The sequence below is a fragment of the Desmodus rotundus genome, chromosome 5 (assembly GCF_022682495.2).
Source record: "Desmodus rotundus isolate HL8 chromosome 5, HLdesRot8A.1, whole genome shotgun sequence".
Taxonomy (NCBI): domain Eukaryota; kingdom Metazoa; phylum Chordata; class Mammalia; order Chiroptera; family Phyllostomidae; genus Desmodus; species Desmodus rotundus.
In genome coordinates, this window is record NC_071391.1 from 106,523,726 (window position 1) to 106,584,180 (window position 60,455).

Here is a 60,455-nt window from a genome sequence, read left to right on the forward strand (position 1 = left end):
TTTTTTTTGGTTAAAGTATGTGAAGAAAATCTGCCTCACATCAATATGCAATTGGAAGACAGAGGAGTATTTTAATAGCTTTTTAAGAAAATTGTGGATATTCTTTTTTGATATTACACCAAAACTCTCCAAGAGATAACTTCTTAAAGGTGTGTTGCACTATGGAATCTGAAACCCTATCTATAAACTTTTCATGTTGTTAAATTAAAATCCATTATCTGCCTTACATATAAAATTAATGATTTTGTAACATCATGCATTAGCCATTTGGAAAACATTGATTCACTGGGTAAATGCAGATTTTCCAAATGTTGACACATTATACCTTATCCAATATCCAAAAATCACATTCATTAATATCATCATTGATCCCATCAGCAGAGTCCTTAAATAGTGAGAAGCTGTCAAGCTCATAATGATAAAAGTTTTCCAAAATTTGAAATTTCTTTTAAAAACTGGAATTTTTTCATTATTGGCAACGGTCAATTGTTTTCCTTGGGCAGGCTCACTTAGTTCATTTTCAAGAAAATGTACACTAAATATCCAAGATGGAATAACCATAATTTATCAGTCCTTTTCTCAAGTAAAAACAGTTTTCCATGAAATAAAACAAACAGCTAGTCCAGCTTGCAGTGCAAATGATTGTACAAGTGATGTGGCTGTGATGGCCCAGTGGTTAAGGCATAGGACTCGAAATCCAATGGGGTCTCCCTGCACAGGTTCAAATCCTGCTCACAAATGGTTGTACAAGTACTTCTCCTCAGGCAGTTATCATACTTCAGTTTGTAGCAGGGGTGTTTTATGTGCAGGTTTCATTTTGTCATTTACTACAAAGATGCATATTCAACAGTTGAGATTTTAATAAAGTTAATAATTTTTACTACTCTATCAAGAACATTCTTAAGTGAAACTGCTTTTTTTTTTTTTTTACCATGAGTATGTGGTGGTGGACAATAGTAGTATGGTTTGGGCCACTACCTTGATTTGTGAAGGCACCAGAAGTTTTGCACTTTTTTTTTTGAACCATCAGTGAGAAAGGTAAGTAATGCCTTAGATTATTGTGAAATAATTTTGATTTTAGAGATTCCCTGAAAGGTCCTCAGGGGCCGCCAGGCATCCATGGACCATACTCTGAGAACCACTGACTTAGACCAATTTGACCCCACTCATGGAGGTAAGTGGGGCAACCTTACCTAAGAGGGGAAGGGTAGGATGGATGCAAGGACAACCAAATGCCTGCTAACAGAATGACTGAAGTAATGAGCATAAGGATCTACAGAACGAAAAAATCATGGTTGCTGTCCTGGATTTATAGTCTCTTTGCTAGCAGGGTCCAGACACTTTTTAAACACCAGTCACTAACATGAAGAGGTTCCAGGGGAGGCTTTGATATCTGGTGGCTGGTCCTAATCTACTATTTGGGGATCTCTGCCTTAATACAGAACAGTAGCTAAAGATGGCTCTGAGGCCAAGAAAAGGATGTTTTGTGGCAGGGCTTATCTTGTTGCACAAGGGGGTCAGCCTGTCTCCCCACCAAATGTGACTGGGTTGAATGATGTAGGTTACAGGGTAAGCTAAATAGCTGTCCTACTAGGCTGAGATAGGAGGCAGCTTCAAGCTCCAATTCTTCCTCACCATCACCTTACACCCACTCTTTCAAGCCACGATAATGCTGGCCCCCAAGCAAGCCAAAATGCTTTCAGGGCCTGGTTCTATGGACAGGGAGTATCTGGGAGAAAAGGGGAAGAGTAGCTGAGGCAAAGAGAAGTAAAGTGTCTAATCAAGCAGGCAAGCCTCGGGCTGGTCACCAAAACAGACAGGGTGAGGTGCTCAGCATTGTCCTTGCAGCTGTCACTGAACCAGGCAGCTGTTCTGCCTGGCTGGCCTTGGCCAGCCTTCTGGATTAGATCTCCCAGTGACAGCTTTTCCTCCATTTTTTTTTTTTTCAAAATGTTCAACTGTCCTTGTGTTAGAATAATCCAGAAACATTTTTACAGCAAAATCTCTCTGGGAGATATGAAAGCAGTCTTCCTACCCTTTCCTTTTGAAGACTTACCTCCTGACCTTTGTTATTCAGATGCAATTTTTTTTTCCAAAACTCCTGACCCCAGAGAAGAACACAGACACCTTCAAACCCTATTGGGAGTTGTGCAAACCTGGAGAAGCCCTTGCGATGAGTGAGTGACAAGACTCTCGCTTTACACAAATATATTTGGCTCAAAATCTAGGATCTTCCTTTCAGATAGAAAGTGGTGTCACAGGCACATAACCATGACATCGATCTGAGTTCGTTAATCTGAAAGGAAATTCTGAAAGCAGACCAACCTCACTCGAGTCAAAAAAAATTAATTTCTCAACTTTAGGATTCACTAAGATTTATGTGTTTTGTTTTGTTTTGTTTTGTTAATTCTAGAATTAAAGGGGACTCCAGAGGTATGGAAGTGGGGGCTCCAAGTACAGGTTCTGATTGCTCTGCCACTGAATGATTTGGGATGACTCCTGCTCTCTGGGCCTCAGTTTCCCACCTGTAATACTGGAGGATAATCAGCGCGTTCTCTCTTATCCTACACGTGGAACAACTTAAGGCTGTTCTACAGGTTACCAGACACTCCCAGGCTGCCTTCGCGCTGGTCTTGGAGGGCCCCAGGAGATCAGAACCAGTGTCAGCCTGGGGTGCTGTGCTGGCGAGTAAATGGGCTACGGAAAGCCCCTTCATTCACTGGCTCCGAACAGAGTCCTCTGTGCAGTAAAAGCCTATGTATGACCAGTCTGAAAACACCTTTAGTTTCTTCCACCATCTATCCACACACAGAGTTCGAGCAAGCCAGGGGTGCCTGGAACGTCCGCCCCAGCGCACCAACCGCCCTGGATGAGTGCATCCAGGGGCGCCGGGCTCCCCCAACCCTGCTGGGTGGAGGGACTGCGCGTCCTAGGGGCGGGGCCGCCGCTGTAGCCCTCACGCACTGCGACTGGTCTTTCGTGTCCTCGTGACGCACGGTCCCGCCCTCACGCCCCTCCTCCGCATCCGCGCCGGGGAGCAGAAGGTCCGGACTGAATGGGCACGAGCGGGGCGCTGAGGACGGGCGGGTGCGCGGGGCCCTGGGCTGGCTTTCGGTCGGCGCCCCCTCCCTAGTATGCGGATGAAGGAGGCAGGTGGCGTGGAGCGGCGTCCTCTGCAGCCGCGAACCAAGGCGGTGGCGGCGGCACCTGCCGGTCGAGGTACGTGGCGCAGCCCCCTCCTCGGCTCCGCCAGCGCGCGGGCTGGGGGCTGCGGCAGCAAGCGTTCGTTGCCTCTGCCTAGTAGTGCCTAGTGGCTCCGCCCCAGCCACCGGGGACAGCGCTCGAGGCACCGCGTCCCTAGACGCTTTGTGGGGACGCGGGCTGAGAGTCGTGGCCTCGGGCCGCGTGGACGGGTGTGGGGCGCTGCGGCCCGCGCAAGTGTGAAGGCGGAGGAGGCGCAGGAATGAACAGTGGGGGGTTCTTGTCCAGCCGCAGTGGCCCCTAACCCCCAGTTTTCCGCGGCGGCTGGGGGTTTAATTCATTGTTGGAAGCTTCCAAGCCAAGCAAAGCCTAGTTAACTCTTTGCCCGGGTACGGGGTTGGGGGCCCCTTTAGAAGGCAACTAGCAGCTCCTGAGAAACTGACCTTTGCATCCATCAGGAGGGTGTAGTGTGTGATGTGTGCAGGTAGAAATTCCCCAGTGACCTTTTCTGCCTCCACTCTGTGCCCAGCCCTGCGGAGGAGACACATTTTAGTGACCTTTGGTTTCTTCTGAATAGTAAGCAGTGACTTGCCCTCCTAGGCATGCATTTATTATGTGCTTTTCGTGTGTTAAGTAACACAAGGTTTTCGGAGAGCATCTCCGAGGAGCTGGGCAAATAGGGAGAGGCGGGGTTCCACCCCTACCCCATACCAGCCCGGTGACCTTGGCGGACACCTACGCCTCTGTGGGGCTCGGTCTCCTGGTCTACTGGGAGGCTTGACTTGCTCATTGCCGAGGTCCCTTTCAGGGTTCCGTGGTTCTGACTGCAAAATGTGTTTAGGAGTGAAGAAGATCCTGCAGAATCACTAGCTGACTTGAAAGACTGATTTTATGGCCTTATGTCTTAGTTTATGTGTTATATGACCTCTGCTTGATTAGGTATAGTATGTTTAAAAGAGAAGATTACATGCTATGCTTTGGCACCTTTGGGTTGCCTGCTCTTCGTGACAAGCAGGGTGCGGGGCGTTAGGTTTATAAAAAGGAAGGAGACTGACCGCCTGCCCTCTGGGCTTGTGACTGTTAATCCTCTTCCACAGAATGATGCTTGTCCTGAAGCTGTGGAAGAGGAATCCGCGTCTGTTGAGTGAAGGGCACAGACTCAAAAACAGGATGGGTTGTGGTTTCACTTGTGCAATTCTGCAAGACTGACAGCTCTGAAGAATGTCTTATATCTCTCCTGGTGATCTGGAGATCACCTGAATTCCAACCAATGCTAGCCCGGCAAGCAGAGGCTGCTGCTGTGAGCTGCCAGAGCGAGAGCGCTGTACCCAAATGTCATGGGTCTTTTTATATGTCTCTCCATAATATGAGTGAGGCTGGTCCTGTGAGATGAAATGAACCTTGCTAGTAATTAGTAGCTGTTTCTTCCTCTAGGCAATAAAAGAAATGGGTGAAATAAGAAGGCATGAAAGCGTTATGGAAGAGAGAAAGCGAGGGCTAACAGGCATAAATTCTAAAAACTTACATTTATAACTTTTTTGAAAATGCTTACAATTGTGGCACAAACTACCAAATTGTCACACGTCATCAAAATAGATTGGTATTGAATTCTAAGGATATATTCGAGGCAGAGTAAGAACAAACCCTTTGTTCTTTGATTTGCCTCCTCTAGTTCTTCCCTGCTTTCCTTGCTGGGCTATTGGGCAGCAATGAGGGGCGTTATCTAGCAAGTTGGTTCTTGGGAGGTGAATGAAGGATAAAAAGAGGATGTTACCAGTTACCTCGCTGACGTTTCAGTCTTCGTGTTTTTATGGGGCTCCCCTGTGTATGTATTAAATTTGTTTTGTCACTCTGTCTTATGTCAATTTAACTATTAGGCCAGCCAAAGAGCCGAGAAGGGAGGAAGGGAAACATTTTGTACCCTTACATTCCCTTCCAGTCACTGCCTCCTTGAGGGTTATCCCTACTTGGCTTCCTGTGCTTGTATAAATGGAATCCAACCAAGTGTTTGTCTTCTTTCCTCTCGAGTTAGGTTTCTGTTGTGTGTTCACGCTCTGATTTGGCCACTGGGTGAATAATATACCACATATTTATCTGTGCACTGTTGATGGACATTTGGGCAGTTTTCAGTATTTGGCTTTTACAAATAATGCTGCTATGACTTCTCTTACCGGTCTTTGGTATACATATGCATGCATTTCTGATGGGGGCATACAAAGGAGTGATTGCTGGGTTGTGGGTGCATGTGTGCTCAGCTTTGAGAGCTACAGACAAAGCTATTGTATTCCAATTTTGGCATAACTACGTTGGTAGTTCCTCACTACTAGCTGATGAGTGCAACGTCACTTTTCACCGCATCTTTTCACCAAAGAGGCTGAGGCAGGAGTTGGACCAGGACTCACATCGGATTCTACCTGGCTGTGCCCTATCTGTTCTGGGCAAGTGCAGTCCCCTCTAGGCCCCAGTCTCCCCTGAGTCAGGTCGCAGGACAGGCTGATCTGTGGGAACCCTTTAAGCTCCAAGAGTCCCCTGTCTCCAGGGAAGAATTTCTCTGGCCAAACTGCTTTGCTTTGTCCCAGCTCCCTGCTTCTTACTTAGCTTTTATAATATTGTACTTCCTATACTTTCTGCTTCTACTTTCTACTTCTTCTCTGACCTGCCTTCCTTGTAGCTCTGGATTTTTACTTAAGAATTCCCCCGTGTCCTAGAGTTTTTTCAACTGGTGTGCTACAAGAATTTTTAAAACATGCAATACCTGACTATTTGGTCAGGGGCACTGACCTCTTTTCTCTTAGATTGTCAAATAAAAGAAATGACAACAGTCAACACAACAATAGCCATCTGGTGTGAATGAATCAAAATGATACCTATTGTTTTTGCCAGATGGGCAAAAATTTTTTTTTTGGTGTGCTGCAGAATTTTAGGAACTATTTTATGTGTGCCATGACATGAAAAAGATTGCAAATTGCTGCCCTAGAGGAAAAGTCTATTTTTGTTTGGTCTTTTGAGGCCATATAAGACATTTTTGCTCTTCTCTTATGTGCCTTGGAAAAATATCCAGGATTAAGTGATTGGATGGTTCAGCAACTCCTACACCCATGAATTTCCCCATTTTCCTTCAAGTTTTTAATATCTGGAATCATAGTAGTTAAGTACCATGATATGGTCCTGGCCGGTGTGGCTCAGTGGACTGAGTGCCAGCCTGCAAACTGAAGGGTTGCCAGTTCGACACCCAGTCAGGGCACGTGTCTGGGTTGTGGGCCAGGTCCGCAGTTGGGGGCCTGTGAGAGGCAACTGATGAATGTTTCTCCTGCACATCAGTGTTTCTCTCCCTCTCTTTCTCCCTCCCTTCCCTTCTCTCTAAAAATAAATAAAATCTTTTTAGAAAAGTGTCATGATATGATTTGATTTATTCAAGGAGAGAAAATTGATGAAAACAAATTAAATTTCAAAAGTCTACTCTGATGGAATAGTAGTTCTGTCTTTTGAACTTAAAGTCTCTTTTTAAGGCCGGGTGTCATTTTCATAATTAAAGGCTTATATGTATTATATTCAGAGCAGGGCTGTTTTTCCATTATCCATAAGAGTTCCTTCTTCCTTAGCCTTCCTCTCTCCCTGGCTTCTGCTTGTATTTGCTTATGCTTTTTCATGCTCTTCTGTCTTTTCTTCACCTCCATTCTGTGGTACTTTACAAGGCCGCCAATACGCTCCTCTCGTTGCTTGTCATTTTCTGTAATCAAATCCTTAGCCATCCAGGACTTGGTGGCTGGTGCAGGCTTCTTGCTTGTCCTCCCCTAGACTAGAGCTGTCAAATGGAAATATAACCCAAGCTGCACATATAGCTTAAACTTTTCAAGTAGCTACATTTAAAAAATTGTAAAGAAATAAGTGGGTCAAGTTTTAATTTTCCAGGGAAATAAAAAGTTCTCAAGCTCTGAATATCTAATAACACAACTTCAAACAGTATAAAGTAAAATGTAACAGAATGACAAAAAAAGTTGACAAATCAACCATCATAGTGAGAGATTTTAGTATATCTCTTCAGGTAACTGATAGAATAAGTTGACTAAAAACCAATAATGAGTTATTCTAAAAAAAAAACCACACACACAATTAACCCTGGCTGGGTAGCTCAGGTGGTTAGAGCATCATCCTGATGTGCCAAGGTCGCAGGTTCAATACCCAGTCAGGGCACATACAAGAATCAACCGATGAAGGCATGGATGAGTGGAGCAACAGATCTCTCTCTCAAATCGATATATAAACATTTTTTAAAACCCAACACAATAAGCTTGAGCAAACTGATTACATAGAAAACATAATCCCAGCAAGTGGAGACTATACTTTTATAAAAATTGAGTATACATCAGGTCATAAAAATAAGTTCCAACATATTTTTAAAAATCAGCATTATAGAGACAAAGGTTCCTGAACACAATGCAACTAAATTATGTATCAATTTTAAGAAATAATTTATATATTTTTTTAAATTTGGATTTGAAAGTTTAAATTTGAAAGAGAAATAATAATGAAAATATGTATCAACACTTTAGGATGAATTGTACGCTTACAAAACTTGTGGGAGAGAAATGTACAATATTAATTGCTCATATTAGCAAGAAAAAAGGCATGAATGAGCTAATCAGCTAAGTTAAGAAGTTAGGAACATAGCAATTAAAATAAATCCAATGAATGAGAAAGAAGGAATTTAAAAAAACACAGGTGAAATTAATTTTAATGATATATTTTAGTTAACCGAATATGTTCCATATAGTATCAAATCAAATTATAAAAATTGTTAATGAGCTACTTTACATTTTTCTGTTCAACTTAGTCTTCGAAGCCTGGCATGTCTCTTACACTTACATAGAGCGCATTTCAGCGTGGTTGGGCCATAGCTGAAGTACGCAACAGCCACGTGTGGCTACTGGCAGCTCTATTGGACAGCACAGCTCTAAATCTTAGCCACTAAGCGTGAGTGATTTGTCTTGATAAAGGTAACAGTCAGAGCTAATGATGGGATTCAGTTATCTGCCGAGTGAATCTAGAGTCGTTGTGATCTACCAGTGTTTTTGTGGCTGGCAAAGAGAGTGGGCTTTCTGTGAAAATCGTGGTACCAAACACGCCTCCCCCCAAACCCACATGCTACGAAAGGCTAGGGAAACAAAAGAACAGGAAAAAGGATAAATACTCTCCAGACTCACTTCATCCTCACCTGTTCAAGATATGTTATATATGTCAGCCCATTTAATATCACAAAAGCCATATGAGTTTGGTATCATTTTCTTCCCATTTTACAAATGAGGATACTGAGGCTGGAATAAGTTAAGAAACCCCAGGGGAGGGAGCTGGGATTCAGACTCGGGCAGTCTGGCATGAGATGGTAGGTGAGGCAGTGCTTCCTCATCTTTGTAGCATAGAGTGCATTCCCGCTCCGCCCTCAGAAAGGCTCCTGTGGGAATTCTTGGGATGCTTTAGCAGAGGTTGGTGAAATGGCTCCGTTCCCTGGTCCAGGTCACTCATTCTCAGGCAACACCTCCTGACTGGTCTCAGCTTACGTGAGGACTTCTCCATCCCCAGTCTAACCTCCCAAGAGGTTTCTCCAAAACCCAATTCCAGTTTCAATTCCCTCCCCTTCCCGCACTGGCTTCTGTTAGGATAATATTCCAACCTGCCATGGCACAGTCTGCTTCCTTTTCTAGCCTCCCTCGTACATTTTTCCCTCCTGGGCTGGACCTTCAGACACTCACTGGGAGTTTCCCCTGCGTGCCCACTGTCCTCGCTTGGGTGGCACCTGCCTCCCCCTGTCCCCTCTCCACCAAGTCCTACTCATTCCTTCTTGAGGGGAGCCTTTTCCAAACTCCCTCCCAGTCACACATGTACACACACACCCCCCAAATCTAAAACATCTCCTAACACTGCCCTATGTCCTCCATGGAGTAAGTTAAAAAGAAGTACTATGAAAATAATTACATTGGTGATAAATCTACTTGTCTGATTTTTAAACTGAGATTGTGAGAGCTTTTTAAAGGAGAGACTGTCCATGTTGCTTATTTCGAATGAACTAATGTTATTTCTAATGTTGCTAATGTCCGTGTTGCGTTTTTCTAAGTGATGTGCATGCTCCGCGCTTGATTAAAAACCGGATATGTGAACGAAGGTATGCCTGTGGGGAGCCTGCCCAAATGCTGGTTTCCCTGATTTTTGAAGCAAAGAGAAAAAGGACGTACAAAGGGGTGTAAAGGAAAATTGGATGTGTAGCCATGCCTCCTACAGACCTAAATATATATTGTTGATTTTAGGAATTCAGACATGTTTAGCTTGTTCTGAGGTTAAAGTGGGCCTAATAAAATGTTCTTTTGTCTCCTGGACCATCCTTGTTCTCCTTCACTCTCTGACCTGCCAGGGCCTGTCAAACTCCAGGTTGTTTCAGGTGACTGTCCTTTTGCTAGGGTCATTACCACTTGCTGATTTGGGGTTTTGCATGACCAGTCTGGTTCCTCAGTTCCTGTAGGGCAAATGGGATTTTTGAATAACAGATTATCGCATAAACTGCCTGTGGAATCCTCCACCTTCCCTTACCCATCACCGAGTCCGGTGCTCCCTGAGAAGTATTACTAAAGTCCTGTTTAGTGATGTCACTTCATGATCCCACATCTTAAGCACGCATGCCCCTACCTTTTCTCTTTGGGCGCGGGATATTGGGTATTTTAGAATTTGCACGCAGTCTTTCCCATTATCCCATTCTCTGTGGTTCCCATTATACTGAGTTTGGGGGAAGGTCCCTATGTAGGAGCCTGCTTATATTGGGTCCCGGAGTTGCTCTTGTTAAATGTTAATTCTACTAACTTTCTCTTATTAAGGATTATGTATTCAGCCCAACTACTTGTATTTTTTATGTTTAATTAAGAGTGAACTCTTTTATTAAAAAGGTAACTTCTAGGTTTCGCTTTATTTGTGGCTTTCGCGGGGCTGCCACAGACCCGTTCTCCTTTGGCATACCCAGCACCTAGAATTTGCCGCCACAGGGGCCCACCACCCCGAGCTGCTCCCTCAGGCCTTCTGTTGGGGCTTGGAGGGACCCCCAGGTAGGGGCAGTTCTATGAGCAGTTTCCTCAGTTTACCACGATATCACATCTTATTCCCTCTGGCCCTCACCTCTGCTGTGAAATCATCTCAGAACAGTGGCCGCATGTGGAGCCTTCTTGCATGCTCTTTTTTTCTTTTTTTCATTAGTGGTCGGAATGTGTTATCATGCAGGCCAGTCTTGGCTGACTGGTGCTGTAAGTATAGCCCCTGCCAGTTCAGTCACCAGGTTCAGGGGCATCTTCTCCCTGCACATCTCCTGGCCCCCTTCTTGCCATCCCCGCTCTGATTCAGCTGCCCCCTCACCTCGGGCTGCGGTGATCTCAGTGGTGGCCCCTTGACCACCCTCTTCCTGGGTCACCTTTGTCCCAGGGCGAGCTGACGATCCCCTTGCTTAAGAACTGCTTAGGGCCACCCAACACCTGCTTTGGGGCCAGTTTGGAGGGCCTGGTTCCTTCGGAGCCACATCTCCCACAGGTCCCCTGTGATCTGCCCTGGGCACACCTCTGGGCATTTGGCATGCCCTTCCTGCCACCAGGAATGCCTGCTCCCCTCTTCCTGTCTCTGCAGTCTTGCCCATCCTTTAAGGACCCATTTACACGGCGTCGCCTCAGCGAAACCTCCCTGATTTCCTCTGTTGGAACTAGTGGTTCTATGCCCAGGGCACTCCAGGTCAAGGCATTACTCAGAATTTGGGGTATTTAGGTATTTTTGCTCTCCCTGGCTACATGATTCATTTAAAGAAGAAAGGAGTTGTGTCTTATTTATCTTTAGATTCCCAGTGCCTGGGTTATGGAAGGTGCTTATTAAATGCTTACTTAATGGATTATTAGGTGAACAAAACAAATGACACAAAAATACAGACCAGCCCTCCTCAGCTGGGCTCTACAAGAGAGTTTCACCCTAATACTCTAAGGCAGCCATTGTATGCCATGAATAACTTCTCTCCTATGCCTCTGGAATGAATCGAAGCATAGACCATCCTGGGGAGAATTGAGAAAACAGACAGTCAGATCCTTTTCTGTAATTGTCCAGTGCAGCCCAGCTTGAGAAAGGCTGGTATAGACACCATGTTCCCGGTCCTGATAAAATACACATATGCAAAGAGAAAAGACCCATAGAATATAGAACGGAATGTTAACGGCGGGTATTGCTGGGCTGTAGCATAACAACCAGTATGTGATTTCAGCATGTTCTCTCTGCTATTACCTGGTTTCTGAAGTTTATAACTTTGTGATAACAGTTTTAAAAAGTGTTTTTAGAATAAGTGAAATCAGAGTTCCGAAACTTGGTTGTGCCTCAGTATAAAGTGGTGGAGGGTTAGAGCTTTTGTTTTCAAATACAGCTCCCAGCTTGCCACAGTGGACCAGGAATCACCGAGCTGAGCGCCTCAGCGTTGCCCCTGGAGAACTGGGCCTCAGTGTGAGGATGACGATCGGCCAGGTCTCTTTCTGCACCTGGAAGTCCCTTTGGCTGCCAGTGGACACCTTGTAAACTGAAGGGCTGAGTTCCTAGCAGGCATGTCTCCCTGTGAGAGACCCTGGCTTATTCATAAATGCTCATGGCTCTTCTCAGAAGCAAACCCAGAGGTGGTGTTTTTGTTGTTGTTGGGGGGGGGAGGGGTTTGTAATAGCTAAGAGTCAACAAAACCTGTAGCCATTTGAATGAAATCTGACAGAAGAGTCGCGGATGCTCATCAGCTACCACTGCAACCAGCCCTAGCTTTTTCCCTGAAGTTTGACCTTGTGTGGCATTGTACACAATTTTATCTTTATCCAGGCAAGAATCCACCAGTGGGTGGTAAAACAAGTAGGTTTGGTGAGGAACAGGATATTTGCTTAGTCTCTAAGTAGCTCCCATCAAGGTACTTATTAATTACAAAGGGAAAATTGTAACTTGACAGTGGCAAAACCTGCCTTCCGCCACTTTCACCACTTGAGCAAATTTAGCACCACCAATTTTGAGACAAATCAACACCATGCGCCTCCGGGCAAAATACATCAAGGAGGGCACAGAATCACTTCCGTGATTAACGGAATCACTTCCGTGATAACTGGCCTGTACTTTTCAAAAAATGCCAAGGACATGGAAGATAAAGGAACTGTTTCAGATTAAAGGAAGCTGAAAAGATATGACAGATGAATGCCTCAGTGACCCTGCTTTTGCCCTGAGGCAGGAGCGTCAAAACTCGTTTTCGCCAGGAGCCACATCAGCCTCGTGGTTGCCTTCAAAGGGCAGAATGTAATTTTAGGACTGTATAAATGTGACTTTGCCTTAACAATTAAGTGAGAGCTCGGGCCACGGCCAAGTAGAAACAAGGTGCTGGGCCGATAAAACGCGGTGGAGGGCGGGATTCGCCCCCGGGCCTTGTGTTTGCCACCTGTGCTCTAAGGCCATTCTGGGACTACTAGAGAAATTTGTTTTTCTCTACTCTAGGTCTTTAGAGTAGTTAACACTATTGAAGAAAAAGCAATTTCCTGATTTTTATCATTATACTGTGGTCGTTGTGTAAGGGAATACCCTTGCTTTTAGGAAATCCTAGAAGTTTTTAGGAACTTTCAAATGGTTAAAAACTACCATGTGGATTATATAATAGAACCTGGTACTAGGGCAGATGTGTTGAATGTGAGCGACTGGGGAGTCTGGGTGAAGGGTATATGGGAATTCCTTGTACTACTCTTGCAATATTTCCGTAAGTTTGAGATTGTGTCAGAAAATAAAGTTTAAAAATCGGAAGCCCCCAGGTCACGCTGCTGCGGCCGGTCTAGCATCAGAGCCATGGTGGCGCTGCTCGGTGTCTGCCCTTCCTGTGGTCCGTACTGAAGTCATCCCCACAGGACTGAGCTCTCCTCAGAACCGCCTTTGCTACCTTTGGCATCGGCAGGAAACGGGGTGGACAACCACTGGTAGTGCGGCCTCACCTGACAGGAAGCTTGCTTTCTCCAGCTGCCTGTGGCAGTGGCTGTGCCCGGAGACTTTCCTCCTGCTGGCTGTCCTCAGGTCTCTGGTTGACCGTCTCTGATCCACACATTTACCTGTAGACTAGACCTACAACTGTCCTGCCCAAGAGGCTTTTCAGGCACAATGTGACTTTAAAAACATATTTAAATGCAGTTGAGAGTGTTCGTGCATGAATTCAGTGTGCTTCATCAATGTCCATGTAAGAAACACCCAAACCTGTAGAGAATTTTTATAAGAGTTTATCTGAGCCAAACTGACAGCGCATGCCAGGAAGCAAGATCTCAGATGCTCTGGGGAATAACAGTTTTGCATCTTCTTTCTGGCATTTGAAATGAAGGAGGGGAGATAAGGAAGATTGGAGAAAGCAAGTCAGGGATTTGATTGTAGGATAGTTAACAAAATGGTACCCTCTCTTGAGCGTGTTAACACCCCTCCAAAGGGTATTACTTCTGGTATATCAAAAAGTGTGTTAACCTAGATATACAAAAACAATGGACAGGCTTGGCTTCAAACTTTCCACTAAAGAAGTTGCAGCCATGATTACCCTCCATGACCTGCCCTGGGGCTCAAAAGGGGAGCTGCACGCTGGGTGGGGCCTGAGGTTGGTTTGTGGATGGGTCTGCTTATCAGAATTTGTGAAGAGTTCCTCTGAAACTTGTTGGGCCCCAAGGACCAGAATGTGATAAGAATGGTGGCAAAGCAGTTCCTCCTTTCTGTCTTTCCTTTCCCGCTCTTTCCCAGAAACTCCTGTCCTTCCCCCTCGCTCCATTTTCTCCTCTCTTGTGTCCCACCCCCTCTCCCCTTTTATCTTTTTTTTTTTAAGCCTTACCCAAGGATATGTTTATTGATTAGAGAGAGAGAGAAACATCAATGTGTTGCCCCCGACCGGGTGCCCGGATCAGGGATCAAACCTACATATGTGCCCTGACTGGGTATTGAACCCGCAGTCTTTTTGGTGCATAGGACAACTTTCCAACCAACTAAACCACCCAGCCAGGGCTCCCCTTTTTATCTTTTTAAATCTATGTTCTTCCACTTATTCCAGTTTCCTGTTTCTCCTAACTGGCCGTTAAGTGTCAGCATCCATTGAATAAGCTAAGTGTTATGTTTCCTGTTCTTGCTTTAAAAAGTAGGTAAGTGAGATGCAAAATTTCAGTGGACGAAGGGGCAGTACAAGTGTTCTTGCCCAAGCCTGCTTTTTATATATTAGCAAACATTCTCACAGGCGTGACTTGGCCACAGTCAAATCGGCAACAGAGGAATGGCTGAGTATTTTATCTCTTTCCTCTTCTCTTAAATAGCAACAGATCCAGTTGCTCTTTTTTCCCCCACGGTGGTGGCTGAGACAATCATTTGATTTTGTTTATCTCCTTCTGCAACAGTGATTCTTGTGTGAAAAAGCTTCCAGTTCTCCCTGTTCTCCCTGTTCTCCACGTGCCAGGCATGGGGTGGGCACTGCATAAACACCCAGTGGCTGTGGGATCTGGATCCATGGAGAGGCCCTGTCTGCATGTTTGCGTTTGATAGGACTGTGCTGAATTTGGGTTAGCTTTTCTTTGGGGATCTAGGTGCAGGCCAGTGATCAGTGTGCACTTATTCATTCATTCATCCATCAGTTCATTCAGCAAGTATTAAGTGCTTTTTACATGCCAGGTACTATGTTTCAGGTTCTGGGGTTATAGCGAGGAACAAAATTGAGCGAGTCCCTTCTCTAGGAATTTTCAAATGGAGAGAACTGACAGTAGGCAGATGGGTGTGAGAGCAGTGAGTGCTCTGCAGTAAAGCAAAGCAGGAAAGTGAATACAGAGCTTGAGGGGTGGGAATGCTGCATTATGAAGGGTGGTCAAGGAGGGTGACTTTTTTTAAAAATATTTTTTATTGATTATGCTATTGCAGTTTTCCCAATTCCCCCCCCTCTATCCCCCCGAGGAGGGTGACTTTTGAACAAAGACCACAATGAAAATGGTGAGGGAGGGAGCCTTCTGGAGGAAGCAGAGGAAGCTGCAAGTGGAGACCTGAGGTGGGGATGGAGGGGGTAGGGGTATGAGGAACAGTAGGAAACCTTCTAGACTGAAGCGGAGTGAGGAGGAGGAGAGTGTAAGAAAGATGGGGTGGGCAGAGGGCTCTGGGTTTGACCCTGCAAGGGTTGCTGCCCTTTTAACATCTTTGCCACCTTGGTGAAATCTTAGAGAAATACCGTCTGTAGTTGCTGGACATGGTCTAGTTTGGGTGAACGTTTTTGTATCCTGAGGACTCAGAATTAACTGCCCTAACACTTTTAAACATGTGAAAAGCAGGCAGCTGAATGGTAGTAATGATGATGTATTCTCAACATTAGAGGAATCCCGACCGGTTGATCACGAGTAGATGAAAAAGCATACCGCAGTATCACTGAAGTGCTTGCATCTTGATTGGTGGTCAAAATTGGTAGAGAGTAGACTCTCCACTACACAAAAGTGTTGCACTCACAGGACAACACATTTATTTTCCATTGTGGGAGACAGATCCTGATAATTTTGCACAGATTGTAGGATCTGAACATCCTTAGGCTAAAATCTATTGTAATTACACTGCGAGAAGCTTGCTGGAGAGCAGGGTTTCTCAAAGCGCCACACCCACAACACTCAGGGGAATACTTGCTTCCAGTGCACATTGGGTGTCCTTTCCTGGCCTTACTGGGTGGGAGATTCTGAGGATGAGGTCCGGGAATCTGACTACGTTACAGCCTCCTCCAGTGATTCTTGTGCATAGTCGGACTGGGGAGTCACTGCCCGAGACAGCAGTCGAGGTATCGGTGCATTAAATTGAACAAATACTATGAGATACCAGAGATAACGGGGTGTGATCCCAGCGCCAGTGCTCTTGCCTGCGCTTTCTTTATGGTTTTCATGTCGTGGTCAAAATCGCACGTTTCTAAAAGACGAATGAAGCACTGCCTAACCAGTGGAAACAGGGAAGTACCATACAGTGGGGGGTCCCCCCTTTGCGGGTGGGAGTGAAATGAGAAGGTTGAAGGAGCTCTGCTTGAGATGTACGGGTCCCGGAACGAGTGTTGTCCTTCCGCCCACGTGCACATGTGTGAACTCCATGTCCCAGCAGGCTCGTGTGTGATGCACGCCTGTGTGTGTCTGTTAATTCCCACATAGACTCTGGAGCTTACGTTTCATCAATTTTTAGCCCAGTCTTTGAGTTTTCAGTTTTTGCGTTGAGTTTTTGTTGGTTTTTTTGTCCTCACCTGAGGACATTCTTCCGTTGCTTTTACAGGGAGAGGAAGGGAAAGAGAATCATTGACGCTAGAGAGAAGCATCAATTGGCTGCCTCCCATATGCGCCTAGACCAGAGATTGAACCCATAACCCTCTGGTTATGAGACGGGATGACGCTCCAACCAACTGAGCCACCCTGGCGAGGGCTGCATTAAGTTTAATTACCTTTGCTAATCTATAAATAAAAGGCCAAAAGCAAGAGGCAACAGCGTTTATTTGATATCCAAAAGGATAGCTACCCAGGAAGTGCTGATTCGGGCAGAAACCCAGTGTTTTGATTTAGGTGAAGGCAGGAGGTATTTATGAGAAAGGGAGTAATTACAGAATAGAAGGATAGGTATAGATCAGCTAGCATCTGATCTGAGCCAGAAGGCCTAGAGGTGATGTGATGCTAATTCTAAAGAATGTCTTTAGTTTTCAGTCCCAGGAGTCAGAACAAAGAGTTGTTTGGAATACCGTATTTTGCTGTGTATATGCACACATTTTTGCCCAAATCTTTGAGGGAAAAATAGGGATGTGCATTATACATGGGTAGTACTAATTTGTTACCAGTACACAGCATTTCTTGTACCTTGTGTATGTTCTTGTGTTTTGTAATTATTTGTTATATAAATTTTCTTGAACCATAGTATGTTCAAAAATAAATGCTAAAATTCCTTCATAATACAAAAAACAAGTATCTAAATGTAAGTAAATAAGTTAAAAAATTAAAACAAAAGATTTTTTTTCCTGAACGTTTGGGCCAAAAACGTGGGTGCGCATTATACATGGCAAAGTACGGTACTGAGCTGCTTTACGCCCAGCTTGAAGGTTATTTTGTGCTGTTTTAACATCCCAGGGTTTGAGGAGTAATACGTGTTAAGGCAGTTCCTCTAGGATGGCAGCTCTGATTCTGTTTGAAAATTTGAAAGTGGCTCTGTTTATGTTATTTTTTACACCTTCAACACTTTAAAGATACAGCAATGTTGGAATTTTATTATATATAGTGACGTCATCCCAGTGGGTAAAGTTGAGGTGATTTTGTCCCCCCCCCCAGAGGACATTTGTCAATATCTGGAGACATTTTTGGTTGTCACAACTGGAAGACGGGGAGGACCAGAGATACTAGTGGCGTCTAGTGGATGGAGGCCAGGGACGCTGCAAAATGACCTGTATGCACAAGACAGCCCCCTGCAACAAAGCATTACCCAGCCCAAATGTCAATGGTGCGAGGTAGGGAAACCCTGCAGGAGAGCAGTTGAATGCTTCTTACCTGTGTTGTATTTTAGGATTCTAAATCTGCTTTCAGATTAAAAAACAAAAAAACAAAAACGAGTTCCAAAGCTAAAACTAGTTTGAAATTGCCTACCTAGACCATACAAGGATGGCAGTCTGCTTGGGAGCAGATCGACTTCTGCAATCGGTAAGAGAGAAGTAACGTCACCCCACGACAACAGATAAAACCCTGCGTTCCGGGACAGGGGCCGGGGCCTGAGCGGGTCTGCCTCGGGCCAGCTGTAGTGCGCGGGTTCTTGACTTCATGCAGGGAAGATTTCACAACATGCACCCAGATGACTGCGAGGATACGTGTATTAAAACTGGGGAGGGTAAAACAAGGAAGGGCTTAGTAAAGAGGAAGCAACAGGAGAGCCTAGGCTGGGCTGCCTTAGCTCACTGGGAAGTCAGAGAAGAGGGGGCCTTGGTGGCAGGTTCAGGGGTCAGCCTGAGACAAGCTGCCAGCTGCCCACTGCCTTAGAGTTTAGGAAACACATGCCTGTGGGGAAAGAAGTGGGGGAGAAGAAGGGAATAGTGCAGACTGCTCCCCAGATGGAGAGCCTGCGGGTGCATGCTGCGTCCTTTGCCTTTAGGCTTTTTTCCCTTTTTTGCAGGCTGGGAGTCTTAGGGAAGGTTTCAGTGGAATATTCATCAGTTCTCCGGGCGTGCCCTTTCAGGGTCATGGTCTCCTCTGGTTGGTCAGTGACAGGGCAAGGGGTCGTTAGTCATTGCAGTTGTCTCTGGTGTAGCCTACCTGGTGTTGCTGCTTTTCTGGACCTGGAGCTGAAATCCAAGTGAGGCCTAGGTGCTACCTCCAGGGAAGAAAGGTTACCCTGGGGGCCAGGTCCTTGTTTTCCCAGTTTTGCCCCCTGCCAGGTCCTGGTGACCATCTGCACCTGGCTGTAAATTGCTCTGCCACTGTGGTCAGCTGTCTGTCTCCATTTCCCTATTTCACTTGCCAAGGAATTTTCCCAGCTTCTCACTATCCTGTCTCACCTGGACTGGTATACTTTTGAGCATTTATAACTAAACCGTTGCCTCCCCAGCCCCAGACCCCTCTCCCTGTTGGGTGAGGGCAGAAGAAAGTTTAGAAGGACGCTCGCATGCACCGGTGCCCGTGGATGGGCTTTGGCAAGACAGCCTAGGGAGTCAGCTTTCTGACCACGCTGCGTGTCTGTGCCAGGATCAGACGCCACACCTCTGAGCCGTCTCCGTTCCCTCTCAGCCCTTCCCACACTGTCGTAGTTACATTCCCGCTATCATTTCCCTGCACTTCGGGTTTCTGGAAGGCGGGGCCTTACCGTCTCAACAGATTTCCCTCCTCCTGTGACCTCTCTCTACAAAGGGCTGCACCGTCCTCCTGTCACTTATCTTCCCTCCTGCCTGCTCACCACACCTGATCTGTCTCCAGCCCTGTCATTTCTGTGGTTGGGAGCCGTTGCTCTCACCCGGCCTCCGCCATCTGTGCGGAGATAGGCAGCCTGGGCCGTGAGAGTGTGATGGTAGCTCCTCAGCAGCCTGCCATCCCAGACTCGCCTCCCCCTCCCTTGCTGTCCCTGCTGCTTCCCCAGTGATTTCCTTCCACATGTTTCATGATCCCTCATGAATAAAATCCTCAAGGGCTTCTTGTGATTGTCCATGACCTTCTGTGATTTTCCCATATGTTGACCTTGCCCACGTGATGGCTGTCTTAGGTCATGTTCTCTAGAAGCAGAGCCTGAAATGGGAATTCAAGGGCTTCTGGTTTATTGAGGGAGCTGCCAGGACAAAAAAGAGTGAGGCCTCGAGGGAAGTGAAGCAGGAGAAGCAGCTGAGCAAAGCTGTGGTCTCAGCTGAGTCCTCAGGAAGCTTTGGAGCTTGATATGCTCTCCCAGGGTGATCCCACCTGGAGACAAGAGGTACCCCTGTCAGTCAGCCAGTCATTGGCTGGGGACAGAGGGCAAGCCTGCAGAGAAAGGGACAGCTGTGTTCTGTTAGCAGCCAACACTCACAGCCGAGATACAGCACCAGCCTGGGGTGTCCAATAGGACCACAATATTGCCCTTACCTCCTGCATGCACCCCCCCATCCCCGCCCTGTGCCATACTTTCTCAGCTATCCCCAGTCACTTGCTGTTCCCCCAGACTAACCAGCCATTTGTGCTTTGCTCATTCCATTCTTTCTGCCCACAGGAATGCCTTTTCTGTGTCTTCCCTCCTCACTCGGCCCCTCTAGCAGCTCCCGCTGCCGTGCGGTGGCTGTCGTGCATTCTCCCTGCCATTGTGACAGGTTTAATCTCTGTGCACTACAAGGCTGTCTTCGCCCTGAGGACGGGCACTCTGCCCTCTCTTCGCCTTTATCAAGTAGAATTCTTCATCTAAAACACAGAACCCCAAACATGATTTGAGTGACTTTTCTCACCTTTCCCGTGCGTGGTATGGAACCTACCAGTCTGGGTTTACAGGAGAGAAGTGAATTTGTTCCATACTGTGGATGCCTTAGGGCTTAACTCCATTGGGCCAGCTGAGAAAGGCTGGCCAGTGGGATGGGCCATCTGTGGAGCCCCAGGCCACATTTCCAGCCGCTTCCTGGACATCTGTGTAGTTATTTATCTTCTCAAATTCATCCCGTCATCACGACTAACTACAAAAATTGACTTCCGTTCCTATTTCTTTCCATAACCAAGGCCCAGATTTAACTTTTCGTGCTTCTTTTCATCACCATTCTTCCTGTTGCCATTTGCCAGCACATCTCTGTCCTTGTCCTTTGCTTTTCATCCTCACCAGGACAGGCCTCAGGCTCCCCTTCCGCCTGGACAGTGTCACACATCCAGTATCCTGCCTTGTTGCCCCCAGGCAGCCTTGCAGGCGGTAGACCAGTCTTCCTCCTCTCCTGCTGTACAGTCCTGCTCTCAGAAACCTCCCACCTTGAAAGACTTGCTCTTTCGGCTTCCAGAGTAACATCTTGTTCACGTTCCCAGACGGTCCACTCCAGCCACGTTGGTTTATTCACTGTTTTCTCAACTTCGGATTTTTGTTTATAATAACGTGTGCCTTGGCGTGCCTTCATTATTAAAAACAAAGCAAGAGACATAAACAGAAGACCAGTCCCACATGTGTATACCCACCTGTTCTAAGACCTGCCTTTTCTAAGCACCTGCAGATGGAAGGGCATGGACTTAGAGGTGGATGGGTGTGGCCTGCGATTCTCAGCTCCTTGGTTAGTCACATGTGGCCTTTGACAGGTTAAACGCAGCTAGAAAGAGAATGAAGTGCTGTATTTTTTGTACTATAAGACACACCCCTCCCCCCCCATTTGGGAGGAAAATGGGGGTGTGTCTTATAGTCCAAATGTAGCTTACCTGGCTCATGGGGTGTGTGGGGGGGTGGAGCAGGGGTTTTTTTCCTATTTTCCTCCTCTAAAACCTAGGTACGTTTTATGGTCCTGTGCATCTTATAGTCCGAAAAATACAGTAGTTTTTAAGACTTAGTGAGATCATGTGTGGGCTCATTCCTTTGCCAAAATATTAACACCATCCTCACCCTTGCACTAGTAACTGTGTACAGTTAATTTGGCAGTCCATCATGTACTACTTTGTGGTGTCTGTCTATTCTTGTTTTCAATGGTTAATCCTTCATTTTGAGAACATTAGTGCCAGTTCTACAAATGGCCTGAAAGCCCAGGTCTTGCCCTTATCTCTCTTCCTTGGGGCCTCGGTAAGAAGAATGTCTTCATGGGGCAGGCAGGCATTTAAGAAGAATCTGTTACATTTTTATGTGTGAGTAGACATATATCGTTTTTGAATGCCAGGTCTTTCCTGCATACAGACGGTTAGAGAAGCGGTGAGGTGGAGGCACTGCCCTGGCGGGCCGAGTGGGGAGGGGCTCAGAGTTGTGATTCCTGAGGCGCTTGCGCGCGTAGCAAGGCTTTAAGGGCTACAGCGTATTCCGTGTGGTTCGCTCCATAATTTACTAACAAATTCCCTGTTGTTGGACATTTTCGATGTTTTAATAGAGTGTATGTTTTATTCTTTGCTATTATAATTTCTGTTAACAATCAACTTCAGTCTTAGTCTGAAATGTAATTGAGAAAATACAGTTTGCGTGTGTATGTGGGTGGGGGGGTATCTTATCTGATGACAGGCCGAAGCCAAGTAATGCACGTTCCATTCAATGTCACATGTAAGGGCCTGCATGTGCCAAGCCCTGTCCTAGATGATGGAGTTACAAAGACGATAAAGTTCTGGCCCTGCAGCTCAGTCTTCCAGGTGCTTGGGAAAAGGTAGAGGAGACCTCAGACGTTAACAGAAAATTTCAGTTAATCGTGGTGAACAGGTAGTGAAGTACCCAGCGACAGCTATGGCATTGAGAAATGGCCCTCACAGAGAAGGAGAGCATTTAAGGATGAAGAGTGGTTGACCAGGCAGGCGTTGGAGGGATCCCCACTGGTCGCAGACTGCGGGTACATCATGTGCGGAGGCGCATCCAGGTTTCCAACAGTGCTTCTTTGTGTCAGTTTTTACTGCCGTACCTTGGGGAATATTGTTTAGAAATTGAATATTTGTGAATAAAATTAACTCAAAAGAATAAATACACAAGCATACCCGAGAACACATAAACTTTTTAAAGAAAAACTTCTTTTAAAATTGCCAAATTTTCTTCTTTTCTTAGTGTCACATTGCTCTCATTACACTCTGTTTCTAAACTGTTTCATTATGGAGAACTCCATACAAAGGTGTAAGAGGATGAGAACTGGACGAGCCCGCACCATCCCTCAGCCTCGCCAGCTGTCAGCGTACAGCTGTCCTGTCTCGTGTGCTCCCCTGCCCCATGCTTATCCCCTCACTGATGTTTCTGAAGATCTCATTTCTGCCCTTTTATCTGTAAATATTTCCATACGTATCTCCAAAAGGTAAAGGCTCTTTAATAAATTAGACTTTTTACCTTGGGGTAATAGTAAATTCACATGCAATGGTAAGAAAGAATACAGTGAGATCCTGTGTGACCTTTACTCGGGTCCCCCCAATGGTAGCATCTCGCAAAACCATAGTATAGAATCACCGTGGGGATATAGTATCACGGTGGGGATATAGTATCACAGTGGGGTGTTGACGTGCACGCAGGCAAGTCACAGAACATGTGCATCATCACAAAGATCCTTCATGGTGCCTTTTTATAGACACACCCACCACCCCGATGTAACTCCCAACAACTGCTAGTCTGTTCTCCATTTCTATAATCTTGTCGCTTCAAGAATGTTCTATATATGCAGTCATACAATATGTAACCTTTTAGTCTTCGGCTCAGCATAATTCTTTCTAGGTTCCTCTAGTTGTTGCTTATATCAATAGTTCGTTCCTTTTTATTATTGAGTAGTATTCCTTGGTATGGATGCACCACGTGAAGGTTCTTTAAAGCCATCATCCACCTAACTCGTCCCTTTTCCTCCCCCTGTCCTTGTCCCCTCTCTTCACAGCAATGCCAAGTGAGTCTCACTGCGTGAAACTGAGAAGCGATTGCTCAAAACCCTCCCTGCAATGGTACACCCGAGCTCAAAACAAGATGAGAAGACCCAGCTTGTTGTTAAAAGACATTTTCAAGTAAGTACAAGCCCTTGGGCCATAAGATACCCCTGATTTGAGTCAACTGTGTAGAATTAAGAACAGAATACAGTGAGAGCCCTAACAATGGCTCTCGTACTTGGTCACACTTGGTCAAAGGGTCATTTAAAGGCACATCAATGGGAGATTCAATGAGCAGATGACCTGAGTTTATGCATCAGACTGTACCTGGTAGGAGTACAGTGCCCAGCCAGGGGGCCCCTTGGGCTCTGTACCTGAGCTTGGAGACCCAGGAGGGCAGTTCTAACGGTGCACAGCTCTTCCTGCCGTTATTTAACAAAAGAGGGCTTTTTCCCTTAGCTATTTTCAGTTAATCTAAAATATGATTAATTAAAGGCCCCTAAAGGCATTTGAATCACATTAAATATTGAATACTAAAAAGAATGGCAGGTGTCTCAGCCAGGTCACCTGTATATGCTAATAAGCAGTAGAACTGTTAAAGGAGGAACTTGTCGGTTTTGTTTGGTACCAGCTGAACCATATTGAAAATTACCCCTTTTCATGACTGTATACAGAAATGTAACCCTGAAATCTGGTTTCCCTTCTCTCTTTACTAATGTAGGAGGTGTAGATTAAAAATGGTGTGAAAAGGAAATGTACGTTCATAAACACATCATTTTGCATCCCCTCTTAGTCCTCAGCCAGTGTGCACTGAGGCCTGCGCATGCCTGGCACTGTGTTGGGTACTGGCCACGTGGCCACAAACAGAAACACCCGCGCCCCACGCGTCTTACAGTGTGGACGAGACAGACTCGTGACCGGGGTGGGATCAGTGCTGTACATACACACTGGGCCTGTTTCAATACCATTTTTTCCTTTGTTTTTTTTCCAAAACCAAATCAAAATAGGGGAATTATTACATGCACTGAATGTAATACTTTTTCTGGGGGCTGAAGAGAGGAATAAATAATAATATATTCACTAGATTCAAAATTCAGTAGATATTAAAAGTACTCAATAAATCACCTTATCTCTGCTCCACACATTTCCTCTTCCCAGTTACAGATAACCAATATTTCCAGTCTTATATATATAAGAAATACTGTGTGTGTGTATCCATTCCTCCCTCCAGTCCCACTCTGTCCCGCTGCTTTTTTACACAAACGGTAGCATCCTATTCACTTAACATTGGGCTTGATCCCAGAGAAAAATTAAGGTGGTTGTCCAGGTTCACATGGGGAGGTTGTTAAAATGAGAATTAAAAAGTGTTGAAAATAACTTCCTAGCGATACTTTCTTGCACCAGCATCCTCAAATATTAAGAAATATTTAGAAAACTACCAGTCAAGATACGTGAACACAGCCGCCTCCTCACACACCCACATCAAATTACAATTAAAATATAGAACAACCATCACTCAGAACCATCAGAAATTGAGTGGAATGAAAATCTGACAACTATAGAATTAAAGAAACCACATCCATCCAGACTGGTAAGAGGGGCAGAAATGTCGAACAGGCTGGTCCCACAACCACGTGTGGTAGATAAAAATTTGGGAGGGATATCTTGGGAGCGCCCTACACCAGGCTCTCCACCCTAGGGTTCCAGTGACAGGGAGATAAGTCCCCATAATTTCTGGCAGCAAAAACCAGTGGGGATTTGGTTGGTGGAAGAAACTTCTGGAGTCTCAAGCAGGTCCTCTTAAAGAACCTACATACAGATTAAGCTACTCAGACTCACTCCCTCTGAGCTCCAGCACCAGGGTAGCAGCTTGAAAGGCACCAGTGGCAGCTGCTGGAAAAGTACCAGTGGCGTATAGGGAGGAACTGAAGTGTCTGACGTCAAGATGAGAGCTGGGGGACAGCTTTCTCCTAGACAGAGGAGGACAGAGGAGGGCAGAGCCCATTGTCACTTTCCTGAAACCTCCCCCAACAGAGCCATAGAGACAGGTGGGTACCACATCTGAGACTCCATCAAACTGGCTAACATGGTTGTTTCCCACCCCAGCCCCCGCCCTGCTTGGAGATCCTGTGAGACTTCCCACCCAACTTAGGGGCCCTCTCAAGCTGATAACAGAGACTTTTCAATATGAATGGCTGGTTTTGGCTTATGCCTAATAACACCCTAAACCCTCTCAAACAAGCAATAGCCAGCCTTAGTGAGCCCCTAGCCCCAGTGCCTCTTGCTAAGTGGCCTCAGACCCAGCAACTAAAACAGCTAGCCTAGATTCACAGATCGGCTTCACCTGGAAATCTCCAAGCCCAGCACAAGTAGCAGCCCTCTCAGATTGCTTTATAGCCTAGGCAGGGTGGCCCTGGGCAAAACACAGGTTGGGGCTGACCTTGGCCTGCACCACCCAGGAAACCTCATGGCCAGCACACCCAGTGGACAGCTGCAGACCACATCAGAACACCACCAACCCTGTACAGCTGATCCTCCATGGAGGACAGAAGCCTGAGGTCAGTGGTCACGCACAGTCCTTGCAGCTGACTGGCCCGGGTAAATCCCTCCCATTGACCTGTTAACAGCAATCAAGGCTCAACTACAAGAGGAGGGAATACTCAGCCTTCATAAAGGGTACACCTCAAGTACCCAGCTTGGGTGATAGGGGAGGCTGTGCCACTGGACCCTACAGGACACCTACTACATTAGGCCATGCTACCAAGACAGGGAGTCACAGAATATCTACCTAATACAAAGAAACAAACACAGGGGGGCTGCCAAAATGAGGAGACAAAAAACATGGTCCAAATGAAAGAACAGAACAAAACTCCAGGAAAAGAACTAAACAAAAGGGAGATAAGCAATCTATGAGATGCAGAGTTCAAAACACTGGTTATTAGGATGCTCAAGGAACTTAGCGTGGACCTCAGCAGCATAAAAAAGATCCAGTCAGAAACAAAGGATTCAGTAATTGAAATAAAGAACAATTTACAGGGAAACAACAGTAGAGTGGATGAAGCCGAGAATCAAAACAATGATTAGGAACATAAGGAAGGAAAAAACAACCAATCAAAAGAACAAGAAGAAAAAGAATTAAAAAAAAAATAAGGATAGTGTAAGCAGACTCTGGGACAACTTCAGGCATTCCAACAGTAGCATCATAAGGGTGCCAGAAAGAGAAGAGATGGAGCAAGAAATTGAAAATATATTTGAAAAAATAATGAAATAAAATTTCCCTAATTTGGTGAAGGAAATAGACATGCAAACCCAGGAAGCACAGAGAGTCCCAAACAAGATGGATGCTAAGAGGCCCACTCCAAGAGACATCATAATTAAAATGCCAAAGGTTAAAGATAAAGAGAATCTTAAAAGCAAGAGAAAAGAATTTAGTTACCTACAGGTGAGTTCCCATAGGACTGCCAGCTGATTTCCCAAAAGAAACTTCGCAGGCTAGAAAGGATTGGCAAGAAATATTCAAAATCATGAAAAGCAGGGACCTACAGCCAAGATTGCTCTACCCAACAAAGCCATCATTTAGAATCAAAGGGCAGATAAAGAGATTCCCAGACAAAAAACTAAAGGAGTTCATCATCACCAAACCGTTATTGTATGAAATGTTAAAGGGATTATTTAAGAAAAAGAAGATCAAAACTATGAATATTAAAATGGCAATAAATACATATCTATCAACAATTGAGTCTGAAAACCAAGCTAAGCAAACAAGAGCAGAGACAGAATCATGGATATGGAGAAGGTTTCGATGGATGGTTGCCAGATGGGAGAGGTGTCAGGGAATGGGTGAAGAGGTGAGGGGATTAAGAAGTACAAATAGGTAGTTACAGAATAGCCATGGGGATGTAAAGTATAGTGTAGGAAATGGAGTAGCCAAAGAACTTACACCCATGATCCCTAGACAAGAACAATGGTATGGGAATTGCCTGAAGGAGTGGTAGGTGTTGGGTGGAGGGGGCAAAGGGGAAAAATTGGGACAACTATAATAGCATAATCAATAAAATAAAATGTTTTAAAAATGCAAGAAGGAAAAAATATTTAGCATCTATTGTGTACAGTGTACTATGCTAGATGTTGTATTTTTATGTTATTTACTTATTTATTTAAATTTTATTTATTTGTTTCTAGAGAGCAGATAAGGGAGGGAGAAAGAGACAGAGAGAAACATCAATGTGTGGTTGCCTCTCATACGCCCCCTACTGGGGACCAGGCCTGCAACCCAGGCATGCGCCCTGACTGGAAATCCAACCAGAGACCTTTTGGTCGCAGGCCGGCACTCAATCCACTGAGCCACACCAGTGAGGGCTAGATGCTGTATTTTTAAAACCACCTTTTATTTAAAAAATAAGTTATTTTTTCCCTTAAGTTATTCCTTAACTTTTCAAACACAAATTATTTAAAGCAGTGGTTCTTAAACATTGGTTTAATCTTTTTTAACTTTCAGTTTGTCAGGATCACTTGGGGAGCTTATTAAAAATGAGATTTCTAGGACCATAACTAGGCCCAGTTCTTCTCTCCAAATGCTGTGTATGTGTGTGCCCACATGTGTTTTAAAGTATATAATAGTGTGATTGTATCAGATGTTTAAAGGCAATTTTTTAAATGGTCTTAAGGGTGACTGGTAGCACTGTCTCCCTGCAGTCAGCCTCATTTCTGGGTAGAATTCTTAGAGAAATAATGAAGAGATTGTTTAAGGACTTAGTCTTTTTCCCCCATTTTTTTATTGTGGTAAATAAAATACACATAATATACAATTTACCACCTTAACCTTTTTTTTTGCAATTATCTCAATTTTTATTTTTTGTAAGTATTTTTTATTGATTATGCTATTACAGTTTTCCCAATTTTTCCCTCTTTATCCCCCCTCTGCCCTGCCCCCCCAACCCTCCAGCATTCCCCCCCTTAGTTCATGTCCATGGGTTGTACATATAAGTTCTTTGAGTCCTCTGTTTCATATGCCATTTTTTCTCTCTCCCCGTCTATTTTATGCCTACCAATTATGCTCCTTCTTCCCTGTACCTTTTCCCCCCTATTCCTCCCTTCCCCCTCCCCACTGAAATCCATCCATGTGATCTCCATTTCTCTGATTCTCTTCCTGTTCTGGTTGTTTGCTTAGTTTTTGTTTTCATTGTTTTTCTTTCCTTTTAGGTTTGTTTGTTAATAGTTGTGAGTTTGTTGTCACTTTACTATTCATATTTCTGATCTTTTTTTAGAGAAGGCCCTTCAACATTTCATATAATAAGGGCTTGGTGATGATGAACTCCTTTCACTTGACTTTATCTGGGAAGCACTGTATCTGCCCTTCCATTCTCAATGATAGCTTTGCTGGATAGAGTCATCTTGGATGTAGGTCCTTGCCTTTCATGAGTTCAAATACTTCTTTCCAGCTCTTTCTTGCCTGCAAGGTTTCTTTTGAGAAATCAGCTGATATCCTTCTGGGAACTCCTTTGTAGGTAACTCTCTCCTTTCCTCGTGCTTCTTTTAGGATTCTCTTTATATTTCATCTTGGGTAACTTAATGATGATGTGCCTTGCTTGGTGTGTTCCTCTTTGGGTCCAACTTCTTTGGGACTCTCTGGGCTTCCTGGACTTCCTGGAAGTCTATTTTCTTCACCAGAGTGGGAAAGTTTTCCTTCATTATTTAATCAAATAAGTTTTCAATTTCTTGCTGTTGTTCTTATCCTTGTGGCACCCCTATAATTTGGATATTGGAACATTTCAGGTTGTCCCAGAGGTTTGTAAGACTCTCTTCACTTTTTGGATTCTTGTTTCTTCATTTTGTTCTGGATGGATGTTTATTTTTTCCTTTTGTTCCAAATCATTGCTTTGATTCCTGGTTTCCTTCCTGTCACTGTTGGTTCCCCGAATATTTTGCTTTATTTCACTTTGGGTATCCTTCATTTGTTTTTTCATTTTTTGACTAAGCTCAATCAGTTCTGTGAGCATTTTTGATTACCAGGGCTTTAAATTCTCCATCAGATAGGTTGGCTATCTCCTCATCACTTAGTTCTCTTTCTGATGTTTTGCTCTGTTCTTTCATTTGGGCCATATTTCTTTATGTTGGCACATCTGTTAAGTTGTAAGGGGGCGGGGCGTTAGGTGCACACCAGGGTGTGGCAGCCCTCCTTGCTGCGCTGCTGCAGTGCTGCCTGGGGGGGCGGGGCGGAGAGGGAACAGTGCCCCGCCTGCATGTCTCCAGTGCACTTTCCAACGGACTCTCTCCTGTGAGACTGGGAGTTTCTCCCACTGCGGCAACTGCCGTAGCCCTCAGCCACCTCTGAGTCTCAGTTTCTCCTTAAGTCAGCCCCGCCCTCGCGGTCTACCACCTTGCAGTGGTTTTTGAGTTGGCCTGCGAGGTCTGCCACCCTACCGGTCTGATTGTTCTGGTTGATTTTTTCTTTAATTGCTTGGTTGTCAGAGTTTCATGCAGTTTGATTTTCTGGTGCTTTTGGTTGTTTATTGATTTTAGATGGGTTGTTATCCTCCTTTTGGTTGTACGAGGTGGCAAAGGGTTTCTACCTACGCACGCTTCCATCTTGGCTGGAACATCTCTTAACCATGTCTAAGTGAACGATTTGGTGATGTTAAGTACTTTCACATTGTTGCACAACCATCACACCACTCATCTGCAGAACTCTCTTCATGTTGTAAAACGGAAGGTCTGCACCCATTAAACAGTAACTCCCACTCCCACTCCCTCTCCCCCCGGCCCTGGCAACCACCAGTCTACTTCTGCATCTGTGATTCTGACTCCTCTGCGTGCTTCGTGTAAGTGGCATCATACAGTATTTGAAGGATTGACAGTATCTTAAAGCAGGAAAAATTTGAAGCTGAGATTGTATAGTTCAAAAGCTATTACTTGTTTTTTTTAAGTCCAGTAGGCTGCATTTTGATTCAGATTTTATTCGGGTGCCTTTGTGGGAGAAGGTTTTTAAATTGTTTTTTGGAACAAAGGTGATCATAAATGACTAATTTATCTTCTCAGGAAGTAAGTTGTGCCTTCAGCTGACCACTGAGGTCAACTTTAAAGGTAGTACTTGTGTGCTGCATGACAGGCAAACTCGATTTGCGTTAGGTTTTCACTTATTTCACAATTGCTCCTGGTTATCACGTGATTGCATCATTCTACCTAACTGATTTTTTTTCTAGGTGTATATTGCTTGTGTTTGGAGTGTGGATCCTTTATATCCTCAAGTTAAATTATACTACTGAAGAATGTGATATGAAAAAAATGCATTATGTGGACCCTGACCGCGTAAAGGTTAGATATTCCATTGGTGTGGTTTAAATTAAAATGTTTCCGAGCATACATTTAAACAGTAATATCATCTCTAAAGTATTGTAGATAAATGTTCAGGAAAGTTATAAACAGAGGGGAAATACTTAGTTTTAGCACTCTAAACCCAGAATCAGAGACAATCCACCCTAAAAAAACCCAACCAACGTAGCCACCTAACTCACAGTGTTCTTCCCCTTTACTGAAGTTGTGGGGGCGGGGGGGGCAGTTCCTTTCAACACACTCTCAAACACCTGCCCTGCAGTTAATGTGCCATGATGCTCTCCATGCGCGTGTTCTTCAAACAGAGTGGGAAGAATTTCTTTTAGTGTCACCTGTCATTCCTGTGTTTCATTTTGCTTTTTAATGATTTCACATTGTATTTCATGATTTTTCTTAAATTTACATTTATTTTTCTTAATCAATTGACCTATTAGATGCTAATTTCACTGATTATTTGAGTGGTTAAATTATCCAATAATGTTCAGCCCTGGATGAAGAAGAGATTATTTTAAGTAAGGTGGCATGGTACTAATGATAACCAAGCATATATAGGTGCTTTACACGTATTATCTCACTCAGTAGTTGTCATGACTGGGAGATTTCTCCGGATTCTCCCCATTTTACAGATGATGGCCCAGGAGGTTAAACTGCTTGCCCAAGTTCACATCTAGTTAGTTAATCTTCTTTAGTGTGTACTGTGTAACTGTTCTAAAAGTGCTCTAGTAATATAAAGTCATTTAACCCTCTGACCAGTCCTGGGGATGTAGGTACTATTATTGATCTCAGCTCACAGCTAAGGAAGTGGAGGGACAGGATATTATCACCTGTCCAAGGTTACCATACCTGGTGAGGAGTCAGGGCTTGGACCCAGCAGTGTGATTTCAGAGTCTGAGCTCCGGGTGACTCTGCTGTCTGCCTGGCTAGGGAGTGCCCACAGGGAAGAAGCCAGAAGATGTGGGCGGTGTGATAACAGAAAGAAGAGAGCTTAAGTTTCTGACCTAGATTCAAGTGTAAATGTCTCTTAGTAAAAATGAGACCTTGGGCAATTTACTTAATTGTTTTGAGACCCAGTGCTCTTAGCTGTGAAATACAGATAATGGCATCTATGTAGTTGGATAGTCGTCCAAGTTTGAGTTAGAGAGTATCCACAAAGTGCCTTTTCTGATCCTGATTTTTATTCACATGCTTCTGATTTAATCTGTCTATCCTAAGTGCCTCAAAGTTTTGGTGGCATAGACAGGTATAAACAAGTAAATGAAAAGAGTGTACCTAATAAATGCACAGCTTGGCCTAGGCAGACCCTTGTGTCTCAGGGGACTTGCTGATCACTTCCTGTCCCTGCTGCATCTGCCCTCAGCTCGATCACTTCCTGTCCCTGCTGCATCTGCCCTCAGCTCCATCACTTCCTGTCCCTGCTGCATCTGCCCTCAGCGCTCTGAGTCAGTTCATCAGCATTGGCACATCTGCTTTGTTGGAGCAGGGTGTGTCCAGTAGCCTCTGTTCTCCTCCTGATATGGCTGGCCTTGCAGACATCCCCAAGTTGCTTTCAATTCCAAGGCCCTTCCCAGTGCTCTTGGATAAGGTTTTTAGACAGCCTGCCTCTTTTTTGTCTCCTGTGAACTCTTCCCTTTATTCCTTTGCTGCACTCCATATTCTCTACTCATTGTCTTGCACACTGCTGACTACCTGATCAGCTGCAAATATAATTGTTCTTGAGTAGGGGTCATCCCAGAAAAGAGAGCTCTCTTGTGAAGGGTCGAGCACACCATTTCACTGATACAAGATCGGGGAAGAAGTGGTTTAGTAAAACTTGGGTACGGTTAACCTTGTGGTTTTAGTGCCTGGTCAGCGCTATCTGCATCAGTGTGTGCCGCGGCTGCCTATTAATAGACCAGGGGTGGTTTCTGGTCCCTGCAGTGTTCAGATAAGTACTCTGAACATTATGACTGTCACTCTCTAAGGTTCCCCCAAGGAATCATAGTGACTTCTGAGAATGACCAGAGAAGAGACTCAAGATCATGACCCTGGATAACCTTTTAGGGAATGAGGACATTCGTGTAGCCTGAGGGAGAGAAGACCTGGTACAGGGCACATAGCAGCTACTGTCAACAAGCCAAGGCCTGCCCCATGCAAGGGTCACCCTGCCTGGGTGGCCTTAATGTCAGAGATGCAGACCAGGGGGTGGGAGCCAAGCTGAAGGAGGGGTTTGATGTTCCAAGGCTATCAAAGATGGAATAAATGGTCCACCTTTTTGACAAATCTGTGGAGGTCTTTAGGCAAAGCCAGGATAACTGTTTTGGGGGCCCTGTAGGTGGAATTCAGGCATCAGACAGTGGGTGGCTCAGGGGTGTTTTAGAGCCTTTCTAGCCCTGAGATTCTGTGGTTCTCACAATTTACCAGTACCTGACTAGAACGTTTAGGCTGCTTTCATAACTTGGCGCTTTCCCTGTTCTGAAGGTGGATACGTGGGCACCACTAGTCCATAACTCAGTGGCTTTTAAACCAGATTTCAATGGTACTTTGAAGCCCCTCTGAAACTTACCAGACTCCCTCTGGTATTATGATTTATGTAAACATTTTGTTGCCCACTCTATTATCAGAGCCAGTGTTTATAAAAATACTTAGTTTCTGGACCCTGGCCAGGTAGCTCAGTTGGTTAGAGCATTGTCCCACCGAGGTTGTAGGTTCAATCCCTGGTCAGGGCGCATACAAGAATCAACCTGGAAAAAGTCCAGCCATTGTTAATATAATGAGAACAGTTTGCGCGATGTTGATGTAACTGGGCAGCCAAGGAGAGTGGACTGGAACGTGCATGTGTGAACAAGGACGACTTTGCTGTACTAGTCAGTGGGGACAGTGGACACCAGTGAATGAGCATGTGTACTGTGTGGCCATCGCACTCAAAATGACTGAGGGAGTAGAGCAACAAATCTGCATCAAATTTTGCATTAAGCTTGAACATTCCTCCACGGAAACTATTCAGATGATTCAGAAGGCTTTCAGGGATGATTCGATGAGTGTGGCGCAAATAAAAATGTGGCACAAAAGCTTCAAAGCTGGTTGAGAATCTGTTGAAAGTGATCCACATTCTGGAAGGTCTGCAACAAGAAGAACACTGAGAATACTGAATGTGTACGGGCTGCAGTCCACAAAGGTTGGTGACTGACAGCGTGAGAACTAGAAGCTGATCTGGGGATTCCAAAAACTACTGTTTCTGACATTTTGACGAAGGATCTAGGCATGAAACATGTTATGGCAAAATTCGTTCCATGGCTTCCGCAACCAGAGTAGAAGGAATATTTTGTTGCAGTTGCTAATGACTTGATTCAGACCGTTACCAATGAACCAGGTTTCCTCAAATAGGTCAAAACCAGAGATGAATGGCGGGTCTATGGCTGTGATCTGGAAATGAAGGCCCAGTTATCCCAGTGGAAGTCGCATGGTTCTCCGTGCCTGAAGAAGGCGAGGCAAAGTCACAGCAAGATCAGGACCATGTTAACTCTAATTTTTTGATTGGGAAGGTATTGTCTATCACAAGCATGCCCCTCCTGGCCAAACAATTAATAAGGAGTACTGCCTCAATGCTCTTCATTGGTTGAGTGATGCAATATGATGAAAACGGCCTCAGCTATAGGCAACTGGTGATTTTGGCAGCTTCATCACAACAATGCACCCACTCACACATCATATTTGGTGCAGAGATTGTTGGTGAAACGTCAAATCACCCATGTGACTCAGCCCCCCTACAGCCCAGATTTGGTGCCCTGTGACTTCTGACTTTTCCCAAAACTAAAATCACCTCTGAAAGGGAAGAGACTTCTGACCATCAATGAGATTCAGGAAAATACAACAGGGCAGCTGATGGCGATTCCAACAAAGGATTTTGCAGTGTTTTGAACAGTGGAGGAGATGCTGGGAGAACTGTGTGAGGTCCCAAGGTGCCTGCTTTGAAGAGGACTAAAGCATCATTGTCCTATGTACGAAGTTTCTTGTGTCTTGTATCTTCTTCAGTAAATGTCTCTATTTTTCATATTACGTGGCCAGGCACATTTTGGGCAGACCTTGTAAATAAGTGGAACAATAAATTGAAGTTTCTTTCTCTCAAATTAGTAAATAATAAAAAAAGTTTAAATATGTAGTATCTGGGATTTCAGGAAACAGATCATGATCTCGGATTGCCCTTGGCCCTCACCCACTGCCCCAAGTTCATGTCTCCTTGTCCACCTTTTTTTTTGAAGAATCAACAGTCAGTTTTACTGGACTCAGACCAGGAATCCATGGTCTTGAGGACCTCTGTGTATCTGTCAGTTTTCTTCTTCACGTTCTTTTCAGCCTGTTTCTGCAGCCTCCTGAGCTGTGTTTCCTTGTGGTAATGGATCCTGGCCTTCTCCTTCCTCTTCTCCTCCATCATGTCTGTGACTGCCAGCCTCATGAGCCAGGCATACTACGTAGGCAGAATCTGTGTAGGTATCAGATGCACAACCTTGAGGTCAGCAGGAGCTGCCATTTGCTCTTCTTGTTGTAGGGTGGCAGGATCCCATCAAACACATTGAGGCTACCCAGGGCAGCCTGGCCCTGCTTGGTCTTGTGGGGCAACATGCCTCTCATGGTCCGCCAACGGATGCGGCCGGGGACTCAGAAATGGTAGGCCAGGTACTTCAACTTGTTTCTATAGAAATTGCCAGAAATGTTGATGCCCTCGGAGCGCATGACCACCACCTTCTGGTCCAGCAGTACCTGCTTTGCCATGGTGGCCGCTAGGTGCCCAGGAAATGGTGTCAGCCACCGGGCACCTGGACCTGCCCCTCCGCCATCTCTGGCAGCTGCCTGGGAAAGCTCTTTACCTACCTTCCTGCATCCAGGCATGACCCACTAATTGAATATAGTTGAATCTAATGTGTTGCTTCTCAGATTCAGATTTTTAATTTCTCTTCACTACCTTTAGGAGAATACCCAGACTTCTTAGTCTGGCCTGTAGGGCTCTTCATGACTTGATTCTACCAGTCTCTTCAGCCTCCCTCGGCCACCTCCAGTACCCCAGGACTGCCTGTCTCAGGTGCACTGGACCCCTCCAGTTGTCAGTTGAGCTTCTTTCTTCTTCCTCATTGTGGTTGTGATTTGCATTTCTCTGATAAGTAATAATGTCGAACATCTTTTCACATGCTCACTGTCCATTTGTATACCTTCTAAGAAGAAATCTCTATTAAAATTCTTTGTCCAATTTTCAATTGGGTTAGTTGTCTTTTTATTATTGAGTTGTGAGAGTTCTCTATATAGTTAGAGTACCAGTCCCATATCCGATATATGACTTGCAAGTATTTCTCCCATTCTGTGGGTTGTCTTTTCTCCCTCTTCATTTTTGCACAACAGTTTCTAATTTAGATGAGGTCTAGTTTGTCTATTTTTCCTTTTGTTCCTTGTGCTTTTGATGCCATACCTAAGAAAACATTGTTTAATGCTATGTTTTCTTCTAAGAGTTTTATAGTTTTAGATCTTAAAATTTAGCTCTTTATAATTTATGTCTTTGATCCATTTTTGTGTTAGTTTTTATATATGGAGTGAGGTAGGGGTCTCACTTCATTCTTTTGCACGTGGCTCTCCAGTTGCTGCAGCACTGTTTGTTGAAAAGACTTTCCCCTGTGATGGCTGCATTCTTTCTTTCTTCTCTGCCTGGACCCTTCCCTTCCTTTGCTTCTCTGTTACTTATCTGTTACATCAAATCTCAGCTTGGGGATTAGCTTTTCTAGATGCCTTTTCTGCTCCTCCTTCTCTCTGGCTTCCGGAAGCCCCTTTATACCTTAATCCTAACACTTACCACTGGTATTTTGCCTGTCTTCCTCACTGTCCAGCAAACAAGCCCTTGGGAGATAAGGATTGTGGGCTAACATTTACATTAATGAAAATGTGTTTATTTACATTAAACTCCAGAGGAAGGGGGAGATATTACTTGAACCACAGTTTGGTGTCTCTTCTTTGATCTCCAAATTGTACAGAAAATCCACAGTTAAGTAACAGGAAGTTCTTTGAGTACTTTCAGTAATGGAGATTAAGTTTAAAATTTCTTTGAGAAGTAGCTCAGATACCAGGAGACAGTAGACTGAAAAAAGCTCCCCAATCACTTTCCCCCTAAAATATGGAATATGAGTGCTCCATTTAGGCTTATGGGGCCAGTTTTAAAACCTAAATTTACTGCTGGACTAATAACTGACAGCCACCAGTGCCCTGCTCTGATTGGCTGCAGTGATGATTCCTGACCAGTCACTGACAAGGGGGATGGGAGTACCTGATGGCCAAGGTCAGCCTCCCAAGCCCTCTGCCCAGGTGGAGAAGGGGTGAACAAAACCATGGTTCCCTACAAAGAAGGTATGGGAAATGGAGACCCAGTAGGCAGCCCAAGGTAACCACCACATCAACCCAGTTCTAGAAGATTTCTAAAAGATTATTTTTTACAATTATAAAAGTTCAGATAGTACAGAAATGAGTAAGGTGGAAAGTCCCCTGTAATTTGTGGGGACAGAGGGAAGAATAAGGGGGCATACCTGTGTGTGATAGTCTCCGTTCAGAAGTTAACAAAATAGAAAGTAAAACCATCCTATAACCATGGTGGAATTACAGGTGTATTTTATTTTATTACCTTGAGACTTTTTTTTAGTTCAGCTTTTTAAGATTGTCGACCCCGTCAAAATGCCACACTTTCCACAACGGTCTTCACAGGTTGTCCTGCTTCATTCCAGGTGGAGGGAGCAGTGTGCAGAAACAGGTGCCTCAGAGGGCCTTGCGGACTCGTGGAATGCAAGAGTTGGATGTCTCTGAGGATTTGGGGTGGGGAATAGCAGAATATGAGACTGAAAATGAAGTAGGGCTGGAAGTGCAAGTCCTTGAATGCCACACCAAGCAGCTCCTAAATTTGATGTGTAGTTGTACCTCATTAAAATGAGAACAGAAACCCTCTCTCAAGTCCCCAGGATGGGAGAAATGTTTGAGGAAGCTGGCCAGGTGGTCATGAGATGATGTTCAGTATGAACTCTCCACGAAGGAAACCCTGCCTGCCTCCAGGCCGGTGGTGGAGTGGGTCTGAAGCTTTTGGATAATGTGAATTATTGTGGATGTGTGTTAGCCGAAGAGGGTCTCAAAGCCGCAAGGGTAGGCTGCTGTTACCTTTGCTGATGACTTTCAGCACCTTGCAGTGTTAGCGGGACCCTGCTGACCCTGTTGGACTCAGAGTGTTCTTGTTGCACTGGGCTTCCCCTGCGGTACTGCAGAGATGTGTGGCCATGCTGGTTGAGGGTTTTGTATTTTTTTATTTAAAGATGTCCCTTAATGTGCTACTTGTTAAAAGACCAACAGACTTTAAGGCCTCTTCAGGAATGCTTGGACACTTTGGAAGTATGGTTCACATGTGAAATTGCACTTACCCTCTTCAGCATCCCCCGCCACCTTCTCTGGTGAGCACCGTACTGCTGGCCACACACACACAACGGAATACCTCTTAGTCATATGAAAGAAGGAAATCCTGCCTTTGCAACAACATGGAGGAACCTTGAGGGCATTATGCTAAGAAATAAATCAAACTGAGAAAGACAAATACTGTATGATCTCACTTGTATGTGGGATATAAAATAAAAAGCAACATTTTTTTAAATACCCTTCCATGAAATTTCACACTGGTTTTCCATGGCAAATTGCCAGTCATTGATGTTTGCAGCTGCCAGATGTCTGTTTATTCGCAGTTGTGGGCAGCCAGCAAGCTCAGCCTAGAAGACCTAGAAACTGAAGCCCTCATTCCCATGCCTTGATTTGAGAGATGAGGGAGTTCCTGTGTCTTTGAGAGTCACCGACTCTGCTTCCCAGTGGGCCTCCCACTGCAGAATGTCATCCACACCCTTCCACATCCTCCTTGCTGCCTGCCTTGGCTTCCCGCTTTGGAGCGTCTCCGGCAGCGGGCAGGAAGGCCTTCCTCTCTTTCTCAAAGCCCTGCAAGGTGAGATCCCCCGAGCGTTTTCCTTCTGAGCTTCAAAGCCTGGAAGAGGGAGGAAAAAGGCTGGGATTATACATCTTTGAAGGAGTTAAAACAAAGGAAGGAAAAATTGCGGCAGCTTGAGGCATTTCTGGTGGCATTTGGAACATTTCCCCTCCTGGGGTTGATTTATTGCACCCGCTGTGATTGAGGTCCGGGGGGGTCACAGTCAGGAGCCCATTCTAAGCTTGTGCTCTGCTCACAGTCTAGAAAATTAAGCTTGAAGCCTGAAATGGAACTCTGCCAAAATGGAAATGGGATGAAGTTTCACTGTTTCTAAAGAGAACTTCGTTTGGCAGCCCAGCAGCGAGTGCACAGGTTTCCGCTTGATCCCCTACCTCGCCTCCCGGTCGTGAGTCCACCACCGAGCTTCTCTAGGTCTCTCTTGGCACCTCTCAGATGTTCATTTCTATCCTGGGAGATTGGTAAAACTGGATGCTTGGGATGTCATTGTGTAGTGAAGAATGAGATCGTTGTCCTCTAAAAATTGCTGTTTCTAAGCTTCAGGCCCAGAGTCCAGAGACAAATGTGGATACTGTGCATAGCCCCTCTGCCCTGCCCCCACCAACCAGGCATTAAGGGCCTGCCGGGTAGCAGGATAGGTCAGGGACCAGCCCTCAATTCTGGGGCTGCTCCAGGTCATAACCGGTTCCTCGCTGGGCTTTCCCAGATTCTTCCTGAAGACGCTAATTTGTATTCAGACTGTTGTTGTCTGGGGTGTTTGTGTGCTGCTCTGTCTGCAGAGGCTGTGTGTGGCTTTTGGACTTTGGGAAGTAATCATTAGCCCAGGTTAGCTTGGCAGCTCTGCCCTTACTGGTTATGCTACCCAGGGAGTGAGCCCACAGAGTGATGATACTGTCTTGCAAGGTTTCATAGGCACCATGCAGTGAACTGAGACAGTGATTATGCACAGTGTCTACAGCATTGTCTGAGGCTGAAAGAACATCACTTTCCCTTCTCAGAATCAGGGTCGGAGCCTCAAGATGTAAGCAGTGTGATCTTTCCAGGTACTGATAAATTTTTGAAGCTATTTCAAAAATTTAAAAGGAGGGGGTTCTGCTGTCATAAGATAGGTATGTTTCTACAAAAAAAATTTATTATAGCAGCTGCACACAGAAGTATGATGGCAGCCAGCCCATGGAGTGCAGAGCCGTGGGGCCACAGTGCGGGGGTGGCCATGGAGGATCTGTTCAAGATGGGGCAGTGGGGCTTCACCCGCCACCCCTGGAACAGGGGAGCCTAAGGTGAAGAGAACATTTGACTAGCAGGCTCCCCGAAGAGAGAACACTGAGAACATTGTCCAGGGAAGATTTTATTAAGTTTGCCAAGAAGTAGATGATGCTAATACAGAAAGCTAAAACAACGTGTATAGGTATTGGATTGAAAATATTCTTCACCCCATTACCATTTAATCATGGTTAAAAATTATTTTTTAATAGTACATTGACTTGTTTTGCTTGCCAGCAAATCCAGTAAAATTTTAGTGTATTGGAATCTATTATTATTTAACATTCTAACAATTTGCCTCTGATTTTTTTTATTATCTCACATCTTGAAACTGTAGTTACCTTTGAATTATTAAAATAAAGTCTGAGAGGAGGATTTTTTAAAGGATTTTATTCTTATTTTGAGGGGGGGGGGGGAAGGGAGGGAGAGAAAAATCCATGTGTGGTTGCTTCTCGTGCGCCCCCCACCAGAGACCTGGCCTGCAACCCAGGCATGTGCCCTGACTGGGAATTGAACCAGAGACCCTTTGGTTCGCAGGCACTCAATCCAATGAGCTACACCAGCTAGGGCAGGAGGGTTTTTTTAAAAATGATTTGTTAAACTTAGGCACATTTTAGATTAAAGATTTAAACATTGAAATCCAAACCATAAAAATCCTACAAGAAAACATAGTCAGAGGCAGTATACTTTCTGGCATTGCTCTTAGTGATATTTTTTTGGATATGTCACTTTGGGCAAGGGAGACAAAAGAAAAATAAATGCATGGAATACATCAAACTAAAACATTTTTGCACAGCAAAGGAAACCATCAACAAAATAAAAAGAACCTATCAAGTGGGAGAAGATATTTGCCAGTGATATCCAATAAGAGGTTAATATCCAAAAAATAATAAGGAATTCATACAACTTAACACCAAAAAGACAAGCAATCTGATTAAAAAATGGGCAGAGGCCCTGAATAGACATTTCTCCAAAGAGGTCACCTATGATGCTCAATGTCACTAATCACCAGGGAAACGCAAATTAAAACCACAATGAGATACCACATCACACCTGTCAGAGTGGGTATCATCAATAAACGAGTGCTGGCAAGGATGTGGGGGAGAGGGGACCCTTGTACACTCACTGTCGGTGGGACTGGTAGATTGGTGCAGCCACTATGGAACACAGTGTGGAGATTCCTCAAAAAATTAAAAACAGAACTACCATATGACCCAGCAATCTCCCTTCTGGGTGTTTATCCAGAGAGATATTCAGAAATACTAATTCAGAAAGATATATGCATCCCTATGTTTTTTGCAGTATTATTTACAATAACCAAGATAAGGAAGCAACCTAGGTGCCCATGGATAGATGATTGGTTGAAGAAAAATATTCCTCAGCCATAGAAAGAATGAAATCTTGCCATCAGTGACAACATGAGTGGATCTAGAGGGTATTGGCTCAGTCTGGTCAAATACCATTTGACCAGACTGAGCCAAGAGGAAGACGGGCAAATGGGCATTTGTACCATGTGATTTTACTTATATGTGGAATCTAAAAAACAAAATAAGTAAACAAACAAAACAGAAACAAACTCATGAATACAGAAAACAAACTGATAGTTGCCAGATGGGAAGAGAGTTGGAGGCTGGTGGAAAAGGTGAAGGGATTAAGAAGTACAAGTTGGCAGTTATAAAAATAGTCACAGAGGTCCTGGCTGGTGTTGCTCAGTGGATTGAGTGCCGGCCTGCAAACCAAAGGGTTGCCAGTTCGATTCCCAGTCAGGGCACATGCCTGGGTTGCAGGCCAGGTCCCCAGTAGGGGGCGTGCAAGAGGCAACCACACATTGATGTTTCTATCCCTCTCTCTTTCTCTCCCCTTCTCTCTAAAAATAAATAAACTCTTTAAAAAGATAAAAAATAAAGTCTTTTAAAAATGGTCATAGGTATGTAAAGTACAGCATAGGGCATATAGTCAATAATATTGTAATAACTATGTATGCTGTTAGATGGGTACTAGGCTTATTGGGGTGATCACTTAGTAAGTTATGTAAATGTCTAATCACTGTGTTTTATAGCTGAAACTAATGTAATATTGTATGCCAAGTATAATTGAAAAATAAATACAAAAAACGTGTTGTACAAAAATCTGACAATTAAAAATAACAAGACTGAGAAAAAACATAGTTGGGGCAAACATTTAAAACTATTACAAGAATAATAATCCTCATTATTATTATTTTGAACTGTACTGACACAGTTCAAAAGACATGCTCGATCCTAAAAATAGGCCAGTAAATTTAGAACCATTCACACACACTCACACACTTGCTGGTGCTCAGGGGCGTGTGAAGGTAGCTTGGTGGCAGGAGGTGTAAGGCAGGGCCAAGGCTGCTGAGTGTGAAGATAAGGACAGAAAGCACAGTGATGGGGGGGAATTTTCTGCCAGTAGGTTGGTTCTGAGGCAGCATTTGACCAGACTGAGCCAAGAGGAAGATGGGCAAATGGGCATTTGTACCATGTGCTTCTGTGACTTGCTGTGTTCAGCTGGGCTAGCGTACTTGGCATTTGATAGTTCCTTGTTGATGCAAAATGTTAATCTACGGGGGAAACTGTGAATGGAAGCAAGGCAACCTCTGTGTTGACACAACGTCATTCCCTGATTACATTTCAAGTGATCTGCGTTTTAGACTATAGGAAGGTCATTGCCCCAACCGATAAATAAGCCTTCCCATCCCCCTAGATCGGAACCTGAAATACGGAAAAGTGTTTACTTGTGGTAAGAAGGCAAGGAACGCATAACATAAAATTTACCATCGTAACTATTTTTAAGCTTTAAGTATATTCACTGTGAAACAGATTCCTAGAACTTTTTTATCTTAAAAAACTGAAACTCTACCCATTAAACAACCAATTCCCATTTTCTCCTCCACCCAGTCCCTGGTAACTGCCATTCTACTTTCTGAGTCTGTAAATTTGAATACTGTTGATACCTTATATAAATGGAATCACACAGTATTTGTATTTTTGTGACTGGCTTATTTTTGTTTCTTTTCTATTGTATTTTTTTCCATTACCATTTAGTCCTCTTACACCGCCCTCCCCCCCCCCCCCCCCCCCCGCAATCACCACATGTGACGGGCTTATTTCCCTTAGTATAACGTCCTCAAGGTGCATCCATGTTACAGGATGTGACAGGATTTTATGAAACATGAAATCTTAAACACTTCATAATATATCTCTTATGCCCCAATTTTTTTTGAACGAGGTTAGGCTGGGGGTAGTACAAAGTGGAGGTCCTTTCTGCTTTATTTCTGTAATGAGAAAAAATGTTCTGGTTCAGTCTATCTCCTCACGTGACTCTCTCCCAGTTTTTTCTTCAAATTTCTAGCACAGATTAACTCTTAAAAGCAGATGGTCTGTGGTGAAAGACAATCAGAAGGGGAGCTACGTCAGACGTCTTACAGAGGATATATTTCTAATGCCTGGGAGTGTGTTAAACTCTGATTGGCGCGATCTCATTCCAGAGAGCTCAGAAATATGCTCAGCAAGTCTTGCAAAAGGAATGCCGGCCTAAGTTTGCCAAGAAGTCCATGGCGCGGTTGTTCGGGCACAGGTACAGCGTGGACCTGCTGCCTTTCGTAAAGAAAACCCCTGAAGTGAGTGAGGCCGAGTACAAGTACGATCCTCCCTTTGGGTTCCGGAAGTTCTCCAGTAGAGTCCAGGACCTCTTGGAAATACTGCCTGAGCACGACTTTCCCGAGCACTTGAAAGCAACGAGTTGTAGGCGCTGTGTGGTTGTCGGAAGCGGTGGAATACTGCACGGACTGGAGCTGGGCCAAGCCCTCAACCAGTTCGACGTCGTGATCAGGTACGTCGGTTTCCAGCCTGCCTTCCTCCTCTAGAGTTGAGTTCACTGCAGTTGGTCCACGCGGCACTGGGAACCGAGAGGACACGGCAGCACTGCGTGTCCCTGCCACCAGGGGAGTTAACTGCGTAAGAAACTGAAACAAACACATGAAATGATTATTAGATGTTCCAAACGGCTGTACTGACCCCAGCTTGGTAAAACACTTTCAGAAGAGGTGAGGTTTGGAAGGACGGATAGATTCAGATCAGCCAGCGAAGGAGGAAGGCTGTGCCAGGCCGGGCCAAGAGGAGGGTGAGGGAGACTGAGTCAGTGGGATGCCTGGCCTCTGGGAGCGGGCTGGGTGGGGGGAGCCCTGGAGTACAGGCTGCTTGGGGTACGGAAGGCAGAGGAGTTTTTACGCATCCAACGGGCCATAATGCAGTCAGCCAAGATTCTTCTTGGTTTAGTTGGCTATAAATTTTTCTGATTATAAAAGTAAAATATGTTTATTCTTGAAGATTAAAAATACAGGAAAATATAAGGAAGAAAATATCACTCAGTGCAAATAACCAAGCACTATTAATTTGCTGTAGTTTTTTTCACTTTTGTTCTATGTACATACTGATGAGTGCATTTATATTCTTTTGGAATAGTTTGCTTTTTTAACTTAATAGTATAATAGTTTCTGAGGTCATTAAATGTCTTCAGGAAACTAACTTTACTGAGTGTTTAAATTCCTCTAAATGAGTGTATCATAAGTTATTTAGCCATTCTCCAATTGCAGGACATTTAGAATGTTTCCAGTTCTTTGTTGTGAAAATGCCTCACACATTCCCATACATAAGTCTTTATGTGCATCTCTGATTATTTCCTTGGGAATAATTCCAAGAATTCCTAGAATTGTTGGCTTAAAGATATTTGAATGTTTTTAAGGCTCTTAATTTATTTTAGTAAATTGTCCCTATCTTAAGGGTGTGCAGAACTGGGAACATGGTGAAAGCTAGGTGCTCATTAAATTTGTCGGCGTAGGATGTGGATTTGATTGAAGGCGGGAGAAAATAGGGATGGGAGCCAGGATTAGAGGTTGCGATCAGGGCCTGCAGTGCTGGGGCCTGGCGTGAGACAGAGAACGAAGAAATAGAGGCTAGAGAGCAAATATGAGAGGCGTACTGGAGCAGTAAATTAGAGGACTTTCTGACAGTTTGATAATTAATGTCAGAGGACACCAAGTTTTCTAGTCCAAGTTTTCTGAGACAGTGGTGGAACCACTGGCAGAAATGGAGCAGTTGAGGAAAATCTCTGGCTAGTGAGAGAGGGTGACAAGATCCCTTTCAGGTACTTTAAACTAAAAGTGGTGATATGACAACATAAAGCCCATGTCTCCAGTAGCTGAGATCTCGGGCAGCTGTCCTAACTGTCCCGCGCCTTCGCTTGCTCGTGTGTAAGTGGAGGCAGTACTAGCGCAGACCTGATAGAGTTACTGTGAAGTTGAAATGAGTGAACAGAGTAAAGGCACTAGAGTAGCGCCAGACCTATAGTAAATGCTCAATGAATGTTAGCTTCTGTTTGGGGGGGAATGTGGAGGAATGTGGAGGCTAAGGAGGGTGGGCAAGGGGTATAAGGTATTTGTAGGAAAGAATCAGACTTTTGTAAGTTCCAAGAGAGAGAAGAAACAGGTGAGAACCAAGTTTTAAGGCAAAGCAGGTACCATAGGCCCCAGGGACCAGAAGGCAGGAAAGGTGTGAAATGGGAGTGTAAAGGCTGGGGTGAAGGCAGGTATATCCGCCGCCTTTCGCTGGCTGATGTCTGTGTGACAGTGCGTGTCTTGTGCTTTAAATGTCCTCATTCCTTGGTGAAGCTCTCAGTGTTGGCCAGTGTCATAGATGAGGACACCATAGGCCCCAGGGTCCAAGCCAGACCCCAGCACTCCAAATACAGGGTTTTGAAACTTCTAGAACCTCAACCATGGCCTTCTGTGAGCAGCTGAATGGTCTCCCTTGCACAGGCAGCACTGGGGGAGGCAAACAGGACCCCATGACTGGGAAATGGGAGGAGAGGAGGTGAGAAACCAGGGGTGCCTGCTCTGGTCCAGAGTGGAGATGTGGGACATACGGCAGCCCTGAGCAGTAGAATAGTGGGGTTGGCTCTTCAGGGAGGAGAGTAGGCAGTGAGACCTGGGTGAGGAGCCTCACCTGGCAGGAGGAAGAAAGGGCTCTGGGATAGCAGGCGTGGGGGCTAGGAAGGTGCCTGGTGGTGGCAGGCACCAGACTGGGGAGCATGGATTTTACGCACAGGCACTGGGAGGCCCTGAGCACTGGGGACAGAGAAAAGGTGGCTTTAGTGTAATTATGAGGGAGGAGCTCAGTTAAGAAGCTTTTGGGGGAAACTTTTAAACTTAAATTGATCCCAGACCTAACAGAAAAGTTGCAAAAATAGTACAAAGAATCCCATTCACTCTTCTCCCAGATCCCCCAACTGATAACACTTTACCACATCAACTTTATCATTTTCTCTCTATATATACTATTATTTTTTCTGAACCCTTTCAGAGTTATTTGTAAATATGTAGTTCCTTTACCGCTAAATCCTTTAGTGTGTGTTTCCTGAGAACAAGGCCCATTCTGTTATAGGACCAGAGATAATATTCAGAATGAGGAAATTAACACTGATACAATAGACCTTAGCTACAGTTTTTATTCAAATTTCACTAGTTATCCTTATAAAGTCCTTTATTTCAGAAAAGAAAGGGGGCAGGGGGAAGCAGAAAGAAAAAGAAAAAATAACTGGTCCAGGATCATGTTTTGCATATAGTTGTCATGCCTAATATCTTTTGATAATCCAGGGGTTAGGTGTCTGAGATCTAGAAGAGGAAGTGACAGCAAAATAGAAAAGAAAGGGTAGAGGCAGGTGACACAATTCAGGTGAAGGACGAGACTACAAACCTGTGTGACAGGGCGAGTGTTCTTGTCTTGGGAAGAATCCTTAGACTTTCCCCCCAATCAACTACCCTGGTAAAGCCTTCACTGATCTAACAGTTATACACGTGTCCCAAATCCTTGCGTAAGACCAGGCCACGCCTGGGCCCATTCCCGCCCCTGGTTCAACCCTGTCCATACGTAACTGCCACTTGTGTCTCCTTTGCCTTGGTTTCTAGGTTTTCCTCTCTGGTTACCTTTTTGCAATTCTAGCAAGAGCCACCAACATCTGAGCACATTGGGAGGCTTTCAAGGCAACATTACCAGTGCCCAGAGAAGACCCCAAGTGTGATATGTTTGGGTTGGCTTAAAGTAGCAGGACCAGAGAGAACTGTGTGACGTTCAGAGTCCCTCACCGGGGACTGAAGGCTGCCGTCATCAAGCACCTGGAAAGGCCTGAGCTGTAGGGGAAAGGAGGCTGCTGGGAGGGCACCCTACCCCGAACCATGTACTCATTCCCAGTCCCCCAAAAGTGTGGAGAACATGAGGAGGGGAGTTTTTTGCAATGTGATGAGATAGTTAATATCCTGCTCTGTCATTTGTCTTATCCTTTTTATTTAAATAGGTTAAACAGTGCACCAGTTGAGGGGTATTCAGAGCATGTTGGAAATAAAACTACTATAAGGATGACTTACCCTGAAGGCGCCCCCCTGTCTGACTTCGAATATTATTCCAATGACTTGTTTGTTGCTGTTTTATTTAAGAGTGTTGACTTCAACTGGCTTCAAGCAATGGTAAAAAACGAAACCCTGGTAAGCACTAGAAATTCAGCCATCAGATGTGCCTATGTGAAAAGTGAAGGGGGGCTCTCATTGTAATTACAGACTTGCTTTCAAAGAAACACAGCAGAAGGCACACTTTGTGTCTTCTTTAATAACCACTCCCTGTAGAAACCCTGCAGAACTCCTCGCTGGAAATGGCTTTCAGAATGTGACCGAGTCACGGGTGGAAATCATGATCATTTCTCAATGGGAAGATCAAGTTTGGGACCAAAAGTGTTACTACTAACAAGGATGATCCACCTTATTCACCAGAATTGAACCTATGTGGCTTTTGGCTCTTTCTAGAAATTAGGTTTACACGGATTAACGTAAGCCATTATCGAGGATATTCAAAAGTATACACATAAAATCTCCTAGGAATATTCTCAGAGAACTTCTCCAAAAGTGCTTTGATTGGTGGTGTTCTTGTAAGAGTAAACTCACAGCATTCCAGAGGAGATGCCCCTCACTCGGTCATATTCCTGTTGTTTGTCTTTACAGTGACCAATCGCATTACTTTATTGTCCCGTCCATTATGTTGAAATAAATTTCAGAGGCCAACTGTTGTGGAGTGTGTGTGCACTTATATTACTTGCACCAACCAGCTGTCCATAAAATTAATAGACCGTATTAGGCTTTTCACATAAGCTTCATGTGATGGAGACTTTGTATCTGCAGAGCTTGATTCTGTACACGTACGTTATCACGGTCTTCTGGACTTTCTAGTGAGTAGAAGTTGTTCTAGTTGGAAGATGAAGCACATACGAAATGACTTACAGTCAGTTACCAAGAGACTTCGCAGGACAAGGAAGCAGAGTAAGAGGAGAGAGAGGACGCGGGGTGAGGGCCTGCTCAGAGCGGGCACTCCCAGCACTTCATACTCCTGGATTGGCTCTGTTTGCTAGTCTTCCCTGGTCCAAATGGTGGCTTTCAACACTGAAAAGGCTACCACCTCAGGTCCGTCCCTGAAGAATTTCTTCCAAACAAACAAGAGCTGCTTCTGCAGTTTCTGTCCTTGTCCAGTGCCACCTCCATCAATCAGGTCCTTTGGAGGTACCATTCTGAGTGGAGATAGCAAATTTGCAAAGATCTGGGACTGTGCTATATATAGAAGGCATGCCTGCGGGGGGTTACGACCACAGCTTGGCCTGCTTGCCAGGGGAGGCCTTCTCTCCCTTCTGTGATCAGATGATGACTGATTACCCCTAATGATTGCTTGTTTTCTTTCCTTAGCCATTTTGGGTACGACTCTTCTTTTGGAAGCAGGTGGCAGAAAAAATCCCATTGCAGCCAAAAAATTTCAGGATTTTGAATCCAGTTATTATCAAAGAGACTGCGTTTGACATCCTTCAGTACTCAGAGCCTCAGTCAAGGTTCTGGGGCCGAGATAAGGTATCTTTGTTGCTACTGAAAGTGAACTGTTCTCTGCGTTCGAGGGGCAGCATCTGCACAAATTTCACTTGGGCTCAGTCGTATACCTAGAGGCACTTTCCAGTGGAGAAACTAGTCCCTGCATAGAGTATTCTATTTCATCTAACCCATGATTATTCTAGCTTCATCTGTATTCTCCACTCTGCACCTTGACTCCAGGGCTCCTCAAGTGTTTACTTGGCCTTCCCCCTGGTGACTCATCTCTTTAGTATAATCAGCCTATTAACATTAGGTCACTGAGATGTTATTTAAGGAATTCTTACTCTGGGGCTCCATATAACTAACTTGCAGGATACTGAAAGGCACTGTGATGGTTTGGAAAGTTCTTTACCTTTTAACTCTGTGGGCCGCTCAGGTGAGATTTGACATTTCTCATCATTTTATAGGTGATAGTAAATAAAGTCATCTCCCAGAGCAGTACTTTTCAGTCGGTGCATGGGCCCTACCCCAGACACTCTGATTTAATTGGTCTGTGATGTGGGCTATACGTTGGAATTTTCAGAGTTCCCCGAGCGATTGTATTTTGCAGCCTAATTTGAGAATCTTTGCATTATAGGGTGTTCACTGCAGTCAGTTCTTTACCTGCAATTAGCCTGTGCTGCCACCAGGGGGTGGCGAATCCTTTATTACCTTTCTTTGTGATCCGAATAGCTAGACCTGTGTCTTTAAAACTTGTTAAAGCAGTGGAAATCATTTTTAAACAAAATTTTGAGCAGAACCTGTATATGTAAAGGAAAGCAAGGAAATTTGAAATGTGGGGCTGCTGCTCACACTGAGCGCCTGAGATATCTCCTGGGAGGTGGAGCTGGCCAGGGTCACAATTTGCAAACACTGAGCTAGACTCTGAGGTGGAGTCAATGACAGGCAGATTGGCAGGCTCTTTTATTTGCCATATAAATCAAATTCCAACTATAAAGATTCTTGAAAACAACTGTGTACATTTTAAAGGAATAACTCTGCGGTTATTAGGGAAAACGGACACCTAAGGAGGCTCCTTGAAAACAAAACCTAGTTCTTTATCATGGTCAGTGACAGCTAAATGCAACTCCGGCTCCAGCCTCAGGCTCGACTGCCTAGCTCAGCTGGGCATTTCATAGTGTGGAAGCTGTTCCCCAGCAGGCTGCCATTTTCCTCAGATGCTCTGCCTTCTTTGGTACTTTCCTGCCTCTCCATCCACGGCAAGCCCGCAAATAGTTCCTGCCCATTGCAGGAGTGTGTCCAGGACCAGTTTTCCCATCCCTCAGAGGAAAGAGGCCCTGCCCCTCACCAGTGACTGTCAGGGACTATGAGTGGTATCGTTTAATATGGTACTTTAGCTGCTCTCTCCCACACGGAGCACATAAGGGGCCCCAGAACGTGTTAATCTGTTAGCATCACTTTTAACAAAAGTTTTTTAAAAAGACTTAAGCAGACTTTGGCAAGATTCTTAAACTCAGTTACAAAGCTGGCTCAGCTGGTTGGAGTGTCGGCCCATAAATGAAAAAGTTGCAGTTTTGATTCCCAGTCAGAGCACATGCCTGTGTTGCTGGTTCGGTCTCCGGTTGGGGGACATGCAAGAGGCAGTTGATGTTTCTCTCTCTCACATTGATGTTCCCGCCTTACTTTCTCCCCCACTTCCTCTGTAAAAGTGATGAAAAAACGTCCTTGGGTGAGGCTAAAAAAAAAAAAAGACGTTTTACTATAAATATACTTGGGTATCTTTCAATTGTTTTAGATTTCTGTATCTTTTAAACTAGCGTGTTTCTTTATTAAATTCCATAATATATTTTTAAACACAGGCAAATGCTCATTTATTTATAAGGAGATTTTATTAAAAGGTAACTTTTAAAAAATGAACAGATTTGATTGCATACAATATGAAATTGCTGAATGGCAAAAGGTATCAGAAGCGAGTTAGAACAAAATAAATGGGGGGCATGTAGCATGTATATTACAGAGTAACTAACTCTCAAAGCACGACGAGATCTTACTAAATCAAAAAAAGACGACCAAACAAAAAGTAGGGAAAGGACATGAACAAACATTTCACACAAGAAGGAATTAACACAGCCAGGGAACACATGGCAAACTGTTCCGTTTCACCAATAATCAAAAGCAAATCAGAGCCAAGTGGCATTTTTTTGTCTGTTTTCTTACGAAAGATTTAAAAGCTCGATAATGCCCTTGGGGTTTTTGTTGTTTTTTCATCGTTATTGTTGTTACTAACAGTAGTGGGAGGGTGGGCCGTAGGAGAGCAAAGACTATGAATGGGGTGGAGCTGAGAAGTCTGACTACTCGGCAGAATGGGCTTTTGGCAAAGAAAGTAGATACAGGCATGGATTTCATTCCTAGATTTGGGGCAGAACTTAGTCCTATGCTTTGGGGCAGAATGATATGATGGTGGGGTAGTCTAGCAATATATATCAATTTTAAATATGAATAATTTTTGAACCAGTAATTTTACTGTAAAATTTTTAGTATAAGGAAATTAGAGAAATCCGAAAAGACGGATTTCTAAGATAGTCACCATAGCATTAACAGCAAAGGATTAAAAACAGCCTAAACATTCGTCATTAGGGGATTGTATGAACGTGTTATGATACAGTCAGTGCAATATTGTGTGACCGTTAAGGATGAAGAAAAACTAATGGAAACGAAAACACCTCCATAATATATTAAGAAAATTAAGTTACAAACACTTATACAGCCCCATTTTTGTTTGAAAATAAAGATGTGTGTATAAAGATGCACAGGAAAACGCTTGGAAATAAACATCAAACTTTGAAGAATATCCTTCTCTGGAGGCTGAGACTATGGGAGACTTTCGCTTTCTACATTACCATCCCTTTACTTATTTGAATTGAACATTTCTTTTTTTTATAGTGGACAAGATGGTATTTTTCTTTTGGATGAAAACAGTAACTTGAAACATGACTTCTGATCTAAAAAATTACATTGTCCAGAACTCCCCTCATGCATATGGCCTTCCACAGACAGGGAGGTCTGTTGTATAATGATCTTAGGGGTCATGTTCTGGCGAAAACATGGTTTGGGTAGATTTTGACAGTTTCTCAGTTTCTCTGTGCATTGCCCCTGTGAACAGTTGATTTCAGAATGCTTCTTCCACTCGCTCTGACTGAGTGCTCTCCTCGGGCTGGGGGCCAAGCTGACCACAGGAGATGCCAGGACACTGCTTGGGGGTCCTAAGGCTGAGCAGGAGGAAGGCTTCCTTTGGGTTGATTTCTGTCAGTTTCTGTTTTCAAACATGCAGAATGACTGTTGAGTTCCTTTTTTAACAAGTGAGGTTGGTTTTGAGAGGTAGATGCAACACAACAAGGAGCAGGAAGCTGCTTTCAACGACTGGTGGCTTCAGCAAAGGCTGCTTAATCACTCTTCAATCTGGGAACCCTGAAGCATTCACTCTTCCTGTTTACAGAAGGTGGAAGTTGTTTCTTCAAGCCACGGACTTAGCTAAGATGAACAGTTGAGGTCCGTTCGCACCTGAAAAAATGTACAGCAGAATATATCAATTAGTAGATCAGCAGCAGCCCTCAGTGAGGGCTGAGACAGCTGTGGGGCTTTCTCTTCCTCTTCCTCTCCGCCCTGTGTGCTGCCTGTGCAAGGCTGGGCTGGAGATCCCCAAAACAGGGTTCCAGATTTGCAAGTGGCAAGATATCAGCCGTGAGGAGGGAGTGCTGGTATAATCAGAATCCCAGTGGTTTAGACATTGGGGGCCTAAAAATGTATTTGCCCAAAGAGAGACTGAGCAGAAACTGACTGAGCAGCTGTACCTGTGAAAATGGCCTGACATGCTGTTCACCAGAAAAGCAAATGAGGGCCTCGGGTGGGCGTGGCTTCAGTTAACGGGTGAGCAGAATCTTCACCTGCAGCGCCCATTCGGCCGTGTTCTCGGGCACAACTGGTCCACAGGTGCAGCCAGGGAGGGACATGTCCTGAGGACTGTGGAAGGTCCTTCAGCCTCTTAGAACAGACTTTAGACGCTTGTCATGTGAAAGAGGAAATGGACTTGTTTTGCAATGCTGGTCGTCACACATAGGACCAGTAGGTAGAAGTTTTAGGAAAATAAACCTCTTAGCTTGCTGCAGAGAGAACTGAAAGACCTGGCGTGGCACGCTGCCTCTCGGTGGTGTGCTGAAAATTCACACCACAGCCCACGTTTTAGAGCCTAGACTCTTGCCTTGGACAGGAAGTCACACTTCAGAATTTTGTGATGTATAAAATTGTGTGATGTTTAAAAGTGCAGCCCCCACTGCGGGCTTTACGCCTTGGCATGGCATCTGTACTACTTGGGAAGCAGTGAATCGTGCTAAGAGCTTTCTGTCTGTCTTCTTTTTCAGAACGTGCCCACGATCGGTGTCATTGCTGTTATCCTAGCCACACATCTGTGTGATGAAGTCAGTTTGGCAGGCTTTGGATATGACCTCACTCAACCCAAGACGCCTTTGCATTACTTTGACAATCTCTGCATGGCCGCCATGAGCTTCCAGACCATGCACAACGTGACCAGGGAGACCCAGCTGCTCCTGCGGCTAGTCAGGGAGGGCGTGGTGAAGGACCTCAGCGGGGGCATCCACTGCGAGTTTTGAACACAGAAAACCTCACTTGAAAATGCGCCTCTGGCTCGGAGGGCTGTTTTTCATAGCCTTCTTGAGGCATTTCAGCCTGCAAATACTTCGAAGTGCAGCTGGTGTTTTTAACTTCTAATTTAAAAAACAAAAGAAACCGTTTAGGTCTTCCCACTTTTTCCCCTATTTATTTGAGGTCAGTGTTTTTGCACAATGTTTTATAAATTAATTTTGGGAACTGAATTGGAAAGACCTTTCAAAGAGAATTGTTTGTGATGATGTTCTGTTGTATTTTAAGAAAGTTATTTAATTTGTAAAAACTCTGCCCGTGTCTGGTGCACACAGAATACTAGGTAATGAAGGGGAAGGAGAAGGGAGGTCAGCCTTCGAAGAGAGCCCTGAATGCCTGATTCTGGCTCTTGTTACTCCTTCTGGCGGGGCAGGTGTCGGGGGCACATTCAGGATGACGTACCCCTGGTACTGGCTGGGCCATGCTGCAGGGAGGGGGAGGCCTGGGCTAGTTGGAGAAGTTCACAGTTCCTCTCTGTTGGTCTGCCTCCTGCAAGCGACCTGGGGAATCAACCCAGGGAACTGTCCCGAAGGTTCCTGGTTGAAGAGAGACAGGGAGGACGTTTCCTGTGACCTCTCACTTCTGCAGATCTGCCCTGGGCTGCAGAAGCCTCTGTCTTCCCTGCAATGATGACAACTCTTGAATTTCTTGTGAGTTCTTAACTGCCGCCCTAATGCACTTAAATGGCAATCTAAGGCGTTCCACTCTCTGTCCGAGGTGGCTTACACAAATTAGGACAAAACCTGTTACCCAGAGTCGTGGAAGAATAGAACCTTCCCGAGAATAACCACATTTTCTGAAACAGTGAAATGCAATTCTCCCAGTGATATAAACTGCCTATTTAAAAAAATTTTTTTCTTTAAATGTTGCCTGGCGGTATGTACCAGGCAGTGTGCTGGTCAAACAAAAGGAATAAAAGGTTTTGAGGAGCTCTCACACTATAGTTAATTTGAGTGCTTTTTAGAAAAATAAGTCTGTAAGTCCACCTGAAATGTCCTTTTTGGGTGCTGCCAGATGGAGGCCTCGCTGGGTGCCAGCGTGAGGGACCGAGGATGAAGGCTTCACCCCAGACGGCCGCAAACTCTCCTGCGGGGATGTTGGGTGTTGGTGGCTTCTTCCCAGACAACAGGCTTCTCGTTCCAGCTTTCGTCTCTTAGTTACTCCAGTCTTTGCTGCCAGAGATCTGCTGCATCTCTTCTCCCTCTCCATCGCTCCTGCTGCTGCCTCTCCCTCAGTTCTCACTTCTCTTCACTGCTTCTGCAGCCCCTCGGCAGCTTTGACTCCCAGCCCGCCTGGTGTGTCCCCTACGTGCCCCGCCCCGGCACATGCAGGTCAGGGAGCAGGTCCCAGCGTCCCAGCAGAGTCCCTGGGATGTCTAGGGCTCTGGCATCATGCTCAGATTAGCCAGCCTAACAAAATAGTATTTCTCTGTGTTTCTGTCTTACAGTTTCTATGGATTTTGCTTTCTACTTTGTAAGATACTATTTATTTAAGAGAAAAGGCTTTTAAATTCTCCCCAGTTAGAGGACTTAAGGCTTCAGGAAGATGGTCCACAGCTGTTCTGTGACTCTGGTACGGCCAGGCTGGTACCACCCATCACCAGTTCCTCATCCTTCAGGGGCTATTTAAAGCCTGATTGCTTTTTTAAGACAAGGCTTGTGACTTCCTCAGACAACTTTCCAGTGTTGCCAGCACCTCCCCAGCGGTTCCTGTGGATTCCTGTGCTCGCAAGGCTGCTGAGCAGTGTGTAGCTCAGTGTCCGGCAAATTGCATTCTTAATATTGCTTTACCCATGACTCTCGACTTTTAGTTACTAGCAGGCAGTAAGTGCCCTAAAGGAATAAAAAGGCTTATTTTTTCAGACCTTTTATGGAGTCTCCCAGCAAACTGGGGTTGATCAGAGGCCACTCCACGAGCAAAGGCACTTTGGCAGTTGTTCGTTGAAGTTGTTTCTTTGCTTCAGAGTTGCCCCACACTAGCTTTTCTGGAAACAGACCCGTGGGGGCTTCAGGGTGGCACAAGGTTGATCTCTGGTAACTCGGGTTTGCCATCACTCTTTCAGCCTCCGGTAACATCCCTCTCACATGGGCGTAGTTGTGGGTTTTCAGGCAACCTAGGAGGACTTACACATGTTAACACACTTCTTCCTGGAACTTTGAGCCACAGAAAATATCAGTGAACTTCACGTATTTTTTTTTCTCCTATGGAAAGCATACTCTTTCCAGGAACCTAGGCTGGCCTTAGAAAAATGCCTTGGGGCTGGGATGGGCGCCTCCCGATGACATGTCTCATATTGTTAGGCAAAAGCAAAATGGAGACCTAGACCACTGCGTGTATTCTAGGTGTTACCTTGCCTGCTCCTCTGCTCCTTTGGTGTCACGCTGATTTCCTTTTCATGTCCCAAGAGAACATTAAAAAGGCATTGACAATGGCTCTTTCCACACAATTGGAGGGGTCTCATCATTTTGTTGAAATAGGACCCATTAGTTGAAATAAGTCGTGGAACCAGCTTTGTGACTGGACTGAGTTGAACCTCTGGGCCATCAGCCATCAGTCCAGTTTGTGTGGTAGACAGGAGCTTAATTGTAAAGAAAAGGCAGTGGTCACACCCAGGTCTCCCCAGGCTATTAAAGATTTCTAAAACCAAGGACCACTTTTAGTTACATTCCAACTCCAGGACTTTTGGACTTGATATCAAAGGGATTGTTGAATTTGCCTTCTTGTCTCAAGGGAAACTTTCAGACCAGTGTTGTAGGAAGATTAAGAAATGGTAACTTAGTCTCCAACTTGGCAGGTTTACAGCATCCAAGTGTGGGTTATTTTTCAACTGTTCTTTGGGACACTTCAGTTAAGTCCATTGAGAAAGAAGAAAAGGAACAGTGCCTGTGATTTAGCAGAATTCCCCTTAACATGAATTGAGCTTTTAGTATGCTTGAGCAGCGAGCAAGAACCGTGTGATGCGGGGTCCTTCCTTTTATTCACGCACCAAAGTTCCCTCAAAGGGCCCTGTGTTTGCTGCCTGTGAGACTAGTACCCTCTTCGCAGACACTGACCCTCCATGAAGGCTCCCAGACGACCACACACTCAGCTTTCAGACCAGAACACGGACAACAGGGAAGCAGATCCAGGACACAGAGCGCAACTGAAATCAGGTCTCCGTGCCCTTTCCCTGGAGGCCGAGACACCCTGGCCCAACCTTCTGAGTCTCTCTTCTCCCCTTTCCCATTGCCCAGGGTCTTCTTAGCACAGCTTTGTGTTCTCAAAACATGGCATTGAAATGTATTTCCCTACAACCCACGCTCAGTATAGGACTGATGTAAATTGGGAAGAACTATTCATTAAACTGCCCACTCAAATTTTATTGACTAGAAATTAATGTTCCCCAAAAGGAAATTGCAGTCTCAGTAGTTTGACCTTCATTGCCGGATGATTAGATTTGACTAATTTCCAATATTAAATTTGAACGCATTCAACAAGAAGAACGGCCCCCACACTGGCAGGGCGCGGTGCAATAGGAGTAAACGGCATGCTATAGAATGTAGTTCTAACTTTTTCAAAACCCATTTTCCAGTGAGCTGTGTCCATAAAGCCTATAGGAAGGAAGACACGTTTACAGGTTTCCTTCTGTTTGGAAGCAGTGAGAAGACAAGTGTCGCATTGGTGACGGGCTGCCTGCCATCCAAGACTTGGCAGGTGTAGCCGGTCCAGCCTTTGTGCAGATGGAAATGTAACAGTGAGTTTTCAGAATATGTAAACATTAAAGAAACTGACTATTCCGTAGGTACCTTACAGCAATACTAATAACTGTACACTAAAAATGCGTAACTTCTAAAAGAGCAATATGTTTCCACTGTGTCCTCCGTTAGCCTGGCTTATGATGTGTGACTTATCGAAGAAAGTCAGTACCAAGAAAAATTTATATTAAAAATGATGAGTTCATTCAAAATGTTGGTTAGATCCTTGCTTTGAAAGAGCGCTCTAACCTGCAATGCCAGGCAGCAATATGAGTATGACAGGTGACTAAGGACCAAGTGTGTGCAGTGAGGGCCCATTAAGGGCAATTAAGAGCAAGAGTCAAATGCAAAAGTCGTCACCCACCAGGCAAGCTCGTTTGCGGTGGGAAGAAATGGACCACCAGGCCTAAAGCATTGAGGATTTCAGAGTGCATCTGTAACTACACTATAAGCCCTAGTGACAGAATGTTACACTTTTATTCCGTCTGGAGAACTTCTAACAAGGCAAATGCCTATTGTAGGATTATGTTTTTATTTTGTGTGATACCTTTAATTGAATTTAAGGAAGGGCAGCTGTTAAGGGTAAACACGTAGAGGTCGGGTCTTGAAGCTAGGTGAAGAGTGTCTTTTATGCTGAAAGGAACAGAACACAGGTAGCCAAAGCAATAAATGAACTTTTTTTATAGGTAATTGTCCTAGTGATTTAAATGATATTTTAAAAGAATATGCCAAAAGCTGAAAACCTGTTTAATGACTGTATACATTATCTGTACATTTTGGAAAATAACATATTGCTGAAGTATCCCAAATAGGTGTGTACCTTAACTTTTCAAAGGCATGCTGTGTTGTTGTGATTTATAGTAAGAAATGTGTATTTGCTCTTCCTTCCTTGTCTGGCACAGAGCTCCCAGATCCTTGGAATTTCCCAAGTGTAAGAGTGATGAAGTACTTGTCACTCTGTTAATGATGACTTTTGGAACTCACCTAACAATGAGGGCTGGTTGCCAGGGGAGCCACCCATGCAACTAGAGAATTGGAACCTTCAGCCCCATCCCCTGTCCTCTGGGGAGGGGAGAGGGGCTGGAGGTTCAATCAGTTGCCAATGGCCAATGATTCTATCTGCCTATGTAATGAAGCCCCCATAAAAACCCGAAAGGATGGGGTCGAGAGAGCTTCCGGGTTGGTGAGCCTGTGGAGATGTGGGAGAACGGTGCATGTGGAGAGGACGCAGAAGAACCTCACCCTTTCCTCAGTCCTTGCTTTATGCTTATTTTCCGCTTGGCTGTTCCTGAGTTACATCCTTTTACAATAAACCAGTGATCTAGTAACATGTTTCTCTGAGTTCTGTGAGCCACTCTTCAAGTAGGAAACTAATTGAACCCAAGGAGGGGGTCTTAGGAACCTTTGATAAATAGCCAGTCCATCAGAAGGACAGGTGACAACCTGGATTTGTGATTGGCAGCTTGATTGGAGGAAGTTGTTGGAACCTACAATTTGTAGCTAATTGGTCAGAAGTACAAGCCTGGGCTTGGAATTGGCATCTTATATTGGGGTGGGGGGCCGTCTTGTAGGGCTGAGCCCTCAACCTGTGGAATCTGTGCTCTTTCCAGGTAGGTAATGTCAGAAATGAGTTGAATTCTCTGACACCCTACTGCTATCTGGCATTGCTTGTTGGAGGTGCGGGGGAGCCCCCACACACCTACACATTGAAATTGGGTGCTCAGAACACACAGAGCTGCCACATCGAGGTATGGGTTGAGGCTTCAGACTATAACAGAGTAGTTTCTGCATCAAAGAGTTTATGTTTTGTACTCAAGGCAGACATAGTGAGTATTATATGGAATTGGGAAAACAAGATAATATACCACTATCGTATCTACATATTTGTCTGCTCTTTTTTATAAAGATTTTATTGATTTATTTTTAGAGAGGGGAAGGAAGTGAGGACATCAATGTGTGGTTGCCTCTTGCTGTGCTCCCTACTGGGGTCCTGGCCCGCAACCCAGGCATGTGCCCTAGACTGGGAATCAAACCAGCAGCCCTTTGGTTCTCAGGTCAGCTTTCAATCTACTGAGCTACACCAGCCAGGGCTGCCCTTTTTTTTTTTTTTTTCGTCTATGTATATTTTACTCAGTAAAAACTACAGTATTTTTTGGACTCTAAGACGCCCTTTTCCCCCAAAAATTTGGGAGGAAAATAGAGGTGTGTCTTACAGTCTGAATGTAGTTTGCCTGGCTGGTGGGGCGGGGGGGGACGGCAGTGGAGCAGAGTCACAGGAGGCAGGAGCAGGGTCGCCGCTGCAGGAAGCTGGCAGGGGCAGGAGTGGGGTGATGCTGGGGCCCTGGGCTGGGAGGAGGGGGTGTCCCAGCAGTGCGAAGCAAGGAAGGCAGGAGCGGAGTCTCCGCTGCGGCATACGATAGTGCTGGGGAGGAGGGTACAGACGGTGCAGGCACGTTAGGAAAAGAAACCCTGCGGTGCCCGTACGTGCGTCCATCACGTGACTGGTGTGTTCCCCATTAACATTAATAGAGGCAAATTCCACTGCGGGGTCACCTGACAATGTGGCCCTGCAGCTGTTGCAAAACTACAACTCCCATCATGCTTGAACAGGTTGGGATGGTGGGAGCTGTGATTTGGCAACAGCTGCAGAGCCACACAGGTTGTGCAAAACTGCTGTCCCCATACAAGAGTGTTGCACAACTTGTGGCCCTCCAGCAGCAGATCTCTCCATAACAGTGCGTCATCCACTGATGTTCTCAGCCACAGTGCCCCCGTCACTATGAAGGACGCAGTGCTGATAGTTGACATTGCTGTGTTTTGTTGCAGAAAGATACGATAGCGCACCGTAGTCTCCTGCAGAATCTACTACCGTAATTGTGGAAAGATGTCAAAGCAGAAAAGGATTTCTGCTTTAAAGGATGTTATTAAATATTTTACCACATTTTTTGCTTCAAAATTTTTTTTCCTATTTTCCTCTAAAACCTGGGTGCATCTTATGGTCTGAAAATATGGTACTTTTTAAAGATGGCAATTCTAAAGATCTGATCATTTTGAATTATGTAGCCCTACCTTTAAAATAATGGTGAGCTAAAGAGCCAACAGGTTTTACTCTGGAGCTATTTTCTCTTCCAGTGTAACGTTCAGTATGAAGAATGAGTGAGATTCAAAACACACACTCACACACACACACCACCAAACAAACTAGATTCAAGTCTAAGCCCAGGGTCTTGTCCCACAATGAAACGTTGAGTGGGATGTCACAGCAGTGGCCTTTCCCTCCCCATCTTTTGCCTGTGGCTCACCTA

The 60,455-nt window shown here is 44.8% G+C and overlaps 1 protein-coding gene, 1 non-coding gene and 1 pseudogene across 3 annotated transcripts; 2 read left to right on the plus strand and 1 right to left on the minus strand.

Moving 5' to 3' along the window:
- The first annotated feature begins 658 nt into the window (after positions 1–658).
- Positions 659–740, plus strand: TRNAS-CGA (transfer RNA serine (anticodon CGA)). The gene has a single exon. It is a non-coding gene; the product is annotated as a tRNA-Ser (tRNA).
- A 2,269-nt stretch (positions 741–3,009) lies between these two features.
- ST3GAL5 (ST3 beta-galactoside alpha-2,3-sialyltransferase 5) lies at positions 3,010–59,029 on the plus strand. 2 transcript variants are annotated; one of them, XM_024558427.3, is made up of 7 exons: positions 3,010–3,219; positions 23,222–23,345; positions 30,410–30,521; positions 43,292–43,635; positions 47,155–47,341; positions 48,584–48,742; positions 53,119–59,029. In XM_024558427.3, the coding sequence occupies exons 1-7, from the start codon at positions 3,135–3,137 to the stop codon at positions 53,365–53,367; spliced, it is 1,260 nt and encodes a 419-aa protein (XP_024414195.2). In that variant the 5' UTR covers positions 3,010–3,134; the 3' UTR covers positions 53,368–59,029. The 2 variants fall into 2 exon arrangements, with proteins under 2 accessions (XP_024414195.2, XP_024414196.1); XM_024558428.4 differs by lacking the exon at positions 30,410–30,521 and having other exon boundaries at positions 3,018–3,219.
- LOC128780852 (large ribosomal subunit protein uL13 pseudogene) lies at positions 33,332–35,353 on the minus strand (annotated as a pseudogene).
- Positions 59,030–60,455: the final 1,426 nt, after the last annotated feature.

Coding starts and splice junctions, on each gene's coding strand:
- ST3GAL5 (XM_024558427.3), top strand. CDS start 3,135: ATGCGGATGAAGGAGGCAGGTGGCGTGGAGCGGCGTCCTCTGCAGCCG. Junction 30,522..43,291: donor TGGACCCTGACCGCGTAAAG/GTTAGATATTCC, acceptor ATCTCATTCCAG/AGAGCTCAGAAATATGCTCA. Junction 43,636..47,154: donor CAGTTCGACGTCGTGATCAG/GTACGTCGGTTT, acceptor TTATTTAAATAG/GTTAAACAGTGCACCAGTTG.